The 72,089-nt window shown below is 46.5% G+C and overlaps 1 long non-coding RNA gene and 1 pseudogene across 1 annotated transcript; one reads left to right on the top strand and one right to left on the bottom strand.

Moving 5' to 3' along the window:
• Positions 1-49,377: 49,377 nt before the first annotated feature.
• On the bottom strand, positions 49,378-57,764 carry LOC123103914 (uncharacterized). The gene is made up of 2 exons (XR_006450021.1): positions 57,509-57,764; positions 49,378-50,717 (listed from the first exon to the last, which is right to left on the bottom strand). It is a non-coding gene; the product is annotated as an uncharacterized lncRNA (long non-coding RNA).
• LOC123103913 (leucine-rich repeat receptor-like protein kinase PEPR2) lies at positions 50,795-57,500 on the top strand (annotated as a pseudogene).
• Positions 57,765-72,089: the final 14,325 nt, after the last annotated feature.

Here is a 72,089-nt window from a genome sequence, read left to right as displayed (position 1 = left end):
CCCTTTTTCAAGGATTCATCGAGTTGTTTCTTAAGCTCGGCTAGTTCTAGGGGTGCCATCTTATAAGGTCTTCTAGCAATCGGAACGGTTCCTGGAATGAGGTCTATTACGAACTCAACATCCCTGTCAGGTGGAACACCTGGCAATTCCTCTGGAAAGACATCCGGGAAGTCACGGACTACCGGAACGTCCTCAAGGTCTGGCAAAGGGCTGGCGTTAAGAGAATATAATTGTCGCTTGGCTATTCGAGTCAAAACATTGACTATCTTCCCCGAAGGATGGGTGAGTTGAACAGTCCTAGAGAAGCAATCAATTTTGGCTTGATGAGCTGACATCCAGTCCATACCCAAAATGATATTAATATCTGAAGATTTAAGGGCTATCAAAGATGCGAGGAAAACAAGTCTATCGACTTGGATTTCATTTCCATGGCTTACTCTAGAAGTTTGCCATTTGGATCCCGGAGTTTGAATTACCATGGAGGATGGCAAGTCACAGAATGCAACGTTATGCAAACGAGCATAATTTTCAGATATAAAAGAATGAGAGGCTCCTGTATCGAAAAGAACAGATGCCGGGTGGCAATTAACAAGAAGCGTACCGAGAACGACGTTGGGATCTTCTTGAGCTTCTTCGGCAGAGATACAATTGACCTGGCCACGTGAAGCGGTGACCGGTTTAGCGTGGAATACTTTCCCTGTCGGCTTGCCACGGCCAACAGCTTTAGCAGATTGATTGGGGTTGGTCTGGGGACACTCCCGCATATAGTGACCAGATTCCCCACACTTGAAACAAGTCACGGAACTGGTACGTGGAGGAACATTATTGGTTGGACCCCCATAGGGCTTGGCCGGAGCAGACTGTTGAACGGGGCGAGGCGCCTGGAAAGATGGCCTCGGTGTGAACCTGGGTGGCAGGGCGGTGTTGGGTACCCACACGCGGCGCTTCTGAGGACCAGCACCGGATGAGGAACCCGTGTCACGTCCATGCTTGCGTGTTGCGTCATAGTCAGTCTGACCAGTTTCAGCACTGATGGCTTTGTTGACAAGTTTCGAAAAAGATGTGCACTCATGCAGACGGAGGTCGCGGCGAAGCTCAGGACTAAGGCCCTTACGGAACCTTGCTTGCTTCTTGGCGTCAGTAGACACTTCCTCAGTTGCATACCGGGCGAGATTACCGAACTCTCTGCTATAGACATCCACAGAAAGTCGGCCTTGGGTGAAACTGCAAAATTCTTCACGCTTACGGTCCATGAGACCCTCCGGAATGTGATGTTCACGGAAAGCCTCACTGAACTCAGCCCAAGTTGTGACATGGCCTGCTGGGCGCATAGCTCCATAATTCTCCCACCATAGACTGGCGGGGCCTTCAAGATGATATGCGGCAAAGGTGACCTTGTCAGCCTCCGCTACCAGCGCGGAACGCAGCTTGTGAGAGATACTGCGAAGCCAGTCATCAGCGTCGAGAGGCTCGACGGAGTGGTGGAACGTGGGTGGATGCAATTTGATAAAATCACTGAGTGACACCACGTTAGCCCTCTGATGGTGTGCTGTATTCTGTTCAATACGCTCCAACAAACGGTTTGTCTCCCGCTTGTTTCTCTCAGCTTCCATCATCACCTCGGCTAGTGAAGGAGGATGAGGCAGATTTTCATTCCTGGCTTCACTGCCTTCGGCCTGCTCTTGGGAAGCAGGGTTGGCGCGCGTGTTGACCATCCTAGGTAAACAAGACAATGATTTAGTCAGAATGATGAAATTCCGACATGGGATACATAATGTAAGAAATAACTCGGAATGCAAGATGATCATCCGTATGACATGGTAGATACAGAAACTGCTTCTTTATTCCATCGTCATACACACCATACAAGGTTTAGTACAAGACCAAACAAAGTACTATTACGGTGAGAAAAGGATTACATCTCATCGGAGGCATTCCAAGCTCCTATACATTATTTTTCTACACCTCCGGAAAGAGTACAAACTAGGTCATAACCCACGAGTCACGCGGGACGATAGACGACACAGCTAGTGCGAACTAGTGATACTACCACTAACTCAGACCGATCCGTAGTAGTCCTCGTAGAAGTCACCTCCATAGCCTGGAAGCTCAACATGTTCATCCGGAAACAGACGATCTCGCGGAGCTTGTGGACCATAGGGGCTAGGATGAGGCCTTGGACCAACAAACGGTGGCCTGCGGGGACCGCGAGGTGGGGTGATGCCTCCTACATCACGCCAAACCATCACGTCCGGCAGAGCAGATCTCACTGGATAGAGATCGCGCATATCTGAATATCCAGCTTGCACCGCCGGTGCGAACCGAGTCAAAGTGGCCCAGTGGTCAGCACGGGTATTGAAGAGCTCTAACCTTAAGGCCCGATTTTCACGGTCCTTATCCTCGAGCATCTCAGCAGTGGTGCGAGTCCGTGAATCCTCCTGAGTGGAGTCAGCATAGATAGCCTGGAGATACCCTTGTGCTCCCGGAAGTGATCCTGGCATATACCGGAAGTCAGAGTCCCGAAATAGACCAGATCTGACTCGCATAATGGTCATCATAGAGTAGGCGGCATCCTGCACAGCCATCTCGATAGTAACCCCGAGTCCATAGGAGCAGTGAAGAGGCTCAGTGGATCCAGGATAAGATGGAAATATCCTGACAGTGCAGAGATACTGGCTTTGATTAAATCTCGGAATTGCTCTTCGACCGTGTACTCGGGATACCAGCGATATCCAGCCTCAGTCATTACCCTGACCAACTTAGCAGTATGGCCGGGTACATCTAGGCATCGAGTCAGGCGAACCACTTGATTGAGGTCGCGAGTGGCCATCTGAAAGCACAATTATAATGCAAAGGCATTAGAATTTCTAGCAAAATTTCGGCAGCATAACAGCTGTAAATGCTCAAAAAGGATTTTGAGACATTTGACAAAGGATTTCGTACACACTCAACATCATCATATCAAGTTCTGAAACCATTCTAACAACATAATGTGGTAGTAGAACTGAACTAGGCTGATAACCATCAAACTTATAAGGTACTACTGATTAGTAACACGTGAACCTGATAGAGAGAACAGATCCTAATTCCTTAACCCCCGGTGGAAGAATGGACTGACTCAGATCAGGAAGTCATAAGGTATAAGGAGTAAAAAGAGCCTTACGTTCCAACCCACAAACAATTCCCCTACATATAACTAAAGAATTTCTAGACTCAACATCGACCAGTTTGGCTTGGAGAACCTACAGGCAGTCCGGCTCTGATGCCAACGCTGTCAGGACCCCGACTCGATGTCACATCGATCTAGCTGGTAACACCTCATATCACTTTGCGGCCTCACGCACGGTATCCCACGGGTGTCGTCTTACCTTTTCCCGGGACCGTTTGCGCCTTTTGGCTCACGTATATGATAGTGTCGCTAGCATCCATATGATAAAGAGCCCGGGCTGACATGACTAGTCGTAAACCCAAAGTGGCACAGACTTACAGGGACAGGCATCCATGACCCAGCTTCGAACGTGTCGGTCATCAGCAAGTGGGTCCGGGCTGTAGCACTGGGCTAGCAGGACTCCGGTAAACCGGGCTGTAGCGGGCTAACAGGACTCCGGTACTCAAAGCGTGACATTTCCCCGAAGGGACAGACACAGGAACGAAGAAGGACACATGCCGGCCAGCCTAAGTGTTCCAGAGCAGTAGCAAGCTACCATGGCTCAGCGGTAACACTAGGAGACATTTCCCGGTAAGAGAGGCTACTAAAGATAAACAACTAGATGGTCAGATCCCACACATACCAAGCATTTCAATCATACACACAATATGCTCGATATGTGCAAATACAACGAAGCATCACAACATGACTCTATGACACAAGTACTTTATTTAAGGCTCAGGGAGCCATACATAACATACACAAAGGTACGGGTCTCACGACCCAACATACAAGTCATACAGTCATACAAGCCAACAGCGGAAGTACTTTGTCTGGGTACAGACAACTAGTAAAATAAAAGAGGCTTGGAAGCCTAACTATACTACGTGGTCCATCACAAGCTCAGGGTCACCACCTGGGTCTTTAGCCTACTCGTTGATGTCAACGTCTACATAGAACCCATCAGAAGGGGTTGCAGCGTCTTCTGTAAAAATGTAGATTATAGCAACATGAGTACAAAGGTACTCAGCAAGACTTACATCAGATCCTACATACATGCATAGTATCAAGAAGGGTTGGTGGAGTTATTGCAGCAAGCCAGCTTTGACTCTTGGCTAGACTATCCTACGATACTCCAACTTGAAATAGTTTTGCGCACACGAGTCCACTATTCACCACTTCAATACACTACCGAGGATCCACCTCCGTCTTCCTACGGAAGAGCCATCCTCGGCACTCACACTTATCTTGAGGCTTTTATCAGTTTCCATTTACTTGTCTATGAACTGTATAGGCAACCAAGTAGTCCTTTACCGCGGACGCGGCTATTCGAATAGATCATGTTAACCCTGCAGGGGGTACTTCTTCATACACGCTCTCACCACTTACCGTCGTTTACACGACATGTACTCGGCAACCTTCAAGCGGAAGCCCAACGTGGGTGTCGGCCACGACCTACCTAATCACCTAAGCCTCCAGTCCAGGTTTATCGCCTATTCAGGTTCCATCCGCAGGGAGTCCGGCCGAGGTTTCCCATACGGCCCCGAACGATGTGAACAGGGTTCCCGAGATACCTAACGGGTATTCGGTACACCGTGCCACGTACCTACCGCATCACAGCCCACCCCTACGGTCAGCGCTGTCCACGGCCTCCAGTAGGCTACAAACACCAGAAACTACTTGCAACTCCTGGACGGAGAACTAGGGTGAATAAGAAGTCGAGAGGGTCCATTGGTTTCGGGCCCAATGCATGGTAGTAGCTGATTCTTAAATCACACATACAGATCTCAGTGCTTAAGGTCGGCTTCAATGAAACAACCCACCATGTACTCCTACATGGCCTCTCATCGATACCTTTACCAAATCGTGTTCACCACACCACTCTCATTACCGACATAATCATTTCACTCTAGCCCATCACCCAGATGAACCAGACCTGACACGACTCTAAGCATAGCAGGCATAGCAAGGTAGGAACAACACATACATAGGGCTCAATCAACTCCTACACATGCTAGTGGGTTTCATCTAGTTACTGTGGCAATGACAGGTCATGCAGAGGAAATGGGTTCAACTACCGTAGCACACAGCAGTTTGAATCGCGTTGTCTTAATGCAGTAAAAGAGAGCAGGAGCGAGAACATGGGATTGTATCGATATGATCAAATGGTTGGTTGCTTGCCTGATGGTTCGATGCACGGATACGGTTCTTCGTTAGGGTAATCACGGTACTCCTCGGGAACAGAACCTGTCGCAAAGGACATCGATATACAAGCATCACCAAACAATGTGCAACAATATGATGCATGCATGAAACATGGCAATATGAGTGTGTTGGGCTAATGCAACTAAAGCCAGAAGTGTTTGAACAAATTTGAATCAAAGATTCAAATTCCAAATTCAAATATGGCCTTTTAAAGTGCCTTTTCTTGTTCTGCTTAAAACATCAAGTTAACTTGTTTGATCATGCATGAAAATAGTACAGATGGATAGATTGGATTTTTCTGATCATTTTTCATATATAATTTGTCCAATTTGGAGTTACAGAATAAAAGTTATGAATTTTTGAAGTTTAATTAATATTCTGGAATTTCCTGATTTAAATTAAATCCAGAAATTCAATTACTGCGTCAGCCTGACGTCACAGTGGCATCAGCAGGTCAACAGGGCTGGCTCGGGTCAAACCTGACGTGTGGGGTCCACACGTCAGTGACACAGGGGCTAATCCCGCGTTGACCCGGGCTGGTTAGCTTTGACTAAGCCCTGGGGCCCACTTGTCAGCGTCAGTAGGTGGGGGGGTTAGTGACTAATTAACTAGGCCACGTCAGCCCGCCGGAGTTCTGGCCGGCGGCGACCATTAGCGCGGCGGCGAGAGTGGTTTTGGTCGTTTCGGCCACCAAATGGACCGCGGAGGCCACCGGAGTGGAGCTGAGGACAACCCGCATCTCTTGGCGGAGCCCGTTGGGGTCGGGGTGGCCGGAGTCGACGGCGGCGAGCTCGGCTGCGGCGGCCGGAGTTCGGGTGCGGTCGGGATCAGTGTTGCAGGGGGTTTGGGGAGGCGTTGGTGCGTTCTACGTGCTCCTGGTGATGTGTGGAGCACGATGGTGTGCTCGGTTGGGCGCTACGGCGACCGTGGCCACGACGGCGACATCGCCGGCGGCGTGGAGCTCTCGGTCGAGGTGGAGCTAGGGCCTAGGGGTCGGGAGAGACCAGGGAAGAAGGGGGAAACGCTCCGGGGGCTCACCGCGGTTGCAGTGGGCGTCGAAGCGGGCTCGGGGACGCGCCGGAGACGACGAATTTGACGGCGACGGTGGTCGGAGTCCGAAGAGGGGAACGGCGACGTGGCGGCGATGCAGGGCTTCCGGGGACCCGTGGAGCGGTGGGGAGGAAGAGGGAGTCGAGGCGGAGCTCCTGAGCTGGTCGGGGGAGCGAGGGGTGGTCGGAGACGACGGTTATGGCGAACGGCGGCGACGGTGGTGTTCGGTCGGCGGGAGAGAGAGCGAGGGAGAGCCGGGGGAGAGTGAATGGGGTGTCGGCGAGGTCGGGGCGACGACCAGAAGACGATCCACGCGGCGCAACGGCGACCAGGGCGATGCAGAGAGGCTGGGTGGTGCGTGGCGAGCTCGGGCGCGCCATGCTCACCTCCCTGCCTGCTCTGGCAAGGGGAAGCAGCTGGCTGGCACGGGCCAGCACAGTGCTGGGCCGGCTGGGCTGGGCAGGTAGGTCCAGGTAAGTCTACTCCTTTTATTTATTTTTCTGTTTTCTGTTTTATTTAATATATCTGCAACTTTGTTGAATTAAATAAAATACCTAGGCAACTCCAAAAATCACCAAACTACTCCTGGTCCATAGTTGGATTATTTCCAACATGAAACATTTTAGTTTGGAGATATTTGAGCATTTAAATATTTTATATTATTTTAAATGCCCAAATTCAAATATCTATGATTTAATTCAAAAACCCTAGGATGGCCTAGGAAAATGTGCACCATTTTTGGCAGAGGTTCTGAACCAAGGCAAAAATGATGGGCATTTTAGAAGGGCATTTCACGTTCATTGAAAAATTATTTTAGTAACCCTAGTTGGTTTCAGAGGGGACTGGGGGTTCTGTCATCCCCATTTCAAGTTTCTGATGAATGAGTAAACATGATGCAACACTCTAATGCATGACTAGCTAGGGTGTGACATCAAGTTTATTGCTATCGTTTTCTACATGTCAAGTATATGTTCCCATGACCACGAGATCATGCAACTCACTGACACCGGAGGAATACCTTGTGTGTACCAAACATCGCAACGTAACTGGTTGACTATAAAGGTGCTCTACATGTATCTACGAGGGTGTCTGTTGAGTTGGCATGGATCAAGACTGGGATTTGTCACTCTGTATAACAGAGAGGTATCTCTGGGCCCCCTCGGTAATACAACATCACAAGAAGCTTGCAAGCAATGTGACTAAGGAGTTAGTCGCGGGATCTTGTATTACGGAACAAGTAAAGAGACTTGCCGGTAACGAGATTGAACTAGGTATGGAGATACCGAGGATCGAATCTCGGGCAAGTAACATACCGATGGACAAAGGGAACTACATACGGGATTAGCTGAATCCTTGACATCGAGGTTCGACCGATAAAGATCTTTGTAGAATATGTAGGAACCATTATGGGCATCCAGGTCCCGCTATTGGTTATTGACCGTAGAGGTGTCTCGGTCATGTCTGCATAGTTCTCGAACTCGCAGGGTCTACACACTTGATGTTTGGTGACGATATAAGCATAGTTCTCGAACCCGCAGGGTCTACACACTTAATATGTTCAGAGAAATACTAAGTTGAAAGATATTGTAAGCAATTATGCGGACTAGGACCGTAGTGTGAGGATTTTCCTCACTGCTTCACAGAAGGCTTATGTCCTTGATGCACCGCTCGGTGTGCCAACCCCTCTAGCATCGTCTGTGGATGTTGTGAACATCTGGCAGACACGTTTTGATGACTACTTGATAGTTTAGTGCGCCATGTTTTACGGCTTAGAATCGGGGCTCCAAAGGCGTTTTTGAACGGAATGGAACATATGAGATGTTCTAAGAGATGAAATTCGTATTTCAGCCTCATGCCCGTGTTGATGGGTATAAGACCTCTGACAAGTTCTTTGCCTACAACATGGAGGAGAATAGCTCAGCCAGTGAGCATGTGCTCAGAATGTCTGAGTGCTACAATCGCTTGAATCAAGTGGGAGTTAATCTTACAGATAAGATAGTGATTGACAAAGTTCTCCAGTCACTATCACCATGATACTAGAACTTCATGATGAACTATAACATGCAAGAGCTGGGGATGATCCCGGAGCTATTCGCGGTGCTTAAGGCCGCGAAGATAGAAATCAAGAAGGAGAATCAAGTGTTGATGGTTAACAAGACCACTGGTTTCAAGAAGGGCAAGGGCAAGAAGGGAAACTTCATGAATGGATAGCCAGTTGCCGCTTCAGTAAAGAAACCCAAGGTTGAACCCCCAAACTCGAGACTGAGTGCTTCTATTGTAAGGGGAACGGTCACTGGTAGCGGAACTACCCAAATAGATAAGAAGGCTCGCAACTTCAACAAAAGTATATTTCATATACATGTTATTGATGTTTACCTTACTAGTACTCCTAGTAGCACCTGGGTATTAGATACTGGTTCAGTTGCTAATATTGGTAACTCAAAACAAAAGCTGTGGAATAAACAGAGACTAGCTATGGGCGAGGTGACGATGTGTGTTGGAAGTTGTCGTGGAGTTGACACGGCAGATGTCCTAGAGCAAGGACTTGGTCGTAGGGCCATCGCACTAAGAAGCTTAAAGGGGTTAATCGGGACAAAGGACACACGAGAGAATTTTTATACTAGTTCGGCCCCTTACGATGAAGGTAAAAAGCCTACGTCTAGTTGGGATTGGTATTGCTAAAGTTTCGATCTCCAAGAGGCTTAACTCGTCGGCTTGGTTATCGACTTGGTTGTTTCTTGTCCTAAACCGCAACCGGGTCATCCCCTTATATACACGGATTGACGCCTGGTGGCCTACAGAGTCTCGGCCGGCTCATAATCGTGTCCGGCTCGGTGACTTCTTTTACATGCCTTTCTTTACAAGTCTTTCCTTACATACGGCAGTTTACAGTATCAGGCCTTAAGCCGGCCCCAGGCCTTTGGGCCTTCTATATGTTTAGTAAACTATCATCTTGAATGTCTATCGGGCTTCTTATGTAACCTGCCATTAGGGCTGACCCGGACCCTCCTGGGCGGGTCATACTGGTAGTAATATCCCCAACATTAGGCCCCAGGTTGACTTTGAACTTTGTTCTTTGTCAATATTCAATACTTAGGTGGAATCCATCCTTTGTCTGAAAACTTCTATAACCCGCCGTGACGTCATCTTCTGAAAACACAAAAACTTTCATGATGTCATCTTCCAACGGATCTTTCATTTTTTAATGTCTTCCGAGAATCGAGGCGTCCGTTTAGTTGGATAATCATTATTCGGGTCTCCTTGATTTTCACGCCCGCCTGTTCGTGCACTCCCTTATAAATAGGTACGACCTAGGTCTTTTTCATTCTCCCCCTTCGGTCGTCATCCTCCTCTCGCTGTTTCGCTGCCGCTCGAGCTCTTCCGCCGCTGCCGCAGATCTCCTCGTCTTCTTCACCTCAGGCCGCTGCATCGACCTGATTTGACCAGAGAAACATGACGAACCTCCATAGTAGCCCTGCATCTATAAGTCCCTTTCCTCCTCTGCCTTAGATCTGCATTACGACTTCTCGAGTTCGTCGGTGTTCATCGGTGTTCGTCATAGACTCTTGGTAGATTTCACCTCCGATGCCCTTTCCTGATCGTCCGATAGTGTAGAACTGCCGCGGTAGCTGTTTGGCATTCATTTTTGATAGCAGTAGATCTATTTCTCCTGTATAGATGCTTTGTTAGCTGATAAAATCATATATACTGGAGTTTTAGGTCTAGAATATTTTCTTTTTGGGACAGCCATTTGATCCAAAATAGTAATGATAGCTTGGTGAAAATTGTTTATGCAAACACTTAGCTGAATCTGTTTTCTGAAAAAATCTGTAGTCATGGCGGCTTACCACTCCGACTTTATTTTCCTTATATGTCATTAGCCCTTAGTTTAAGCCGCCGTTACTTGTTTTACAACTTCAATCTTTAACTGTAAATTGAACCGGCATGTTGTTTTTCCTTTTCAGTCCCTTACACGTCATGCCGTCAAAGACACCCACCATCTGCAATTGGGTCCCCTCAACCATAACTGAGGAGCGTTTAAAAGGGTTCTTCCTCAGTGGGTTTCTGCCCTCAAGAAGCATCATGTCTTATCGTGCTCCTGACCCGGAAGAGAATGACCCAATCCAAAAGACGCCGAAGTGATCATCTTTACTGACCACATGAACCGGGGCTTTTCACCGCCCGGTTCAAAGTTTTTCAGAGAAGTTCTTCACCTTTTCAAACTCCATCCTCAGGATATTAGGCCCAATTCCATATACAATATCTGTAACTTCCAAGTGCTCTGTGAGGTATATCCTCAGCAAGAGCAGACTGTGGAACTATTTAGAGAGTACTTCTATCTGAACCGGCAGAACGAGTGCACCAATGGCCTTAGCTTAGAACTTGGAGGCATCTCAATTCAGCACCGGCAGGGTGCTGTCTTCCCTCTCATAGTTTTAACAAGTCACCCAAAGGACTGGAACCAAACTTGGTTTTATTGTCAGGACATCTCACCCGCCAACGAGAAGCCACTGCCGGGTTACCGCCCCGATCGTCTTGACCCCAAGTTCGCCCTGCTAGATAAACTTACCGTTGCTGAATGCAAGAAGTTGCTTCCATCTATCAAAAGAATCAACGGTTTGTTGGGGAATGGTTTAACCGGAGTCGATCTAACCCGCTACTGGATCTCATGGCGGATTATTCCATTAAGCCGTCGTTCAAAATTGATGTATGAATATGGTGGAGAACCGGACGACTCTCTCCGTCATACCCCGGTTCAACTAACCGAGGAGGACATTGTCGCAATGTCAAACCTTCTGGTGAATGTGAAGTATGAAGACTGCAGTGTTGTTGGGTTAAATCCTTTCTGTAAGCTTAACCTGGTACCAGAAGTAAGGACATTCTGATCTTTTTTTCCTTCATATTTTGTCCAGCCGTATTGTTTATCACTGATCCTTCCTCTTATCTTTGTAGGCCAACTCTAACTTTTGGAAAGTGAAATATGATCATGAAGCTGCCAAGAAGGCAAAACTTGCCGCCATGAACGCCAAGAAATCGACCCGGAGAACGAAGAAGAAGAAGAAAACCACTGTTGAAGATTTAATGAAACTTGATGACACGTCTGACTCGGAGGTAGCCCTTGATTCCCTTGGCCAACTTTTTAACAATCTTATTGACACTGATCCTTATCAAGATGACACCGGGGCCAGTTAGGCTGGGGAAGCAGAGGTAACTATCATTTCCTCCGACTCAGAGCCCTTATCAAGACACAAAATTCGATGAGTGATCCATAAAGTAAGGTTTTCTAACCCCTTAGGTCACTTGGATCTCAACTTTCATTTGAAAAAGCAGCAACATGAAAGCCACTGTGAAGTTGAGATTGAAGATGAACCGACTGTTCTCCTTCAACAAACCCCTCGGAAACGCCCGAACGAGGTTTAGTTATTACTGTCCTTAACTTGTTTTAATAAATCCTGCTCCTTGTATTTCTTTTAACTCCTTTCTTTTACCTTTTCAGGAGGTGTCTCGTTCCTCAGGCGAATCATCACAAACACAATTTCTGGCTTTCAAGACTGCTCCTGGGTAATTAGAAATCCTCTTTTCTTCCGGGTTGATCAATTGTATCTTGATGCTGACTACCCTACAATATTTTTTCCTTAGCGGCCAGGCTAAATCCAAGAAGGCGAAGGCAGCAAAACCGGCGGAAGACCCGCCAGTACTAGCATCTGACCCGGCTAGGCCGCCTTCTCCATTAACTGACGCACCAGAAGACCCGCCTATTGTCAATGAAGCAAATCCTCCGGAGCCGTCCCTTGACAAAGCCACTATGAATCCTTCTACAGCTAGACCGTCAAGCTCAACCGACCCGCCGTCTCCACATGTTCAAGATGTTCAAATTACTGGGAGCTGCTTTGTTGAGCCGAGGAACCCAACGGTGTTGGCTCGGTGCACAGCAAAGCAAGAAGCATTGGAGAGGCAGAAGGTTCACTTTGATGTTGCCAATTATGACCGTCTCAATGCCAGTGATATCTTATCCGGCTATCTCAGTCATGTACACTCCAGTCGTGAGTCTGAGATCGAGATGGTCAAGCAGCTTCAGTTGAAGTATGAGGTACGTTGTTTCCGGTTTACTAATATTCCTTCAGCCCCCAAGTCTTCAAATTATGAGAGAAACAGAATAACTTGTAGGCTTAAAGTACAGTCCGAGACTTTTACCTCTGAATCTTTGCCTGATATTTTATAGAAACAAAAACTTCACCTATAGTCCCCAAGGACCGGTTTATTTTGACCATCAATGAATCGGTACTTTAGAATTTAAAACCATCTTCAAAATACTTAATCCTCCGGTTTAACCTTGATAAATTTGTTGAACTGCGTACATTAGCCCCCAAGTGCCAAGTGTTGTTACTTTGTAAGGGACTTGGGACTTTAAATATGTTTGTAGAGTCGTAAAAATTTGATTTGGCATACAATAGCCCCCAAGTGTCAAGTGGTTTACTCGTAAAGTACGTTGAGACTTGAATCTTGAATTTGAATATTTGAAACCAAGTCTTGACTTATCTGAACGTTTCATAGAATGCCTTGTCTGAATTGAACTCTCAATTGTCGGACGCAAAGACCCGGCTAGCAAGCCAGGAGTCCGAAATCAAATCCTCCACTTCCAAACTGCAAATGAGCCTTTCTGCAACGGAAAATTTGAAGACCAGCTTTGCTTCCAAGGAGAAGGTTTGGGAAAATGAGAAAACACTTCTGACCCGACGAGCTGAGACGATCGAAACAGCTCTGAAAGAAATTTCAACAGAGCTAAACGGTTTAAAGGGCCGGGTGTCTCAGATGGTCGCTGCTATCTTTGGTAAGCTGCCTAATTTGACCTTTCACATAATTTTTGCCAAACCGGAGTATAATCCGCCAACTTACTCTGCTAAAAATATATGCAGGTCCACGAAGTAAAAATCTGAGCCAAGACCTGTTGATTAAATTGAAGGCAATATACACCTTGGTTGAACAATTGTATATTGGTGCACAACGGGTTGTGGCCGCTATCTCTCCTGCAAATCAAGGACCCAACCGGCTTAGCGATGTCCTGAAGAAGCTGTCCATCCTTCCTGCTAGATTCCAAGAAGTAAAACGCTCCTGCGCGTGAGCCGGAGCTTTGACTGCCCTAAGCCGCTCCAAGGCTTGGGTGCCAGACCTAGACCCGGCGGACGTAGCAAGAGGTTACCCTACTATGAAGGAGGACGGGTCTCCGTTTGATCAGGATGATTTCATAGCGTGTGTACGCGAAGTCCGGCCTCAGGCGACTAGTCTTGGAGATGACACCAATGTTGACAAGTACCAGCCGGGTTTTGATAGTGAAAATAAGAAGATGCCCACTCCTTCATACAAAGAAGCAGATCTGATCCCACCGGTGAGAGAAGATACCTTTGCCCCGGAAATTGACCCGGTTGGCCTGATTGACGACGAAGCCGAATTTGTCGCCATGAACGGGTTTGATTGGTCAAAATCCAACTTCCAGCAAATAGAATGTGGTGAACCGGCGAGGGAGGGACGATGATCATCTTCATAGGCTTATAAAGCCTTGTAATAACTTAGTTGCTAAAACACCGCATGTTTGCTTATGTCGTCGTGCATAAAATACTTCTATGTGAATCTGCTTCCAGATGTCAATGTATGCATCGGTTAATGTTTGTCTCTGCGATATTTGAACTCTGTTCCTGTGAATACAAGAAAAAGACTGGCAAGGCGGTTTAGAACCAAACGGGCTTAAACACCCTAATTTACAGCCAATATATTTATCTCAATAAAAAACAGAGACAAATATAAAGAAAGGATAAGGGTTAATACTAATTCTTGAGTTAACGCAGCGGGTAAGCACGCATAAGTAAGAACCATACCTTGTCCTTGTTGATCCTTAGATCGCCGGTTTTAATAATCCGGTTGGTGAACTTGATAATTCAATATGTTTGAAAAGTTAATACTTCTTGAATACTAAATCATCATCATATCTTAGTAGCTCGTACCTTTGGATCCTTGAGCCACCGGCTTGAATAACCCGGGCGGCTGTGTTGTTCAATAATTGAGCCGGTGAAGAAAACCAGGCTATCTTATTTGTAATATTGAAACAACAAAAGTTAAAAGGCAAGCAACAGATAATAAACATAATTTTAACTCTGTATTCAAAAGGCTGGGGGTTTCTGATTCGAATACGATCAGTAAACTAGACCAAAGGGGGTAAGCTAAGGTTCGAATACGACCATATAGCCCCCAGTGGCTTTGGCGTTGCGCCGATCAAGAGGGTACCGACAGCTATGTTCTCTTTGGTTCGAATACGACCTATGTTTGAACAGGAAGCGCCCAAATGACCTTGAGAGGTTTTAATGACCCTGATTCGAATACGATCCAAGTCGGACTCAAAAGGGGTTAAGCTATGATTCAGATACGATCAAGAAGCCCCCAAGTGAGTTTGGCCTTGAGCCGATCAAGAGGGTTACGACAGCTATGTTCGTTTGAACAGGAAGCCCCCAAGTGACCTTGAGATTTGCAGCTAGATTCGGATACGATCATAAGCCGTACGAAAAAGGTTAAACTTGATTCAAATATGATCAGCTCCTTAATAGTCATTTGTAAGTAAGAAATAAAAAAGATGTATAGTCTGTGAAAAGAAAAGAGACCGATGGTCTTACTTTATTGCTTATCATAGTATATACAACATGAACATATGTCCATGTTGAGAGCCGGTGGCTCAGGTGTAATATGGCCAAAGTTGAGCAATGTTCCATGGCCGGCGGGTCTCCTCTTCTGATTTACGTGAGTCTGCATGCTCTCGAACGTCAATGAGGTAGTATGACCCATTGTTTAAATTTTTACTGACCACAAAGGGTCCCTCCCAAGGTGGGGATAACTTGTGTGCATCTGAAAGATCCTGGATGAGCCGGAGCACCAAGTCGCCTTCCTGAAAAGTCCTGGACTTAACCCGGCGGCTGTGATAACGACGCAGGTCCTGTTGATAAACTGCTGACCGTGCCGCTGCTAAGTCCTTCTTCATCCAGCAAGTCAAGCGCATCCTGTCTGGCTTTTTCATTGTTAGCTTCAACATAAGCCGCCACACGGGGCGAGTCATGACGGATGTCACTAGGCAACACTGCTTCTGCTCCGTAAACCATGAAGAAGGGTGTGTAACCCGTAGACCTGTTGGGCGTAGTATTGATGCTCCATAACACTGAGGGTAATTCCTCTACCCAACAACCCGGCGTTCGCTGTAAAGGAACCATAAGCCGGGGTTTTAGCCCTTTCAGAATTTCCTGATTGGCTCTCTCAGCTTGACCATTGGATTGAGGATGAGCTACAGAAGAAACATCAAGCCGGATGTGCTCTTGCTGACAAAACTCTTCCATAGCCCCTTGGGACAGATTAGTGCCATTATCTGTGATAATACTGTGTGGAAAACCGAAACGGAAGATTACTTTTTTCATGAACTGAACCGCCGTGGCTGCATCACACTTACTCACAGGCTCCGCCTCAACCCATTTGGTGAACTTATCAACTGCCACCAAGAGATGTGTCTTTTTATCCTTAGACCTTTTGAAAGGTCCCACCATGTCAAGCCCCCAGACCGCAAACGGCCAAGTGATTGGAATCATCTAGAGCTCTTGAGCCGGCATATGCGCTCGTCGTGCAAATCTTTGACATCCATCACATCTACTGACCAGATCTTCTGCATCAGCATGAGCCGTCAACCAGTAAAAACCGTGACGAAACGCTTTGGCCACTAAAGATTTTGACCCGTCGTGATGACCACAATCGCCTTCATGGATCTCACGAAGGATTTCTTGACCTTCTTCGGGGGAAACACACTGTTGAAACGCTCCGAAAAGACTGCGATGAAACAACTCTCCATCCGAAATCGTCATGGATTTAGATCGCTGGGTTATCTGTCGAGCCAGGGTCTCATCCGCTGGCAACTCTCCCCGGGTCATGTAAGCCAAGAACGGCATCGTCCAATCTGGGATGACATGAAGAGCCGCTACCAACTGCGCCTCTGGGTCAGGAACATCTAAATCTTCTTCTGTGGGCAACTTGACAGAGGGGTTATGCAAAACATCCAAAAAGGTGTTGGGTGGCACCGGCTTACGCTGAGACCCTAGCCGGCTTAAAGCATCAGCCGCTTCGTTCTTTCGACGGTCAATGTGTTCCACCTGATAACCTTTAAAATATCCTGCAACAGCATCGACCTCTCGGCGATAAGCCGCCATGAGAGGGTCTTTGGAATCCCACTTGCCAGATACCTGTTGAGCCACTAGATCTGAGTCACCAAGACATCTGACCCGGCTCAAGCTCATCTCCTTTGCCACTCGAAGACCATGGAGCAAGGCTTCATACTCTGCTGCGTTGTTAGTGCATGGAAACATCAACCGTAACACATAACAAAATTTATCACCTCGTGGCGAAGTTAACACGACTCCAGCCCCCGAGCCTTCCAATTGCCTGGATCCATCAAAATGAATAGTCCAATATGTGTTGTCCGGCTTCTCTTCCGGCATCTGCATCTCTGTCCAGTCATTGATGAAGTCAACCAGGGCTTGAGACTTAATTGCAGTACGTGGAACATACTTCAACCCATGAGACCCAAGCTCAATTGCCCACTTGGCGACTCGCCCCGTGGCTTCTCTGTTTTGAATAATGTCTCCCAAAGGAGCAGAGCTAACCACAGTGATTGGATGTCCCTGAAAGTAATGCTTAAGCTTCCGGCTCGCCATGAACACCCCATAAACAAGCTTCTGCCAATGTGGATATCGTTGTTTAGACTCAATTAGCACTTCACTGACATAATAAACCGTCCGCTGAACCGGATGCTCTTTGCCAGCCTCCTGGCGCTCTACCACAATAGCCACACTAACAGCCCGTGAGTTGGCAGCTACGTATAACAATAGCGGCTCTTTCTCAATTGGAGCAGCCAGGACCGGCGGCTCAGCCAGTTGTGCCTTCAGATCCTCAAAAGCAGTGTTCGCAGCATCGCTCCAAACAAAAACATCCGTTTTCTTCATCAACTGATACAGAGGCATAGCCTTTTCCCCTAACCGGCTTATGAACCGGCTCAAAGCAGCCACATGACCCGCCAGTCGCTGAACATCATTGACGCAGGTTGGTTTGGCTAGAGATGTGATTGCCTTGATTTTCTCCGGGTTAGCTTCAATACCTCGGTTAGACACCAAAAAACCCAAAAGCTTGCCGGCTGGCACTCCAAAAACACACTTGGCCGGGTTAAGCATCATCTTGTAAACCCGAAGATTATCAAAAGTCTCTTTCAGGTCTGTGACCAAGGTTTCCTCTTCCCTGGATTTCACCACTATATCATCCACATAAGCATGAACATTGCGCCCAATTTGATCGTGAAGACAATTCTGCACACACCGCTGGTAAGTCGCCTGGGCACTCTTAAGCCCAAAAGGCATAGACACATAGCAGAAAGCTCCAAAAGGAGTTATAAAAGTTGTCTTCTCTTGATCCTTGACTGCCATCTTAATCTGATGATAACCGGAATAAGCATCTAAGAAGCTCAACCATGCGCAACCCGCCGTAGCATCAATGATCTGATCAATACGGGGGAGAGCAAAAGGATCAGCCGGACAAGCCTTGTTCAAATATGTGTAATCCACACACATACGCCAGGTGCCATTCTTTTTAGTACAAGCACCGGGTTAGCTAACCATTCTGGGTGAAAGACCTCCACAATGAACCCGGCTGCCAAGAGCCGGGCCACCTCTTCTCCGATGGCCTTGCGCCTTTCTTCATTGAACCGTCGGAGAAACTGTCTGACAGGTTTGAACTTTGGATCGATATTAAGAGTGTGCTCAGCGAGTTCCCTCAGGACACCCGGCATGTCTGAAGGTTTCCATGCAAAGATGTCCCGGTTCTCACGGATGAACTCGATGAGCGCGCTTTCCTATTTCGGATCCAAGTTTGCGCTGATGATGAACTGTTTGGATGAGTCGCCAGGTACAAAGTCAACCATCTTAGTGTCATCAGCTGATTTGAATTTCAACTCCGGCTCATGCTCTGTTGTTGGTTTCTTTAATGACATCATGTCCGCCTGGTCAACATGATCCTTGTAGAATTTTAACTCCTCTGTTGCACAAACAGATTCAGCATAGGCGGCATCACCTTCTTCACATTCCAATGCTATCTTCCGGCTCCCATGTACTGTAATGGTGCCCTTATGACCCGGCATCTTGAGCTGCAAATATACGTAACACGGCCGAGCCATGAACTTGGCATAAGCCGGCCGCCCAAACAGAGCATGATATGGGCTTTTGATCTTAACCACTTCAAAGGTTAATTTTTCTGCTCTGGAGTCATACTCATCCCCAAAGGCTACTTCCAGCTCAATCTTCCCAACTGGGATATGCCGATTTACCAGGTACCACACCGTGAAAAATAGTGTTGGATTGTTTAAGATTTTTATCCGTCAATCCCATCCGGCGGAACGTCTCATAGTAGAGGATGTTGATGCTGCTGCCTCCATCCATGAGTACCTTAGTAAACTTGTACCCACCAACCTGAGGTGCCACTACCAAAGCCAAGTGACCCGGATTATCACCCCGGGGCGGGTGATCCTCTTTGCTCCACACAATAGGCTGCTCCAACCAACGTAGATAACGTGGAATTGCCGGCTCAACGGCATTGACGGCCCTCTTGTGGAGTTTCTGGTCCCTCTTACATAAACTGGTAGTAAAGACATGATACTGTCCGCTACTCAACTGCTTCGGGTTGCTCTGATAGCCGGATTGCTGCTGCTGCTGATTCCCTTGGCCGTGTTGCTGATTATATCCTCCTTGGTGACCAGGATAACCCTGACCGTGAAAACCTCCTCCGCTTGAACCGGCGCCCGGGCCCTGAAAGCCACCTCCACCTGAGCCGCCACCTGGGCCGTGACCCCCATCAAATGCGTTTGAATTTTTAAATGCCTTCATGATCGTGCAATCCTTCCACAAGTGGGTGGCTGGTTTCTCCCGGGTGTCGTGTTTTCGACAAGGTTCATTTAACAACTGCTCAAGGGTGGGGCCTGACCCGCCCGATCGAGGGGGTTGTCTGCCCTTGCGCCGCTGATTACCACCCTGCGCATTAGTATTAGCAACAAACTCATCAGCCTTACGTTTATTACCTCCCTGATTCGCCGGGTTATGCTGGTGACCCTTGCCATTGTCGTTCTTCTTTCCCTTCGTTGCCTTTTCTTCGTCAGACACCGGGTCCTTGGTGGTATCAGAATCGGCATACTTGACAAGAGCTGCCATCAACGTTCCCATGTCATTACAGTCACGTTTAAGCCGCCCCAACTTCTGCTTCAGAGGTTCAAAGCGGCAATTTTTCTCCAACATCAAAACTGCTGAGCCGGCATCCATCTTATCAGATGAATGTATTATCTCCTTGACCCGGCGCACCCAATGGGTTGTAGATTCACCATCCTCTTGCTTGCAATTGGTCAGGTCCACAATCGACATTGGTTGCTTACACGTGTCCTTAAAGTTCTGGATGAACCGTGCTTTCAACTCTGCCCATGAGCCGATAGAATTGGGTGGCAATCCCTTCAACCAGGTCCGAGCCGTTCCATCCAACATCATGGTAAAATACTTGGCCATTGCAGCATCGCTAACCTCCAACAGCTCCATAGCCATCTCATAACTCTCAATCCAAGCCCCCGGCTGTAGGTCAGCCGTGTAATTAGGCACCTTACGAGGCCCCTTGAAATCCTTGGGCAACCGCTCATTGCGTATGGCTGGGACCAGGCAAGGCACGCCTCCGGTTCTTGTGGCCACTCCTGTCTCAACCGAGGTTGCTGGATAAGCCGGAAAGGTTTGGTGAGCCGCCTGCTCTACCACTATCTGAGCCGCCCATTCCGCCTCTTGACGAATCCTCTCCTGATCCGCCAAGTTAAGGGCTCCAGCCCGCACCGGCTCATGCCTATATGGCCGGTTGTGGCGTTGAGAATTACTTGACATCTCTGCGGACTCCATGTGCCTACTGTAACTCGGGCTCTGGCTTGGGCGAGGAGTTGAATGAATCATGTCTCGACTGAAGGAGTATGCATCCTGCTGGGCCAAAGCTGTCTGAAGTAGTTCTCTTACCCTTCGGGTTTCAATTGCTGCTGGCGAGTTGCCTTCCATTGGGAGAGCTACCAAATGAGCCGACGCTGCGATGAGATTTTCCATAGGGTTAGAGAAGTGACCCGGAGGTGTTGATACATAATGAGGAGGAGCTGTATTCAGGCGGGGTGGCTCCATGGTGCGTGGCTGATCTGGTGCACCGGGTGTCGTGACCCGGTTCGCCTCCGGCGGGTTGCTCCCCCCAGCCCTGGGTGTATGGAACAGGTTCCTCGGATCCAGCGTTAGAGGTAGACGTGATTGAGTTTTCTGATGCCTCCTCCTCATGACCTCGTTTGACGCATTAAGATCCACCGAGAGCCAGAAAGTTTCTACTTGAAGCTGCTGAGCACGAGCATCCAGAGCTGCTCGTTCCGCTGCCATCCGGGTTTTCTCCGCGGCTAGATTTTCCTTAGCTTGCACCATCTCCTCCCGCACGCGTGCCACTTCTGCATCATGCTGGGCTTTATCCACCGGTTCTACCACAACGGTTAACAGAGTCGCCAGTCTATCCATGAGGTCCATTACAACCTGAGCCGGGGGCGCGCGTTGTCTCCTGACCCGGCTGCTGCCGACCCGGTAGCTGCTGCTGCGGCAGAGTTCTGCCCGAGTTGCGTCCCCACCATGAAGACTCCGGGCGGCTCAAGGGGGTCCGGAATACTGCTACCATCGGAACAGTCCCCGAGCATGCCATCTTGCAGCTGGTACAACGAGTCCGTCTCACATGTTGATGATGCAGTATCAGAGCAGATGGCCGTCTCCCCGCCTTCCATCGATCCTTCGGAGTATTCACCGCCATGGACGCAGCCTATGAAGGCATGTTTCACGACAAATTGAACACGGGCGGACCCAGCACGCTGAGCCATTTCGATGAGGTTGGTGTGGACGTCCGGCTCAGGGCCTAACTCGCCGATCCGGCCGATGAAGACGTGAATTCCGCCGAAGGGGACCCGGTACCCGTACTCGATCGAGCCGGCCTCGGGGCCCTAGCCTTCGTTGTTGATGTAGAGTTTTCCACGATGACTCTTGGTCATCCGGCCCACTGCGTATCCCTTGAGCCCTTCGAAGTTGCCCTTTAAGAACTCAAATCCACCGTGCGCAGGCCCCAAGGTGGGCGCCAACTGCCGTGGAGTTGACACGGCAGATATCCTAGAGCAAGGACTTAGTCGTAGGGCCATCGCACTAAGAAGCTTAAAGGGGTTAATCGAGACAAAGGACACACGAGAGAGTTTTTATACTAGTTCGGCCCCGTACGATGAAGGTAAAAGCCTACGTCTAGTTGGGATTGGTATTGCTGAAGTTTCGATCTCCAAGAGGCTTAACTCGCCGGCTTGGTTATCGACTTGGTTGTTTCTTGTCCTAAACCGCCACCGGGTCGTCCCCTTATATACACGGGTTGACGCCTGGTGGCCTACAGAGTCCCGGCCAGCTCATAATCGTGTCCGGCTCAGTGAGTTCTTTTACATGCCTTTCTTTACAAGTCTTTCCTTACATACGGCGGTTTATAGTATCAGGCCCTAAGCCGGCCCCAGGCCTTTGGGCCTTCTATACATTTAGTAAACTATCATCTTGAATGTTTATCGGGCTTCTTATGTAACCTGTCATTAGGGCTGACCCGGCCCCTCCTGGGCGGGTCATACTGGTAGTAATATCCCCAACAGAAGTGTTTCCAAGGTTGATGTGATCACCATCGCACGCTCCCTCTACCTTCGAGATTATTGTTGAACCAAGATAAATGTTATTTGGTGTCTGCGTTTAGCATGGACATGATGTAATCGTGTTTATTGTAATGCAGTTATTCATTTAAGTCGGAGAATAATGGTTATTCTATTTATATGAATAATACCTTCTATGGTCATCCACCCAATGTAAATGGTTTATTGAATCTCGATTGTAGTGATACACATGTTCATAATATTGATGCCAAAAGATGTGAAGTTATTAATGATAGTACCACATACTTGTGGCACTGCTGCCTAAGTCATATTGGTGTAAAGCGCATGAAGAAACTCCATGCTCATGGACTTTTCGAGTCACTTGATACATGTGAGCCATGCCTTATGGGCAAGATGACTAAAACCCATTTTCCGGTACAATGGAACGGGCAAGTGACTTGTTCGAAATCATACATACTGATGTGTGCGGTCCGATGAGTGTCGACGTGCGGTGGATATCGTTATTTCCTCACCTTCACCGATGATTTGAGTAGATATGGGTATATTTACTTAATAAAGCATAAGTCTGAAACATTTGAAAAGTTCAAGCAATTTCAGAGTGAAGTTGAGAATCATCGTAACAAGAAGATTAAATTCCTACGATCCGATCGAGGGGAAGAATACCAAAGTTATGAGTTTGGCAATCACTTAAGACAATGTGGAATTGTTTCGCAGTTGACGCCACCTGGAACACCACAACATAATGGTGTGTCCGAACATCGTAATCGTTCCTTATTGGATATGGTGCGTTCTATGATGTCTCTTGCCGATCTACCACTATTGTTTTGGGGTTATGCATTAGAGACAACTACATTCACTTTAAATAGGGCACAATCTAAGTACGTGGAGACGACACCGTATGAACTGTGGTTTGGCAAGAAACCTAAGTTGTCGTTTTTTAAGGTTTGGGGCTGCGATGCTTATGTCAAAAGGCTTCAGCCAAAAAAGCTTGAACACAAAGCGAAAAAATGTGTCTTCATAGGATACCCAAAGAGACAGTTGGGTATACCTTCTATCTCAGATCCGAGGGCAAAGTGTTATCACTAAGAACGGGTCCTTTCTCGAGAAAGAGTTGGTCTCGAAAGAATTGAGTGGGAGGAAGATAGAACTTGATGAGGTTGCTGAACCTTTACTTCAACCAGAGAGTAGCGGAGCACAGAAAGATGTTTCTGTGGCACCTACGTCAGTTGAAGAGGAAGCTAATGATGATGATCGTGAAGCTTCAGATCAAATTACTATCGGACCTCGTAGGTCGACAAGGGTACGTACAGCTCCTGAGTGGTACGTTAACCCTGCCTTAGAGGTCATGTTGTTGGACAAGGGTGAACCTATGAGCTATGGAGAAGTGATGGTGGGACCGAATTCCGACAAATGGTTAGAGGCCATGAAATCTGAGATGGGATCCATGTATGAAAACAAAGTATGGACTTTGGAAGTATTACTGATACGTCTCCGTCGTATCTAATTTTCCAAACACTTTTGCCCTTGTTTTGGACTCTAACTTGCATGATTTGAATGGAACTAACCTGGACTGACACTGTTTTCAGCAGAATTGCCATGGTGTTATTTATGTGCAGAAAGAAAAGTTCTTGGAATGACCTAAAACTCCGCAGAGATTATTTTTGGAAATAATAAAAAATATTGGCAAAGAATCAAGGCCAGGGGGCCCACACCCTAGCCACGAGGGTGGGGGTGCGCCTGCCCCCCTAGGCGCGCCCCCTGCCTCGTGGGCCCCCTGGAGCTCCACCAACCTCAACTCCAACTCCATATATTCGTGTTCGGGGAGAAAAAAATCAGAGAGAAGGATTCATCGCGTTTTACGATATGAAGCCGCCGCCAAGCCCTAAACTCTCTCGGGAGGGCTGATCTGGAGTCTGTTTGGCGCTCCGGAAGAGGGGAATCCGTCGCTGTTGTCATCATCAACCATCCTCCATAACCAATTTCATGATGCTCACCGCCGTGCGTGAGTAATTCCAACGTAGGCTTGCTGGATGGTGATGGGTTGGATGAGATTTATCATGTAATCGAGTTAGTTTTGTTAGGGTTTGATCCCTAGTATCCACTATGTTCTGAGATTGATGTTGCTATGACTTTGCTATGCTTAATGCTTGTCACTAGGGCCCGAGTGCCATGATTTCAGATTTGAACCTATTATTTTTTCATGAATATATATGTATTCGTGATCCTATCTTGCAAGTCTATAGTCACCTACTATGTGTTATGATCCGGCAACCCCGAAGTGACAATAATCGGGACCACTCCCGGTGATGACCATAGTTTGAGGAGTTCATGTATTCACCATGTGTTAATGCTTTGGTCCAGTACTCTATTAAAAGTAGGCCTTAATATCCCTTAGTTTCTGCTAGGACCCCGCTGCCATGGGAGGGTAGGACAAAAGATGTCACGCAAGTTCTTTTCCATAAGCATGTATGACTATATTCGGAATACATGCCTACATTATATTGATGAATTGGAGCTAGTTCTGTGTCACCCTATGTTATGACTGTTACATGATGAACCACATCCGGCATAATTCTCTATCACCGATCCAATGCCTACGAGCTTTCCATATATTGTTCTTCGCTTATTTACTTTTCCATAGCTATTGTTATCATCACTACAAAATACCAAAAATATTACTTTTGCTACCATTACCTTTTACCACCGTTACCACTACTATCATATTACTTTGCTACTAAATACTTTGATGTAGATATTAAGTTATCCAGGTGTGGTTGAATTGACAACTCAGCTGCTAATACTTGAGAATATTCTTTGGCTCCCCTTGTGTCAAATCAATAAATTTGGGTTGAATACTCTACCCTCGAAAACTGTTGCGATCCCCTATACTTGTGGGTTATCAATTACCTGAAGAGCAAAAGGCCATTCAGAATAAATGGATCTTTAAGAAGAAGACATACACTGATGGTAATGTCACCATTTATGAAGCTCGACCTGTCGCAAAGAAGTTTCCGACAAGTTCAAGGAGTTGACTATGATGAGACTTTCTCACTCATAGCGATGCTAAAGTCTGTTGGAATTGTGTTAGCAGTTGTTGCATTTTCAATTACGAAATCTGGCAAATGGATGTCAAAACAAAGTTTCCCTTCACAGTTTCCATGAGGAAAGGTTGTATGTGATACAATTAGAAGGTTTTGTTGATCCTAAGGATGCTTGTATGGACCGGAGCAAGCATCTCGGAGTTGGAACATACACTACTGCAGGCTGCTGCTAACGCGACACTACGATCAGAGACCCTTCGACAAAACTGTGTGCGATGCAATAATCGCAAACGGTGGCGTAAAAACCGTCAAAAAAGGTGCAAAACATTTGCGATGGCGGATGCATCAAACATGGTTCAAATTTTAGTTGCGTGTATGATGCAGGGCATACGATTCAGTTCAATTATTGTTTGCGATGAGGAGGAACAAAAGAAACAGGCAGCCAGATGAAGGTGTGTGAGATATACAGCATACGGTTCACTTGGATGAACTTTTTGTGATTAGGAAACACAAAAGAAATGGGCGGCCAGATGAAGGTGTGTGCGATGTACAGTGAACATTCAATACGAGGGTCTTGTGTTTGCTGCCACCACTCATGGCATTGTTTTTGCATGGAATCCTGATGCTTTCGGTATGTTTGTCTTCCACCGTAATTATAATTGTTTCATCCACATGCATGCAGGTTAGCTAGTTTCCCTTTACTAATTAACCTTCTTGTGTTTCCAAGGTCCTGTGAACATTCCACCACCTATACTTGAAAATTTTTATAACCAAGGGGGAGATGACGATGCTGATGATCACGGCCATGAGGACGAGCAGGACCCATATACTTAGTGGCGCCTGGCAACTTATTCCGATGGATCACCTCTTCTTGTCTATATACAGGGCACTGCTGATGTTACTAAGGAAGCAGGTGTTGTCTCGCATGGTCGCACTCTCCGGACCTATTCAAACATCCGTTGCAAGGTATTCGGGATGGATACTAGTGAAGGAAATATACCCTAGAGGAAATAATAAAGTTATTATTTATTTCCTTATATCATGATAAATGTTTATTATTCATGCTAGAATTGTATTAACCGGAAACATAATACATGTGTGAATACATAGACAAATATAGTGTCACTAGTATGCCTCTACTTGACTAGCTCGTTAATCAAAGATGGTTGAGTTTCCTAGCCATAGATCTGATTTGTCATTTGATTAACGGAATCACATCATTAGGAGAATGATGTGATTGACATGACTCATTCCGTTAGCTTAGCACTTGATCATTTAGTTTGGTGCTATTGCTTTCTTCATAACTTATACATGTTCCTATGACTATGAGATTATGCAACTCCCAATTACCGAAGGAACACTTTGTGTGCTACCAAACGTCACAATGTAACTGGGTGATTATAAAGGTGCTCTACAGGTGTCTCCGATGGTACTTGTTGAGTTGGCATAGATCAAGATTAGGATTTGTCACTCCGATAGTCGGAGAGGTATCTCTGGGCCCTCTCGGTAATGCACATCACTATAAGCCTTGCAAGCAATGCAACTAATGAGTAAGTTGCGGGATGATGTATTACGGAACGAGTAAAGAGACTTCCCGGTAACGAAATTGAGCTAGGTATTGAGATATCGACGATCAAATCTCGGGCAAGTAACGTACCAATGACAAAGGGAACAACGTATGTTGTTAGGCGGTTTGACCGATAAAGATCTTCATAGAATATGTAGGAACCAACATGAGCATCCAGGTTCCGCTATTGGTTATTGACCGGAGACGTGTCTCGGTCATGTCTACATAGTTCTCGAACCCATAGGGTCCGCACGCTTAAGGTTCTATGACGATCGGTATTATGAGTTTTTGTGTTTTGATGTACCGAAGGTAGTTTGGAGTCCCGGATATGATCACGGACATGACGAGGAGTCTCGAAATGGTCGAGATGTAAAGACCAATATATTGGACGACTATGTTCGGGCACCGGAAATGTTTCAGGAGGTTTCAGACATATACCGGAGTACCGGGGGGTTACCGGAACCCCCCGGGGAGTATATTGGGCCTAATGGGCCTTAGTGGGATAATAGGAGGGGCGGCCAGGGCAGCCGCGCGCCCCCTCCCCCTCTAGTCTGAATTGGACAAGGAGGGGGGCGGCACCCCCCTTTCCTTCTCTTCTTCTCTCCCTTCCTTCTCCTCTCCTACTCCTACTTGGAAGGGGGGAGTCCTACTCCCGGTGGACCGGGAGTAGGACTCCTCATGGGGCGCGGCATAGGAGGCCAGGCCCCTCCCCCTCCTCCACTCCTTTATATACGGGGAGGGGGCACCCCTTGGAGACACAACAATTGATCATTGATTGTTTAGCCGTGTGCGGTGCCCCCCTCCACCATAATCCACCTCAGTCATATCGTAGCGGTGCTTAGGCAAAGCCCTACGTCGGTAGCTTCATCAATATCGTCACCACGCCGTCGTGCTGACGAAGCTCTTCCTGGAAGCTCTACTGGATCGTGAGTTCGTGGGATGTCACCGAGCTGAACGTGTGCTGAACGCGGAGGTGTCGTACGTTCGGTACTGAGGATCGATCGATCGTGAAGACGTACGACTACATCAACCGCGTTGTCATAATGCTTCCGCTTACGGTCTACGAGGGTACGTAGACGACACTCTCCCCTCTCATTGCTATGCATCACCATGATCTTGTGTGTGCATATGAATTTTTTTGAAATTACTATGTTCCCCCAAAAACTAGTGTACTAGCACCAACACCTTTTTCATGGTTCAGTATTGAAAGTCTTGGAGGAAACTCGCTCTTCCTTGGACAAAACTATCCAATGATGCTACCATTTATGAGAAGCAACTGTATTTATACCTTAGACATTGCTATGCTTCCCTACCATCCCAATATGGGTCCTGACATAGGCCGCTTCAGCCTGGATGATCAGTCTTGTGTTGGTCTCGAGATTGACAGTAGCTGGCCCTTTCCAGAGAATCACTTCTGGTTCAAAGCAAGTGTTTCCAATGCAGACGAGTGGTTGAGTTGAAGTTCATTTCATTGCTTTGTTATTTGTTGTGTGAGAAAAACTTTACTTTACTGGAATGTTTTTTGGAAATGATCTATAATCCAATGTGTATCCTCGTTATCATTGTGGGTTGATGAATTGTTGTATGTAATCAATGGTACATTTTTATATGCGTCCATCAACTCACGCCTGCTAGTGGTGTCCATATGAACAGTGCTAGTGATTTTAGTTGCAAAAATTAGATAGTGCTAGTGATTTTTAGCTGCATATTTTGACAAATCGCGGTGTTACAAGGTTGACAAATGGCAATGTTACTAGATAAACAAATGTCAATCTTTCCAGTTTGACAAATGGCAACATACCCAAAATGACAGATGCAAATCTTACCCAATTATTTCTACATGGTTGCACACGGGTCATGCAAAACAACCGTTTGCGTTGAATGGATGCACAAATCCTGCACTGCGAGGGAAGACCATAGCTCTCACTTTGCATATGGGTGTTCTATCTAAAACGTTTGCGATCAAGAGCTATAGAAATCCTACTCGGCACATTTTCCCTTGGCTTCCCGGGAAAGCTATCGGTTTGCATATGGGTGTTCTAACTAAAACGTTTGCGATGAGTGTTTTATATTTAAATACCATTGACGTTTTTTCCAAAAGAAAATCATTTGATAAGTCTATACATTAAGAGATAAAAATGCAAGTTCGTTCAGACCATATCTTTCATTTAGTCACAATATGAATTTATATTCATATGATCGAGAATTCGGGATACAGTATTGAACCCCAAAAAAACTATTTTCGGCGGCGGCGGAGGCGGCGTGCCGCGCCGTCGCTATCATTGTCGCCCTCTGGGACGCCATTTTTGAAGTCTTCAAGGCAGCACAAAATGCTCTTCACTTGTAAATCAAACATCATGTCGTCGCACGATCGACGGGCAGGGCGCAAGAGGACGGCAACCAGCGCCGCTGAGAGGTAGCGGTCGACGGCAGCGTCCCATGCCGCTGAGGAGGGCGCGCGCACGGGCACGGGTGTGGCAGGTGCAGCCAAACGCACGGGGACCGGCGCCGCAGTGGGTGTAGGGGCACGCATGGGAAGGGGCACGGGCGCGGCGGGTGCATCCAACCGCACGGGGGCCGGTGCCACGATGGGTGGAGGGGCACGCATGGGCCCGGGCACTAGCGATGGCGCTGGCATGTACACGAGCTTGCGCGGGTCCACACAGACCTTGCTGACGCCCGCGGCTTCCAGCTCTGCAATAGTGCTTGGCGGCTAGCCCGTCAATGCTACGGGGATAGTCGCAGGCGCGGGCGCGAAGATGGGAGCTGGGACGGGAGCGGGAGCAGCAACCGCCGCGGCCAGCTCATTCTGGGCCATGTCTATGAGGCCCCATTCCTCCTTATTTTCTATCTCCTCCGGCTCGGAGTCGACTTCACCAAACTTGAAGACTGGTGGCAGATGATCATTCTGTGCCATGGCGTTGGTGGAGGTCTGCGGGAGGGAGGGGAATGTGAGGCAAACAGTAAGGCCGCCCGTATTAAACAGCGGCTTGGGCGCCATTAATGGAGAGGAAGGCGGACGGCCATGGAAGTCAAAGGGCTCATTTCCCAGTGAGCCTGCATAGCGTACAGCTCGCACGCTTCTCGGTGAGCCTGCGCATTGGAGGACAGCTTGCACGCCTCTCAGTCAGCCTGCGCACCGGACTCCGCTCGCACGCCTCCCGTTCAGTCAAGGTCAAGCAATTGTCTGCATAGCACCTCCTATAGCCATTAAAATGAAGACATGTGGCGTCACGTGAATGGTTAACAGAACGCACGCGATTTGAATTACACGAACGTTTGAGATATTAAAATGGCAGCTATTTTTTCAAAATGCCCTTGTTGGCTGTTATTCGAGTGCGCCTTCTCTCAAAATGGACATGAAAAATACCACAACATGTCGGGTGCCATTCCATGATAGCATGCCAAGTTTCATGAATTTTAGACAAGTTTTGGATTTACTAGAATTTAAAAACAAAGTATCTCAATTGCCGGCAATCAACGGTTCCCTGGTGTTTGAAATTCATTCTCATTTCCCGCATGGGACCTAAGCATGCACCCAAGGACACATATTTGATTTTTCAACCAATTTATATGCATTAGAGCATGTGCATGTAGTTCAAATTTGAGTTATGCACATAAATGCATTGAAAACTCAATTAATGCATAAAAATGTCCAAATGAACCCCAAAAAATCACAAAAATTGATACAAAACTCCTGTTATTCTATGTTGACATGAGAAAAAATTTGAAAGCAATAAGAGGCAATGTATATCGTTTCGTCCCCAAAGGTGGGACGTTCCCTACCGAAACCATCTGGCTTGTTGTGAGAAGCTCTGGTTTGTGAGAAGCATATCCCCAAACCTGCCCCAAATGGGACAAAAAATTTACCATGGCATGTTGATGACGCTCCGTGATAGCATGCCAAGTTTCATGAATTTTAGACGAGCTTTGAATATACTAGAATTTAAAAACCGGGTATCTCAATGTTTGCAGCCGAGTGACCGTGGCAGGGTGTTTGACATTCATTCCCATTTTTTGCATGGGACCTAAGCATGCAACCAAGGGCACAAATTTGAATTTTCAACCAATATATATGCATTAGAGCATGTGCATGTAGTTCAAATTTGAATTATGCACATAAATGCATTGAAAACTCAATTAATGCATAAAAATGTCCAAACAAACCTCAAAAAATCCCAAATATTGACACAACACTCCTGTTGTTCTATGTTGACACCAGAATTTTTTTGAAAGCAATAAGAGGCAATGGATATCGTTTCGTCCCCAAAGGTGGGACATTCCCTACTGAAACCATCAGGCTTGTTGTGAGAAGCTCTGGTTTGTGTGAAGCATATCCCCAAACCTGCCCCAAATGAGAAAAAATTACCATGGCATGTTGATGCCGCTCCATGATAGCATGACAAGTTTCATGAATTTCAGACTAGCTTTGGATTTACTAGAATTTAAAAATCAGGTATCTCAATGTTTGCGGCTGAGTGACCATGGCAGAGTGTTTGACATTCATTCCCATTTCTTGCATGGGGCCTAAGCATGCAACCAAGGGCACAAATATGAATTTTTCAACCAATTTATATGCATTAGAGCATGTGCTTGTAGTTCAAATTTGAATTATGCACATAAATGCATTGAAAACTCAATTAATGCATAAAAATGTTCAAACAAACCCCGAAAAATCCCAAAAATTGATACAACACTCCTGTTGTTCTATGTTGACACAAGATTTTTTTTGAAACCAATAAGAAGCAATGGATATCGTTTCGTCCCCAAAGGTGGGATGTTCCCTACCAAAACGATCAGGCTTGTTGTGAGAAGCTCTGGCTTGTGAGAAGCATATCCCCAAACCTGCCCCAAATGAGACACGCATTGTTCCCTCTCGGAACCACGAGCCTTCTAGTGAGTTACTCCGGTTTGTGAGGGGTGTGTGTCCAAACTTTCGTCAAACATGCCAATTTTTTGGAATTAAAATGCCATGTCACTCCATGCTTAATTGTGTCATAGTTGTTAGACCAATATGTTTGAAAATTCCATCCAATTTACTGCACATGGAGTTAAGTCACACACAAGTACACAAAATATGAGTTTTCAAACCGTTATGGTTAGCTGTTGCATGTACATGTAGTTCAAATTTCAATTACGGTCATTAAATGGCTGGAAAATCACTTAAATGTCTAAAAAGGTCAAATGACCCCTGAAATATTCCAAAATTTGACATGACTGTTGTATTAGTACTACAAAATTTCCCATACATTTAAAACACCATCCGTTGCCACTTTACTCAAAATTTGTCTTTCACAGCTAATAAAAAATATCTACAACATCACACACGGTTGTTTTCTATTAACCATTTGCGATGAAAATATCTGGGTCTATTTAAGTCTCCCTCCTTAAGCTTCGCCGGCTCGTCTGCTCTAGTGCCGGCAACCCCTGAATCCACGAATCCCGATCCCCATTCCCGCACCCCCTTCTTACAAAGATGACACCGTGGAAACGCTTCATCAAGGCACCTACGATGGTTGCGTCCCCCCGAGCGCTGCCGCCTGCGTCGAGAGCGCGTCCACCTACGCCAGGAGAGCCACCGCATCCGGATTGAGCATGACCGCTTCAACCGAGAGGGCATCTGCGGCAGCCGACAGGGCAGCTGCAGCAGCCGAGACGGCTGCAGCTGCTGCTGCGACGGCGGGTGCAAACGCTGAGAGCGCTCGAGTTGCTGTCTATGCCGCTAATGTTGCCCTGGCCCAGGTCAAGGCCATCCATGCCAAGATCGAGGATCCACACGCCAAGATATTCCAGACCACCTCGGAGTCCAACATGCAACCCATGTCCGAAAAGGCGACGGTGGCCATGAAGCACCTGCTTCCTCATGAGGTTGCCGAGCGGGAGTTGGAGATGCAGGAGGCGGCAGAGAGCGAGGAGCGCCGGGAGGAGGAGTTGCGCATGGCTGAGGTCGAGGTAGAGAAGAGTCTGTCCGTCGAGAAATCAGCGGTGGAGTACCAACACGAGCTCTAGCGCAGCCACTACTACGAGTACTACAACCTTGAGGGCGGCGCCGAGGACGAGGACGCGGTCGACTTCAGCACGGGGGACACAGAGTCCACCAACGGCGGCATGTCGCCAAGACAAGTCACCGACGTCTCATCTCACACCGGCGATACATAAGCCGGCGCGGCTGCAGATTTTTTAAAATTATGCGTACTTAGGCTTTGTTTTTAATGCTAGTCTTTTGTTAGAGAAATATTTAGGTCAACTAGCTCTGTTTAATTAGTAAAGTTGCTCGATTCAGTAAGTGTGGTCTGTCTACTGTACGCTCTTTTGTGTGCCCAAATTAGCAAGCGATGTTAAATTATGCAATGACATGCCCGGGAAAATTTCCACCAAAATTTGAATTATCAAACTCATCCCATGCGCGTAAAGCAGAAGAATCGTTTGCGATGCACACAGTTGTTCAAAGTGAATAGTCTGGCAGCACCGCGCGCAAAGTTTCCCTCCATATTTCCAAAATTTTGGCCTGCCACCAAAATATCTACCCTCCCCCCTCCCCCCTTCTCCACCCCCTTTTCTTCCCGACCACAAGTCACATTTCCCATGTTTCCTCCTTCCCAAGCTATAGCCGCTTCCTCGCTCTCGTCGTCTCGCATCCTACCATCGGGGTCGCCATGGTCATCTTCAAAGACCTCTCCAATGGTTCCTCCTCTGGCGACGACTCCATCACCACCCGGGTATGCCTCACTTCTCTCTCTCTATCTCTCGGGCTATGACTTGGAATGAATGATTTTTACCCGGTGGTCGATTTGAGTCATTTCTACCTCTTGTAGCTCCCTAGGACCATCAATGGCAACGAATGGAGCAGGGTGGCTGAAGATCTATCTGCTCGTTGTGACCATCAATATCCATGCGTGAAGCTAGTTGTGTTTGAATCTGTGGACAGTGGGAGGAAGTTTCTGGCATGTGCAGAGAAGGTTAGACCCTCTTTCGTTGCTACAAATCATTTGTTAGATGTAATTCAGACACTATCGCGGTCCCAACCCATTCATACCACACCTTCAACCAAACGCATCCTAAGACAGTGTCACAATTTGTACCTAGTATCTTAAATTGTTGCCATCTCATCAACGGTGCCATTAGAAAAATATCTGGCACCGCTTCAGCTGTTTGTGCAGCCAACTTCGGTCCACACATCCAAGCAGCCAATTAGTAAAATACTAAATATTTATGGCACGAACGAACTGGGCATCAAAGCAACTACGTGCTCCGGAGTCCGGGTACTTGATTTTTTTCCGCTGCATCGGCACACCAGTGCAGGGCACCAATGCGAGATGTAGCAACAGTTGTCTTTACCCCAGTTTTGGCATACATAGTGGACGACCTTAGTGCTATTAGCTTTATGTTACTAAATTTGTGCATGTACACACCTGTTAGTATCAATTTGCTGTCATCCAAACACTATCGCTATGTTGTTGCAATTATATTTACCTTCCTCATAAAATGTTCAATTTTTTATTTATCGTACATGAGTTAGAACTTGTAGCATCATTGTAGTTACTTATAGCTTTTGATGTTCTAGAATTTGGTTGTTGTCTCAGTAGCAATTAATTCATTTGCACATTGATCTTTTTGAGAAGATATGTCATAATTAACATGTTTCTTCTGTTTTTCAAAATAAGCATTGGTGATTTTCTATGGTGCTATAAACCCATTTCCCCTACAATTGTTACTGATCTAGTTTTAAATATTATCGGATGAACGGGTGTGTTCTTACTTGGAGTGGGTTGATCAAGAGTGGCCACAGTCTTTGAAGATGTTCCTAGCGAAGATCTGGAGCATGTATGAGGAAGAGAACAGATGTAGGCTTAGAGAAACTGTTGTCAATGCTGAAGAATATTTGCAGATGCGGGATAAAAAGAGGAAGGTGGAGAATGATCTCAGATTTTTTAAATCAGACTTTGCTAAGATGGTGTTGGCGAAGGAGGAGGCACTTTCCCAATTGGCCAGTGCAAAACAGGTTCTTACTGAACTAAAAGCAGAGGTGGATAAGACGAGCCTGGATGATCTCAATTAGGGAAATGAATATATTCTTCTAATGAAGTTGAACTAGCTATATGTTGTACTGTGTTGTTTTCATGTAGCTATCGTACTGTATTGTTATAATATATTTATGTGCCTCATATGAAATTGGCAAACAGTTGTTTGATATGAAATATGAATTTGCGTAATACTGGAATTATTAATTGTAAACTAATAAACCTGCGAAATGTGTCATGGACCTTTGCAAACGGTTCTAGCAGTAAAAGCGCTTGCGATGGATAGCCCAATGCCACACAGTTTTCTTCATCAAATCATGTGTGATGTTGTTGATAAAAGCAAACAGTTAACCAAGGCAGACCGTGTGTGATAGTTACACCTTTCACACACGAGCCTACACATAAAACTGTGTGGGATGTACATATGAACGGAAACGTTTGCCCTGGATTGACTGTGTGGGATGTACATAAGAACAGAAACGTATTCCTTGGATTGACTGTGTGTGATATACATACCTACGGAAATGTTTTCTAGGATTCACTGTGTGGGATGTACATACATACGGAAATGTTTTTCTGGGATTCACCGTGTGGGATGTACATACCTATGGAAATGTTTTTCTGGGATTCACCGTGTGGGATGTACATACCTACGGAAATGTTTTTCTGGGATTCACTTTGAAGGATGTACATACCTACGGAAATGTTTTTCTGGGATTCACTTTGAAGGATGTACATACCTACGGAAATGATTGGGTTTCGATGCCTCGCCCGATCGCACACGGCCCCAGCCTGTGTCCCAAGAGGGCCTATCCCCGACGATTTATGGGTCGTGTGGGAAGGACCCCCCTATCACCCACACTCACTTAGCGACGGTTCAAAATGCCATCGTGGAAAGGGGTTAAAAACCGTTTGTATAGCACCGATGCGTACTAGTGATATGCTTTGATGAGGTGATCAAAGCTTTTGGGTTTATACAAAGTTTGGAAGAAACTTGTATTTACAAGAAAGTGAGTGTGAGCAGTGCAACATTTCTGATAAGTATATGTGGTTGACATATTGTTGATCGTAAATGATGTAGAATTTCCGGAAAGCATAAAGGGTTGTTTGAAAGGAGTTTTTCAAAGGAAGACCTGGGTAAAGCTCATACCTTGACATATTGGGCATCAAGATCTATAGAGATAGATCAAGACGCCTGACAAGACTTTCACAAAGCACATACCTTGACATGATTTTGAAGGAGTTCAAAATGGATCAGTCAAAGAAGGAGTTCTTGCCTGAGTTGTAAGGTGTGAAGTTGAGTAAGACTCAAAGCTTGACCACGACAGAAGAAAGAGAAAGGACGAAGGTCATCCCTTATGCCTTAGCCATAGGATCTATAAGATATGAAATGTTGTGTACCACACCTGATGTGTTCCTTGCCACGTGTCTGGCAAGAGGGGTACAAGAGTGATCCAGCAGTGGATCACTAGACAGCGGTCAAAATTATCCTTAGAGGAATAAGGAAATGTTTCTCGGATATGGAGGTGTAAAGAGTCCAGCATAAAGGGTTACGTCGATGCAAGCTTTAACACCAATTCGAATGACTCTGAATAGAGTTTCTCGGTTATGGAGTAAATAAAGAGTTCGACGTAAAGGATTACGTCGATGCAAGCTTTAACACCAATCCAGATGACTCTGAGTAGCAAATCGGATACGTATAGTGGAGCAGCCGTTTGGACTAGCTCCAAGTGGAGCATGGTAGCAGCATCTACAGTATGACATAAAAACTTGTGAGGTACACGCGGATCTTAATGTTGCAAACCCATTGACTAAAACCTCTCTCACAAGCAAAACACAATCAAACCCCAGAACTAATCGGGTGTTAATCACATGGTGATGTGAACTAGATTGTTGACTCTAGCGCAAGTGGGAGACTGTTGGAAATATGCCCCAGAGGCAATAATAAATTAGTTATTATCATATTTACCTGTTCATGATAATCGTTTATTATGCATGCTAGAATTGTATTGATCGAAAACTCAAATACATGTGTGGATACATAGAAACAACATGTCCCTAGTAAGTCTCTACCGGACTAGATCGTTGATCAAAGATGGCTATGGTTTCCTAGCCATGGACATGAGTTGTCATTTGATAACGGGATCACATCATTAGGAGAATGATGTTATGGACAAGGCCCAAACCATAAATGTAGCATATGATCGTGTCAAGTTTATTGCTATCATTTTCTGCATGTCAAGTATATGTTCACATGACCATGAGATCATGCAACTCACTAACACCGAAGGAAAACCTTGTGTGTACCAAAAGTCGCAACATAACTGGTTGACAATAAAGGTGCTCTATAGGTATCTCCGAGGGTGTCTGTTGAGTTGGCATGGATCAAGACTGGGATTTGTCACTCCGTATGACGGAGAGGTATCTCCGGGCCCTCTCGGTAATACAACATCACAAGAAGCTTGCAAGCAATGTGACTAACACTACTGCGGGATGCTACTAACGTGACACTATGATCAGAGACCCTCGACGAAACTGTGTGCGATGCAATAATCGCAAACGGTGGTGTAAAAACCCCGTCAAAAAAGGTGCAGAACATTTGCGATCACGGATGCGTCAAACACGGTTTAGATTTTAGTTGCGTGTGCGATGCAGGGCATACGGTTCAGTTCAATGAACTGCTTGCAATGAGGAGGAACAAAAGAAACGGGCAGCCATATGAAGGTGTGTGGGATATACAGCATACAGTTCACTGGGATGAACTATTTCTGATTAGGCAACACACAAAAACGGTCAACCAAATCAAGGTGTGTGCGAGATACGACATGCGGTTCACTCGAATGAACTGTTTCTGTTAAGACAAGAGAACAGAAATGGTTCAATATATCAAGATGTGTGTGCTACGCGGCAAATTGGTCTGTAATCATAAATGTGTGTGAAGACCGATAATAACACAGATGATTGCTGCTAATAAACCGTATGTGATATGCTCTGTCTACACAACATCTATTGGCCATTGGGGGACGGACGGTCATCCAGATACGCCATAAGGATGCGAAGAGGCATCCTATATCAGCAAGGACTAGTTGTTCCACCAGTAGCTCATGTAAGAGAACTCTCAAGTTAAGTGTGCTCAGGCTGGAGCAGCCATCAGATGGGTGACTGGATGAGAAGTTGTGTTGATGTGAAATTAACTGATAGGATGGGTCGTATTTGTTAAATTAAACGACTGATACGACCCATCCCATGAGTTAATTTAACCTCGAGGTCCTTTTTTTATTTTTTTTATTTTTAACACATGTTAAAGAAGGTCTACCGCATTATTTTTTGACAATGTGCAATACGTGCCATACAGTTGATCCATCCAACCTGTTTGTGATGGAATAAGCAGTGTGTGTTGTGCGTGAACGCTTGCTAGTATTCAACCGTTTGCGATTGATGAATTCATCACCAACGGGTTCTTTAGTGTGGTCCGTGTTCATATGATCATTATCTACTTCTTGTGCTAGCTTGATGTTCCTACTATGCTAAGTTTCCATTAATTTGATGGCGTTTTATGAACACGCCACCGTTTTCCGCCATTTCCTCACCCGTTTCCCGTCACCCAGCGATATTGCGCATAAACCTATGCGGCGCGCGACGCACGGAGGTGACAAGCGCAGCCTGTAGCACATCCACCTTTCCAATCATGCCAGCCGACCAAAGCGCCGCCTCTTCCATCAACCTCGTCGACGAGGAAAACAAGCAGGTGCAACGGCCCGTCGAGGCCGAAGCGCTCCCCGACAATGCAATGGATGATGCCGTGATGCGCGTCATCGCCAGGGTTAAGCAAACCTTTAGCGCATGGCGCTTGAGCGCCGCGGATCAAGATAGGCATGTCAGCGTCGAGAGGCTGCAGCTCGCCACACAACATGATTGATGGCGCGCCGCAGAGAAAGCTAGGTGTGTCCGCGCCGATAGGCTATGGCTTGTCGCACGGCGAGACCGTTGGAGCGCCGCAGAGCGAGAGGCGCAGCGTGCCGCACAGCAAGAGCGGTTCCATCAGCGCTTGCCTGCTATCAACACAGCATCGCAGCTGGGTAGGCATCATGTCAGTACCCTCATTCCTCGCTAGGAGTGGGCAGAGGCCCTCTGCGCCGAACTTGCACTAGAGGCCAGTTGCGTCGTACTTGCACCAGATGCCCGCCGCGCCGTTCGCATGGGTCGCGTTGTTCGCCTTACCTGTGGCCCGCTCGATGCCAACGCACTGGTCGGTAGGCTCGACAACCCCCTTGGCCCAGGTGTCCACCTGGGCGCAATAGAGGAAGATGGCCGTCGCATCCTCGAGCTGGTGATCTCCGACGAAATAGCCAACTTGGAGCTCGAGATCGCGCTCCAGATGTATCGTGAGCGTGTCGACCGCTTGGACGAACGCCTGTACAAGTTCAGGTAGAGCCAAGAGCTACCGTAGGCAAGGTCTGCTGGTCATGGTCTCATGGACGCGTTTTATTTTGTTGAGTCGTTTCGACATGGATAGCTATGTATTCAAACCAATCATAGTATTGCTATGTTTATTCCTCTGTTTCAATGTGTGTACTATGTTTTCCGTTCTTATATGTTCTGTATCAATGTGTCACTACAGGAATCAGGAACTTTGCCGTCAACCATGGCGGGCGGCAAAGGCACACATGGCGGACGGCAAAGACCTTTGCCGTCGGCCAGCTGACGACAACACGTCCAACTAAACAGGCTACGACAAAGGCTTCTTTTCCGTCTGCTGGCGGACGGCAAAGATACAAAGGTCTTTGTCGTCCGCCAGCCAACGACAAAGAGACTGGACGACGCACATGTCAGCTTAGGTCTGTTAAGGGGCGGCTGGGACGGGGCGGCGGTGCGGGGTTGGGATGAGGGGAGAGGGAGAGAGGGGCAGGGCGCGAGGGCGTTGTGATGGCCTGGCTTATTAGGGATGATAGACTACTCATATCAATAAGGAATTCCTTCTTTTCCGGGAGCCCATTCGGACAGAACTCCAAAGTTAAGCATGCTCAGCTTGGAGTAGTGTCAGGATGGGTGACCGACTGGGAAGTTGCTCCCGGGTGCGCATGAGTGAGGACAAAGTGCGCAGAAAAGACTAGTATTGATCTCGCGGTTACACGGATGGTTGCGAACAGGTGCGTGGTCATGTTATTCATGACGTTTGTGACCCGTCGTGGCACACGGCATGACACATGTACTGGACTGGAAGCATAGACGTATGTGCCAAGAGGGAACGTTCCTGTGGCCCGACGAGGACGTCGGTTCCTCTGAGTGGAGGGTGTATGTGATGGCCTGGCTTATTAGGGATGATAGACTACTCATATCAATAAAGAATTCCTTCTTTTCCGAGAGCCCATTCAGACAGAACTCCAAAGTTAAGCATGCTCAGCTTGGAGTAGTGTCAGGATGGGTGACCGATCGGGAAGTTGCTCCCGGGTGCGCATGAGTGAGGACAAAGTGCTCAGAAAAGACTAGTATTGATCTGTGGGGCCAGTCTAGATCCCGCCAGGAGTAACGACCGCCGGCGGGTGTGTCCGGGGCGTTACAAGCGTTTTGATACATATAGGGCTCTTTGACGTCCGCTAGCTGACGGCAAAGAGCCTAGCTAATGGACATTACAACGGCCACTTTCTTTGACATCTGCTAGTGGACGGCAAAGTTTCTTTGCCATAAGCTAGTGGGCGGCAAAAAAGTGGTTGTTAGCTGCCCCTCACTATCGGCCCATCCTGCCTCTTTGTCGTCAGCTAGCAGACGACAAAGGTTCTATGCCGTCAGCTAGATGACGGCAAACAAGCTCTTTGTCGTCCGCTTGTTCTTTGCCGTCAGGTTTCTTCAAGCTGATGGCAAAGACCCTCTTTGCCATCAGCTAGCTGATGGCAAAGAAATGGCTGATGACAAAGTTTCTAATTCTAGTAGTTTGTGTATATACGCTTTCTATTCTGTATATGTGGATGATAACAGCTAGATTCAAATTAGTATATGAAAACATATAGAAAATAGAATTCACAATATATATATATATATATATATTAATTGTTCATTAGTTCATCACAGAATATATATATATATATATCGTCACATATACGTGATCATACTTAACTACTAGGTACAATGCATAAAATTGAAAACGAACAATACTAAAACTAATAATCCCTTCTAGGGCCAGTATTCCGGCAGCACCTCGCCAGCAGCTCCCTGGTGTGCGGCGTTTTCCGAGTGCGGAGGCAGTACTCCGCTTCGCAGAGCTTTACGTACCGCTATGCCTCTTGCTGGCGGACATGCGCGAACGATCTTGCCATTTCATTGGGCGCCCACCGGAGCTCCTCGTCGGTGGCACGCTAGAGCTTATCGGCCCACCTCCACCCAGTGACAAGGCGCCCAGTGCCTTTGACCTTCCTCGCGAAGTACCCCTCTTCGTACACCTCCTCCGCACGACGACGCCCCCGCCCCCAAAGCTTCTCTGCCTCCTTTTTACAGGTGGCATCACAGGCTTCACAGGCCGCCTGGTACCTAGCTTCCTCCTCCGACATCTCCTTCTTGAACGCCACTTGCCTGGCTTTCTCAGCCGGCGGCAGGGACTTTCACAGACAAAGATTGTACTGGCCCCAAAACCAATCTAAAGTTGGGGTCCAGCGCAACCTCGTCGCAGCTATTCGAGTGAGTGTCCTCGCGGGGCGGTGACTCCTCGTCGACGCATGGGCAGACCAGCGGCGCCATGGCAAAGATTTGGGAGAGAGGGAGGGAGAGCGAGGGGAGGATGCAGATGAGAATGCAAGTGGGAGGACGTGAGCAAGGTAGTATTTATTGGCGGCCGGAATCTAGATCGATGAGAACAATACACACGCCGGTCGCCGGAATTTACGAGTACTGTAGTTTGAATTACACACGATTCCCGCAGCAAAATCTGTGTGTGAACATAATAGCTGGCGGTTTCTAATACAAAATCGTGTCTGATTAATGATCCCCGCCACTCATCTACCAAACCTCGAGCCGCGAGATAGAGTGCCAATTGTGTGGGGGGCGGTTATCTTCCAGATCTTTACATTTTCTTTTTTGATCACCAGATATTTACATCGTCTGATGATTTTTTAACTCGTACATAAATACACAAAAATATGATTTTTCAAACCATTATGGCTAGCCATTGCATGTACATGTAGTTCAAATTTGAATTACGGTCATTAAATGGCTAGAAAATCACTTAAATGTCTTTAAAAGGTCAAATGACCGCTAGAATTTTCCAAATTTTCACAGTACAGTTGTATTAGTGCACATTAAACGTAGAAAAAATTAAAGGCCGTAAGAGGAAGCTATCTCCTATTCGTCATCAAACATGCATTGTTCCCTTGTAACCACGAGCCTTCTAGTGAGTTGCTCCGGTTTGTGAGGGGTGTGTGTCCAAACTTTCGTCAAACATGCTAATTTTTTTACTACATCATCTTGGTGGCATGACATTACATCAAGCAAGGTTTCAAGTTTTTCTGATCATTTTTTAATTTTATGTAATTAAATGCAATGGCACTCCATGCATACATATGCATGTGTCCATGCTGTGAGACCAATATATTTGAAAATTTCCTCTAATTTACTGCACATGGAATTAACTCGCACACAAATACACAAATATGATTTTCCAAACCGTTATGGTTAGCCGTTGCATGTAGATATAGTTAAAATTTGAATTACGGTCATTAAATGGCTAGAAATCTATTAAATGTCTTTAAAAGATCAAATGACAACTAGAATTTTCCAAATTTTCATAGTACAGTTGTATTAGTGCACATTAAACATAGAAAAAAATTGAAGGTCGTAAAAAAGGAAGCTATCTCCTGTTTGTCATCAAATATGCATTGTTCCCTCTCGGAACCATGAGCCTTCTAGTGAGTTGCTCCGGTTTGTGAGGGGTGTGTGTCCAAACTTTCGTCAAACATGCCAATTTATTTACCACATCATCTTGGTGACATGACATTATATCAAGCAAGGTTTCATGTTTTTCTGATCATTTTTTAATTTCTTGGAATTAAAATGCCATGGCACTCCATGAATACATATGTATGTGTCCATGTCGTGAGACCAATACGTTTGAAAATTCCATCTAATTTACTGCACATGGAATTAGCTAGCACATAAGTATACAAATATGATTTTTCAAACTGCTATGGTTAGCCATTGCATGTAGATGTAGTTCAAATTTGAATTACGGTCATTAAATGACTAGAAAATCATTTAAATGTCTTTAAAAGATAAAATGGCCCATAGAAATTTTCACATTACAATTATAGTAGTGCACGTTAAACGTAAAAAAATTGAAGGCCGTAAGAGAAAGCTATCTTCCGTTCGCCATCAAACATGCATTGTTCCCTATCGAAACCATGAGCCTTCTAGTGAGTTGCTCCGGTTTATGAGGAGGGTGTGTCCAAACTTTCGTCAAACATGTCAATTTTTTACCACATCATTTTGGTGGCATGACATTACATCAAGCAACGCTTCATGTGTTTCTGATTTTTTTGATTTTTTGGAATTAAAATGCCATGTCACTCGATGCATACATATGCATGTGTCCATGTCGTGAGACAAATATGTTTGAAAAATCCTTCTAATTTACTGCACATGGAATTAACTCACACACAAGTACACAAATATGATTTTTCAAATCGCTATGGTTAGGCGTTGCATGTAGATGTAGTTCAAATTTGAATTACGGTCATTAAATGGCTAGAAAATCACTTCAATGTATTTAAAAGATCAAATGACCCCTAAAATTTTCCAAATTTTCACATTACCGTTGTAGTAGTGCACCTTAAACGTAGGAAAAAATTAAAGGCCGTAAGAGGAAACTATCTCCCGTTCGTCATCAAACATGCATTGTTCCCTCTCAGAACCACGAGCCTTATAATGAGTTGCTCCGGTTTGTGAGGGGTGTGTGTTCAAACTTTCGTCATACATGCCAAATTTTTACCACATCATCTTGATGGCATGACATTACATCAACCAAGGTTCATGTGTTTCTGATATTTTTTAAATGTTTTGAAATTTAAATGCCATGGCACTCCATGCTTAATTATGTCATAGCCGTTAGACCAATATGTTTGAAAAATCCTTCCAATTTACCGCACATGGAATTAAATCGCACAAAAGTACACAATATATGACTTTTCAAACCGTTATGGTTAGTTGTTGCATGTACATGTAGTTTAAATTTCAATTACGGTCATTAAATGACTAGAAAATCATTTTAAATATCTTAAAAGTTCAAATGACCCCTGAAATTTTCCAAAATTTGACATGACAGTTGTATTAGTACTACAAAATTTCTCGTTTATTTAAAACATCATCCATTGCCACTTTACTCCAAATTCGTCTTTCACAGCTAATAAAAAATATCTACAACATCACACACGGTTATTTTCTGGGAACCGTTTGCGATGAAAATATCTGGGTCTATTTAAGTCTACCTCCTTAAGCTTCGCTGGCTCGTCTGCTCCAGAGCCGGCAACCCCCGAATCCACGAATCCCGATCCCCATTCCCACACCCCCTTCTTGCAAAGATGACACCGTGGAAACACTTCATGAAGGCTCGTACGATGGTCGCGTTCCCCCGTCCCCCCCGAGCGCCGCCGCCTGCGCCGAGAGCGCGGCCGCCTACGCCAAGAGTGTCGTCGCTTCCACATTGAGCACGGCCACTTCCGCCGAGAGGGCGTCTGCGGCAGCCGATAGGGCAGCTGCAGCAGCCAAGACGGCTGCAGCTGCTGCTGCGACGGCGGCTGCAAACGCCGAGAGCGCTCGAGTTGCCATCCGTCCCGCCGATGTAGCCCTGGCCCGGGTCGAGGCCATCCATGCCAAGATCGAGGATGCACACGCCAAGATATTCCAAGCCACCTCGGACTCCAGCATGCAACCCATGTCCGAGAAGGCGGCGGTGACCATGGAGCACCTGCTTCCTCATGAGGTCACTGAGCGGGAGCTGGAGATGCAGGAGGCGGCGAGGATCGAGGGGCGCTAGGAGGAGTTGCGCGTGGCCGAGGTCGAGGTAGAGAAGAGTCTGTCCATAGAGGAATCGGCGGTGGAGTACCAGTGCAAGCTATGGCGCAGCCACTACTATGAGTACTACAATCTTGAGGCCGACACTGAGGACGCGGTCGACTTCAGCAGGGGGCACAGAGTCCACCAACGGCGGCATGTCGCTAGGACAAGTCATCGACATCTCGTCTCACACTGATGACGCATAGGCTGGCGCGACGGTGGATTTGTCAAAATTATGTGTACTTAGGCTTTGTTTTTAATGTTGGTCTTTCGTTAGAGCAATGTTTAGGTCAACTAGCTTTGTTTAATTACTAAAATTGCTCGACTCAGTAAGTGTGGTCTGTCTGCTCTACGCTCTTTTGTGTGCCCAAATTAGCAAGCGATGTTAAATTATGCAATGACGTACCCGGGGAAATTTCCACCAAAATTTGAATTATCAAACTCATCTCATGCGCGTAAAGCGGAAAAATCGTTTGTGATGCACACAATCGTTCAAAGTGAATGATCCGGCGGCACCGCGCGCAAAGTTACCCTCCATATTTCCAAAATTTTGGCCTACCGCCAAAATATCTACCCCGCCCCCTCCCCCCTTCCCCACCCCTTTCTCCTCGGCCACAAGTCACATTTTCCATGTTTCCTCCTTCCTTCCTTCCTTCCTTCCTATACCATAGCCGCTTCCTCGCTCTCGTCGTCTCGCATCTATCGCCAGGGTCGCCATGGTCTTCTTCAAAGACCACTCCAACGGTTCCTCCTCCGGCGACGACTCCTTCACCACCCGGGTATGCCTCTCTTCTCTGTCTCTCTCTCTCAGGCTATGACTTGGAATGAAGGATTTTTACCCGGTAGTCGATTTGAGTCATTTCTTCCTCTTATAGCTCCCTAGGACCATCAGTGGCAACGAATGGAGTAGGGTGGCTGAAGATCTATCTGGTCATTGTCACCATCAATCTCCATGCGTGAAACTAATCGCGTTTGAATCTGTGGACAGTGGGAGGAAGTTTCTGCCATGTGCAGAGAAGGTTAGACCCTCTTTCATTGTTACAAATCATTTGTTAGATGTGATTCAGACACTATCGCGGTCCCAACCCATTCATACCACACCTTCAACCAAACACATCCTAAGACAGTGTCACAGTTTGTACCTAGTATCTTAAATTTTTGCAATCTCATCAGCGGTGCCATTAGAAAAATATTTGGCACCGCTTCAGCAGTTTGTGCAGCCAACTTTGGTCCACACATCCGAGCAGTCAAGCAGTAAAATACTAAATATTTATGGCACGAAGGAACTGGGCATCAAAGCAACTACGTGCTCCGGAGTCCGGGTACCTGATTTTTTCCACTGCATCAGCTCGCCAGTGCAGGGCATCGGTGTGAGATGTAGCAACAGTTGTCTTTAACCCAGTGTTGGCATACATAATGGATGGCCTTAGTGCTATTAGTTCTATGTTACTAAATTTGTGCATGTACACACCTGTTAATATCAATTTGTTGTCATCTAAACACTGTCGCTATGTTGTTACAGTTATATTTACCTTCCTCATAAAATGTTCAATTTGTTATTTATTGTACATGAGTAAGAACTTGTAGCGTTCTTGGAGTTAATTATAGCTTCTGATGTTCCAGAATTTGGTTGTTGTCTCAGTAGAAATTAATTCATTTGCACATTGATCTTTTTAAGAAGATATGTCATAATTAACATGTTTCTTCAGCTTTTTAAAATAAACATTAGTGATTTTCTATGTTGCTATAAACCCATTTTTTCTACAATTGTTACTGATCTAATTTTAAATATTATAAAATGAACGAAAGTGTTCTTACTTGGAGTGGGTTGATTAAGAGTGGCCACAGTATTTGAAGATGTGCCTAGCGAAGCTCTGGAGCATGTATGAGGAAGAGAATAGACGCGGGCTTAAAGAAACTATTGTCAACGCTGAAGATTATTTGAAGATGTGGGGTAAAAAGAGGAAGGTGGAGAATGAGCTTAGATTTTTTTTAATCAGACTTTGCTACGATGATGTTGGCGAAGGAGGAGGCACTTTCCCAGTTGGCCAGTGCAAAACAAGTTCTTACTGAACTGAAAATAGAGGTGGATAAGACGAGCCTGGATGATCTCAATTAGGGAAATGAATATATTGTTTTTATGAAGTTGAACTAGCTATATGTTGTATTGTGTTGTTTTCATATAACTATCGTATTGTGATGTTATAATATATTTATGTGCCTGATATGAAATTGGCAAAACAGTTGTTCGATATGAAATGTGAATTTGCGTAATACTGAAATTATTAATTATAAAATAATAAACCTGCTAAATGTGTCATGGACCTTTGCAAACGGTTCTAGCAGTAAAAGCGCTTGCGATGGATAGCCCAATGCCACACAGTTTTCTTTATCAAATCGTGTGTGATGTAGTTGATAAAAGCAAACACTTAACCAAGGTAGACCATGTGTGATAGTTACACCTTTCACACATGATCCTACACATAAAAACTGTGTGGGATGTACATATGAACGGAAACATATTCTCTGGATTGACTATGTGGGATGTACATAAGAACAGAAATGTATTCCTTGGATTGACTGTGTGTGATATACATACCTACGGAAATGTTTTTCTGGGATTCATCGTGTGGGACATACATACTTACGAAAATGTTTTTTGGGATTCATCGTGTGGGATGTACATACCTACGAAAATGATTAGGTTTCGATGCCTCGCCCGATCGCACATGAGCTCATTTGGTGTCCCAAGAGGGCCTATCCCCGACGATTTCTAGGTCGTGTGGGAAGGACCTCCTATCGCCCACACTCACTTGGCGACGGTTCCAAATGTCGTCGTGAAAAGGGGTTAAAAATCGTTTGTATAGCACCGAAGCGTACCAGTGTAAGGAGTTAGTCGCAGGATCTTGTATTATGGAAGAAGTAAAGAGACTTTCCGATAACGAAATTGAACTAGGTATGAAGATATCGACGATCGAATCTTGGGCTGAATTCTTGACATCGAGGTTCGACCGATAAAGATCTTCGTAGAATATGTAGGAATCATTATGGGCATCCAGGTCTCCCTATTGGTTATTGACCGTAGAGGTGTCTCGATCATGTCTACATAGTTCTCGAACCCGTGGGGTCTACACACTTAACGTTTGGTGATGATATAAGTATAGTTGAGTCATTATGGTGGTTACCAAAGATTGTACGGAGTCCCGGATGAGATCCCGGACATGACGAGGAATCCCAAAATGATCCGAGGGTGAAGATTGATATATTCGACGAAGGGTATTGGAGTCTAGAAGTATTCCGGGGGTACCGGGTGATGACCAGGATGACCGAAAGGGGTTTCGGGGAGGGGGGCAAGTGTTGGGGCCCCATGGGCCAGGGGGGCAAACCAACCCACTAAGAAGCTATGCGCCCCCTCACCCCATCCCACATAACCAGGAGAGGTGGGTCCTCCCCTAGGGTTCCCTCACCACCCTAGGGTTTCCCTAGGGGGCGCCCCATCTGCCTTGGCCACCGCCCCCAAGATGAGATTTAGGGCGCCCCCTCCTCCTCCCTTCCCCCTATATATATAGAGATAGGTAGAGAGAGGGCAGCCGCACCCTTGAGCACATCTCCACACCACGGTGATGCCCTTCCTCTCCCTCGTAGTCCATCTTCTTCTCCTAGTGCTTAGTGAAGCTCCGCTGAGATTTTTCCACCACCACCGCCATCACGTCATCGTGCTATCGGAGGACTCGAACTACTACTTCACCATCGCTCGCTGGATCGAGGAGGTGAAGGCGTCATCAAGCCGTACGTGTGTTGAACGCAGAGGTGTCGTCCATTCGGCACTAGATTGGAGTTCGTGGGACGAATCATGATTGGATCGTAAAGACGTTCGACTACATCAACCACGTGTCCTAACGCTTCCGCTTAGCAATCTACAAGGGTGTGTAGATCCAATCTCTCCTGTCGTAGATGGTCATCTCTTAGATTGATCTTGGTGAGTGTAGGAAATTTTTTGTTTCCCATGCAATGTTCCCCAACACCAGATTGCAAAGATTGCCCACTCCCTCTAGAGATATCTCCGCCGTTATATGGAGCCTGCTGTTGGTAAGGCACCAAACCTGGCTGAACAGGCATAAACTGGTAAAGGTATTATTGTTGTTGTGGCCACTGTCCCATATCTTGGAACTGACTGTTCTGCCCTCCTGATGGGTAGCTTGCAAGCATCTGGCCTGAGGGCATCATATGAGCAGGCTATGCCATGAGAACAATTGGAGGCCTAGAGTAGATAGAGATGGGAGACGGCTGCGGGATCCCAGGAGGACGAGCAGGCCGATTCTGGACCTCCCCCCCCCCCCCCCCCATATTGGTTTGTGATTGGTTGTCCCAACTCGTCATGTCTCATTACGCCCCCTGCCCGTAGCATATCTTCCTCCTCCACGAGAACTCTGATCTCTCCCACCCCCAGCCATCCCTTTGACAACAACAGCAAATGGAATTTTCACAGTTCTCCTGGCCCAACAATCTCTGGAGAAACTAAATTGCTTTGGGATAGGTAGATGATCTGAAAACCCTCTCTAGTAGTAAATTCACCACTAACAAACAGATCCTTCCTAACCCACACCAGCGAATCGAGGATATCTTTGCAACAACAACGAACCCTAGCTCGGGATTGATTTGCGAGCCTGTCCACTATGCTATTATATTCGGCAGAAGGCGTCTTCTACATAGGCGCCACTACCCGATGCTCGGGGGAGATACTGGCCAACCAGGACAAGCCAGGTGTCACCTGGTCAGCCCGCCCTGCTGTATAGCCCCCGACAAGTAGGGCCCTCCTGGCAGAGACACGTCGCCCTTCGTTGACCTTCCTCTCAGGAGACGTCGTCACCAACACCAGCGGCCACGCTGCTCATCAACCTTCACTACCGCGCACTGCTCGAACCGGAGAATCTGGAGGCGTGGATTGAGCATCAGATCGGACCAATCCTGCACCACAAATCGACAAACTCAATCCAAACTCCCTGAACAATCTCCATCTCCTCCTCTGTTCTCTAGATTGCGATCCCGCCTCCCTTGCAGCCCAGTATAGGATTCTCTCCACTGTCAGCTCTCCTCCCGCAAAAGTTCTCTGCCGGTCCTGCTCGGATCTCCGCGACATGGCCCTGAGCGCCAGAGTACGGCGAGCATTTGTAACTGCTCTCGCCGCACGCTGCGCCTCCCTCTCGAACACGTCTAACTCCGCCGGCAAACCAATAATCTCCCAATCCGGAGCAGCTCCCCAGCTCGACCCCAACCGCGGATCTCAGCTCGACCTCGCACTGGGGGGAGGCCAGAGATATAGATCTCAGCACCTCCACAGGACGTCGCACAGCGCTCGCCTGCGCCGAGATGGAGAGCCACGCCTGGCGGGTTGTCTCGCTGGATTTAGGTGGGCTAATCAGATCTAGGTTGTGGTGGAGGGGAGGGGTGGCCGACAGGGAGGCAGGCGGTGGCGGGGTTGCGGACGCGAGAGCAGCGGACACGGGCAGATATTTGAGGGGCGGACGGGCGCTGTTGATGAACATACAGAGGGTCACACTTTGCAGCGTGTGTAGAGATAGTATGATCTACTACTTTATTGCATGCCCTTTTTTCTGTCAAATATTACATGGCCTTGGCTGTGACAAATATTAAAACGAGCAAGGTTCAATCAAGCAAAATCCTTGATTTCCCTAAAGACGACTCCATTGATTGACCGGCCATGCTCATATCATTCCCTTCGATGGCCTGCAGCACCAGCAGCGAACCCGTCTGCACCGTCACCAGCAGCAGTGAAATGCTTTGAATCGCTATCGTTTTTGCTCCGGTGTGTAGGGTCGACTGATTCCTCCATCTTGCAACAAGGAGAAAAAGTTCGACTGTTGAGCCCACCACAGCACAGAGAATAAAGAAAAAGGGAGAAACACTGCATGTTTTCTTCTTCCTTGCGTTCCTTCTCTCCTTCCCGACTCCTCTTGCTGTCCACCCAAATCTATAGAAAGCCATGGTGGATCTCGCCTCTGGTCACCAAAAATGGAATCCTTACGCTAGCCAGCGGTCACATGTTCTACTTGCCCCCATTTAATTAAGCCATAATACTATCTAATTTAATTTCTGAACCCTAACCTGCAATCTTGTTGTGCAACAATGGAGGAGAGAGAAGAATAAACTTGAAGTGAGACGCTAAGCTCGGACTACAGGAGAGAAGGAGCATGCCCTCCATTCATTACAGTTGGCTTTGGTTCGACACAAGGAATCATTTGCTTTAGTTCGCTTTCTCCAGTGTATATCGAATCGAATCGGTCCGAGAGGGACTTTGAACCGCTTTACAGCGTCGAGTGCACTTATCCATTGTTGCTTTCAGAACTTTGTTCATTGTCGGTAGCCTCAAACTGGCTGGTCTTCTTTTCGAGACAAACTGAGGAAGCTATTGTTGCTTACATAATTAGTGCCTGATGTGTAGCTCCAGCCGGTTCCTTTGCTCCTAGCTTTGCTCTGTGAGCCACGAGGTGGACAAACGGTCCTCTACCCTGCGCTGCATCATCCCCATCCAATTGTTGGCTCCAGTAGAAGCTTCTTGATTTTGGATGGAGAAGAAAGAAGCAGCCATGGCCCAAGCCATTGTCCAAAGCTTATGCACGAAGCTCAGATCCACCATCGCCGTTGGAGACAAGGCCACCGGCGATTTGCAGGAAATAATGGAGATGCTGGAGGCCATACATCCGCTGCTGGAGGACGCAGAGAGGCGGTGTCTTTGTTTTAAGGATGATGTCCCCAAAGAGGGATCGAAGGAAATAATGGGGACACCGGAAGCCATACAGCCGCTGCTAGAAGATGCCCCCCAGCAAATGGAGGTATGTTACTTCACCATCCTTAAACATTTTGAAGAAAAGCTCAGATCCTGTCATAGGCTACGAGATCCATAGGTCACAAAATACACAAACTTGACCTGCAGGGGAAGAAGGTGCGGGACTGGCTGAGGCGGGTCGTTAAGGCCGCCTATGATATCTTGGACGTGTTGCAAGACACCATGACACCGTCTGCGCGTAAGGTATGTATAAGAGTATTCATGTTTCGTCGACCGTGTGAGTATTCTTAGCTCCTTGCATACCTCAAGGTGTATGTACCTTCTAACTGGTTAAGAACTGATTCATTGCAGTTGACGAAGATGATACCGCGTGCCAATGCCCCTGAGAAGAAGAATCTCATGGCTGGTAAGATGGAGAAGATAAAAGAAGAAGTCTGCAAGCTACGAGTCGACATGGATGAATTCAATCTTATGTCATCTGATTCCGATGCAACCATCGAGCCACAAGTTATTGATGTAAAAGAGTTTGAAGAACCAACGATTGTAGGAAGGGATAAAGAAATGCAGATGATAATGGAAAGTATATTTATGAAAAAAGGGCACCACATCATAGTTCAAATTGGTTGGCGTGAGGATGGCAGCGGCAAGACAACATTAGCGCAAATGGTTTTCAGCCATAGCCGATTCAAAGACTACTCCCGAGTGTGGTTCCAATGCTCAGGGAATTTTCCCTTGCAGGAGATGGGGAAGGCCATAATTTCTCAGGTATCAGGGGAAGAGATCAGCGGTGATTCAAATGACAACATCGAGTATGTAAGGAAGCGCCTTCATCAGCTATTTGATAATGGTATTAAGGTACTTGTTGTTTTAGATAACACACAGCTATCATCGGATGATAGCGAAAAGTTGGGAGGTATGCTAAGGGAATGGGACAATCATAGTGAGGTAATCTTGATAGCAACAGGCGAAAATATCTATATTCGGATATATGAAACAAACATAGATAATGTATGTGCCTTTTAGTGCATTGAGTGATGACATGTGCTGGACAATAATCAAACAACGAAGTCGCTTTGAAGGTAGATCGTTTGACAAGCAAGGGTTGGAGCAAATTGGTGCCGAGATTGCAAAAAAGTGTAAGGGTTCACCGTTAGCAGCTGCGGTGCTTGGGGGCATGCTACTATATACAAAGATGCTACAGGATGGGCAGAAGTATTGAACAGTGATGTATGGGCATATGACTGCATCAGCAAGCCATTCCTCGTGTTAGCATACACTAGTATGCCTTCGAGCTTACGGCTATGCTTTACCTACTTTATGATGTTCCAATATGGTCACGCCATAGCTAAAGATGATCTGATCTATCAATGGAATTCTCTCGGTCTTATTGAGCAATCCGACAGATTCTCTGTGAAACAACTTGGTGAACAGTATATTATGATGCTTCTGGGTATGTCACTTCTTCAAACAACAATGCCAGTTTCGGTGAGTTACTCCACGCTATGTTCAAAAGACTTTGGGCTTAATTGGTTTGCTTCCAATGTTTGCTATGCCAAAGTATGGATAGGCCAACACAAATTTTACGCTCAATTCTTTTATTATTAAATTTTTAGCATGCTCATAATTTGGCTTGGCAGAATGGTTCGTTAGGTCTTATTTTACCTTTTTCCAAAATGTTGGCATGAAAAAAAATTTACCTCTGAATTTTGTAAGGCAGCTGATAAAACATAAATTCTCTAACACGCTTTATGCTTTTGTTGCAGACTAGTGGAAATAGTGATAAGAGTACAATCTTGTTCACTATTAACCGTATGGTGCATGGCCTTGCAAAAAATGTTATGCGTACCATACGTTATACAGCGGAGACATCTTATCAGCAGGAATTATGCTCTAATAAGGACTGCTGCTATGTACTGGTTACTGATTTGAAGTTATCCAATAAATTGTCTGCCCACACAAGGGCGCTACGTTATGTGGGCTCTGGCAAAATGGAACTCACGATGATTTGTTTGCATATTCCAGGTGCCTGCGTGTCTTGGATTTGAATGACAGATCGATGCTGAACTTACCAAATTCTATCTGTCAGTTGAGGCATTTGGGATATCTTAATTTATCAGGCTGCTCTGGACTAGTTATTATACCGGACTCACTTGGAGATCTACTAAATTTGTTGTATATTAATTTGTCAGGCTGCTCTGTACTAATACATCTACCTGAATCATTTGGGAAGCTAATAAGTTTGGCGTATATCGACTTATCGGGTTGCTCTGGACTAGTAAATCTATCGGAATCATTTGGGAAGCTGACAAATTTGTTGCATATTGACTTATCAAGATGCTATGGACTTGTAAATTTGCCAGATTCATTTGGGAAGCTGACTAGTTTGAAGCATACCGATTTATCAGGCTGCTCTGGATTAGAAAAACTGCCACAATCATTATGTAAGCTAATAAATTTGGTGCACATCAACTTATCATGGTGCTCTGGATTAGTTAGTCTGCCTCTCTCGTTTGGGAAGCTAATATGTTTGCTGCACATGAACCTATCAGGCTGCTCTGGATTGGTAAACTTACCGGAATCAATTGGCAATCTCAAAATTTTGGTCCACATCAACTTGTCAGGTTGCTGCGGGCTATTAAATCTACCTGAGTCATTTGGGAATTTAATAAATTTGTTGCACATTGACTTATCATGTTGCCATGGACTAGGTAACCTGCCAGAATCATTTGGGAAGCTAGAGAATTTGGCACACCTAGATTTATCATTCTGGTCTTGTTTTGAAGGGGTCGAGAAAGCTCTTGGCGGGCTTACCAATCTCCAGCACTTGAACTTGTCAAACCGTTGCTGTTATCTTGCTCAACAGCAGTCGTGTCTCGAAGGGCTAAAAGATGTTTTGGGCCAGCTCACCAAAATAAAGTATTTGAACCTATCCATGTTCCTGAATCCTATCTTTTACTCACAGTCAGTAGAGCGAACTCATGAATTTATGGAATGCATCAGTGGCTTTTCCAGTTTGGAGCATTTGGATTTATCTCATAATAGATTTCTCCGTGATCTTCCTGAAAGTTTAGGTGAACTCAACAATCTGCAAACACTGGACCTCTCAGGTTGCATTAGACTGAAGAGCATACCCAAAAGGATAGGTGAAATCAGGTCTCTTAAGTCAATAAATGTGAGGAACTGCCGCAGTTTGAAAAGTTGTCAGCTTGTGGTTAAAGCTGATAATGGAGAATATAATATCAGAAACATTGCTCAGCTCGAGGATGCAAACTTGGAAGAGCTTGAGATAAGCTGTCTTGAAAACGTGAAGACTAGAAAAGATGCGGGGCAAATAAGAATGGCACTGGAAGGAAGGACTCAAAAGTTGAAACTTTGCTGGACTGTGGGCTCCCAAGTATCCATGGAGGACAATACCCTGTTAGGAAAATTATTGCCAGCACATCTGCAGTGCCTTGAGCTACATGGTTATAGTGACGAGACCCGCCTTTCAGCCTGGTTGACAGCAACCATATCTTATCATTTTGATACTCTTGTAGAGGTTACCATTGAGGACTTCCCGAGGTGCAGCCAGCCACCACCACTATTATTGTTATATAACCTCCGACGAGCAGTTTTCAGAAGGATGGCTAGCATCACAAGATTTGACATCAATGACCTCACCGGTGAATACCGAACAACACTCAATCAACTCCCCAAGTTGACCCTAGAGTTGGATGATATGGAAAGCCTGGAAGAGTTCAAGACAACATACGACAGAAATGGTAAGGAGTGTATGCTCCCGGCCATTGGTGAACTGGTGATTACGAAATGTAACAAGGTGTGCTTCATACCTTTCACGCCTAGAGCTTGGAAATTGGTGATCTCAGAGTGCAGCAAACTAATGGTCCATTCCAGAGGAGGGCACCCTTGTACCTCTGTTTCAGTAAATGAACTGGTGGTGAAGAACTGCAAGAAAACTCTATATAACTGGCATTTGCTTCACAGCCTCCCAGGCCTCCGTAGTTTAACTGTCAAAGATTGCGACAATCTGTGGACTATACCAGATACTATTGAGGCCCTATCCTCCCTCCAATCTCTATGCTTGTCCAATTGCCGGGTGGACAAAGTACAACACTTGGCTGACCTCACCTGTCTCCGGGAACTGAAGATTGTGTCCTGCGAAGGGATCGATGGGTTCATGCAGAGTTTGCAAGGACTCACCTCCCATGGGTCGATGCATCTTAGTGACTGCGACAGTATCACATCACTGCCGGAATGGTTAGGAGATCTCACCAATCTTGAGAAGCTTGCCATCCACAGATGCCCTGCCATGGAATCTTTGCCGGGCAGCATAAATAAACTAACCAACCTGAAGGATCTGCGTATTTTGGATTGTCCAAAATTGAAGAGCTGGTGTGAAAGGAGGGAGAACAAGAAAAGAATGGCTCACATCCGACCAGACTATGAGTATGTACCACATTGCTCTTACTTTCACTTCTTTCAGTCCTTACTGTTCCTAACTATTCCAGTCGTATCCTAGGTTACGCATTCTTTGTGTTGATTCATGCTTTTTATCTTTTGCGTGGTCTTGCAGAATTCCTTCACGGTAATAGAAGGCCCATTTCTAATCTGAACTTCAAGAGTAGCTAACCAAGGTGTGTGTGCATTGTTTATTCTGCAGAGAACAAGGTACTAGCAGGCCAGGCAGCAACGACGAGGGCAATGTGGAGGGTGAATTGGAGAAGGACTGGCCGGACGTCGTGGAGGAGGAGGACTGGCCGGACGTCGTGGAGGACTGGTCGGACGTTGTGGAGGAGGAGGAGCCAGAGGCAGTATCGACGGATGCAGTGGAGAATTCAGTGATGACAGACAACACAGGTGTTGTAGAGGAGGTGACGAGGGATGTGGACGCAGCAGTGGCAGCTGATGTATGCTTGGAGTTGCGATTGGGACTGCCCATAAATGAAGAAGCGGTCCGTATCGAAGAAGAAGAAGATGAAATTTCTCTACGACTGTATTTATAACATGGGAAAAGCTTATCGCCATCCGGCGGATCATAGTGGCCGCGTCCGCCACCTCCGCTGCATGACACGCGTCCAATTGATGGCTTGCATTGCCGTTCTTTGTCGAACGCGCTTCCGAAATAGAGGCTATGTTTCAGAAAAATATGCGGTGTTGCAATGGTCTATGACGGGTCTAATTTTTGCAACAAAATCTCTATTGCGGAAATTTTCTGCAACAAAACCTCAGTTGCAAAAAAATGCAACAAAACCCTAGTTATATTCTTTTTCGCGACAAAACAACCATTGCAAAAAAATCTGCAACAAGACCTATGTTGCAAAAATAATTCTGCAACAAGACCTGTGTTGCAGTTCTGAGGCACGCTCAGCTCGCCTGATGCGGCAATCTGACGGCTCGCGAGCCGGCTGGTCTTTCAAAAATATCAGCCGGCGGACGCGTAGCAGGCCCCTTATAACATTGTGTTCTTCTTTCTTTGTACTGTACTACTTTTTGGTCACACATATGCACATTTTTCTTAGATGGACACGCACAGTTACATTGGTTTGGTTATGCTTTGATCGTGTTTACTGGCCCGCAGAACTTCTCTTGTATTCACATCTATTATCTATTACTACAGTACTAAATAATTACGGCTGATGATCATAGTAATCTATAATGAAGTACTGTAGTTCTATGTGTAGTGTGTAGTTACGTCATGGATGGCCGGTAACGGCTATGGACGCCCAGTGGCCGCCATAGGCTATGGCTACTCTCCCAAGCTGTTTGGTTCAGACAAGCGAAGCAGAACGCCGGAGAGCCGATGAGAAGAACGTCATGTCGATTCGAAGGAGCAGTACCTCATGCCGAGAGTGGGATCGGCGGCCGCCGCTGCTGCGCTGCTCGTGAAAGTAGCGTTGAAGGAGGGAGAGGTCGACGCTCTCTGTCGCCGCCGGCGCCGCCGCACGGCTCGATGTAGAAGATTTGGGGGCGGAGGGATCGACAGCAGAGGAGCAGAGGCGTCGATCTGAACGGAGCCTTCCGGACCGGAAGACGAAGCCGGTACCGCAATCTTTTTCCCTTTTTTTTTATTGAGGGGTTGTTTTTCTTTTCTTGGAGGGGGGAATAGCCTGAAGTGTTTTTTTTTGCGACATAAAAGAGTTTTATTGCTTACTTAAGCAGGCAAACAGTCACGATACAACGTGTTCATTAGGAAAACAGGAGTGTAATTAAGCCATAAACATCTTCTCCTAACACTTGTCGCCTGCTTCGCACATAAATGAGCCGCTTCATTAGCTTCTCTACGTACGAATTTCAGCCTAAAGCTCTCAAATTGATCAGAAAGCTCCCTGATCTCTTGAAGAATGGCAGCTATCTCCGAACGATCGAAGGTATCTGACTCCCACAACTTAACAATAGCTTGAGCATCAGTTTTCACCTCAACTTTGCTGAAACCTCTCTCAATAGCCATTCGAACCCCATCTCGAATTGCTTCTGCTTCCATGGACTGTGAGCTAGCTGCAAAATTATATCAAAGGGCTTGTGCACGAAGTAATGCACCCTCCCTATCCCGAATAACCAGCCCAGTCGAACCTTGACAAGAAACATCATCAAAGGATGCATCTACATTAATCTTCATCACGCCTTCATCAGGTGGATTCCATTTTATTTGTTTTGATTGCTTCGGCTTGCTTACTTTTCCAGCACTTGTTGAGTCCATTACCGAGTCTATCACCCATCTTACTGATTGCATGATACAGCGCCCAGATTCTCCATGCTTTCTTGCATTTCGTTCAGTCCAGATCGCCCATGCTCCACTTAAAATTATACAAGCTTCAGATTGGGGTATCTTTGTACCATCCACCACATCGAACATCCAAGAGTGTGGATGCAGGTCAGGAATTTTTATGCCAGTTAGGGACTTCACCTGCTCCCAGAAGATCCTTGCCCAAGTGCAATCAAATATAGCATGCATTGTAGTTTCCTGTTGACCACAAGTGTCACTGAAATCAATACGTTCCATATGTCGTCGCTTCAAAACGGCACGACAGGGTATAAAGTCATGGATAATACGCCACCAGAAATTCTTCACCTTGGGAGGGACCTCAAGTTTCCACATTTTCTTCCATGCCTTCTCCTGATTGATGCTAGACCCGGGCTGGTAAGTTTGACGACTTTTAGAGAGAAGAACTCTATATGCCGATTTCACAGTGAAATGACCATGTTTTTCTGGTTGCCAAGCCCAAATATCCTCAGCTGAATTACTAATCGAAATCCTGCATATTACACTAACATCCGGTTCCACAAAATTTGCATTAATCAAATTCATATTCCATTCACCATTGTCTGCGTCAATCAATTCTTCCACCCTACTGATAGCTGCATCAGGAAGCTGAATTAGGGGTTTGAAACCATGGTTAAAAGGAATCCATGGATCCTCCCATGGGTGAATAGAAGAACCATCACCAACCCTCTTTATCAGGCCTAATTTTAGACCCTCTCTGCCATGAAGAATGGCTCTCCAAATATGCGAGGATCCTCTTTTGTTCTTAGCTGACATAAATTCATGATCATGATAGTACTTACCCTTTAAGACTCTAGCGCATAGAGAATCTGGTGATGTAAGCAACCTCCAGCCTTGTTTCGCCAGCATAGCCTGGTTGAATAATTCGAAATCCCTAAAACCCATCCCTCCTTCTCCTTTAGGTATTGCAATATCCTTCCACTTCTTCCAATGCAATTTCCTCTTATTATCATCTCCCCCCAAAAGAAGCGGGCCACAATATTGGTTAATTTCTTGCACAATTTCTTGGAAAGTCTAAAGCAGCTCATAGAATAAGTTGGGATAGCTTGGCATACCGCTTTAATCAAAACTTCCCTTGCCGCACTGCTTAAGAGTTTAGGAACATAGCCATTCACCAATTTTCGAATATTTGTTGCTATGTGCTCAAACTGTACATCAGAAGATTTACCAATGGCGGTTGGTAGTCCAAGGTACTTCTCAACTAATGCTTCCGTCTCAATCTCCATATTCACATGGACCATTGCCTTTGTCTCATCAGTACAGTTTGCGCTAAAGAAAATGGCTGATTTACTACGGTTGACCATCTGACCAGAAGCTGTTTTATAGATATCCAAAATGTTATGCAGCCTAGTGGCAGCCTCAGCCGTAGCCTGTGTAAAGACCAAGCAATCATCGGCGAATAGTAGGTGTGAGACCCATGGAGCATGAACGCCAACTCTTACACCTCGAGAAAGATGTACCGGACCTTTAAATTTCAGCAAACAACTCAATCCTTCCGCACAAATAAGAAATAAGTAGGGAGATATTGGATCGCCCTGCCTAAATCCTCGAGTGGGTCTGAAAGTGGAAGAAAATTGGCCATTCACGTGCACAGAAAAAGATACTGACTGCACACATACCATAACTCTATCGATCCATGCTTCTGCAAACCCCAACTTGTTCATCATCGCACGTAGATAAGACCATTCCACCCTATCATATGCCTTGGCCATGTCCAACTTAACTGTCACATCACCAGATTTGCCCTTTTTCTTCTTGAGGTAGTGAATACACTCATAAGCCGTAAGAACATTGTCTGAAATCAATCGTCCTTGGATAAACGTTGTTTGTCCTTCCGCGATGATATGATGCAGTACTGGTCTTAGCCTCAAGGCAAGAACTTTTGAAGCTAGTTTATAGAGCACGTTACACAATGAGATTGGCCTGTACTGTGTAAGATCTTGCGGATTTTTATTTTTGGAATAAGGACCAAAACAGTAGAATTAACCACCTCCGGCATATCACCGCCTTCAAGAAAAGTACGCACAGCATTGCAAACAACATCTTTCAAAAGATGCCAATGGTGAATGTAAAAACCTGCTGTAAAACCATCTAGACCTGGGGACTTGTTTGGATGCATCATGAAAAGAGCTCTTTCAATCTCCTCATTTGTGATAACAGAACACAGCTTTTTATTCATTTCTTGTGAAACTTTACACTGAACCAACTCTGTTGCTAGCTCCGGATGAGTCTCTTGCTGTGTCGTAAACAGATCTATGTAAAAATTCATAGCAATTGCTTCCAACTCGTGTTGCTCAGTCGCAACCGTACCATCTGGCTTCCGCAATGACTTAATTTTATTTGTACGTGATCTTTCTTTCATCTTAGCATGGAAGAACTCAGTGTTCCTATCACCTTCCTGCAGCCACAAAACCCTGGACCGTTGCTTCTTGAGAGCCTCCTCTCTGGCCAGCAACTCCGATATGCGTTTGAGAAGGTCTCGTTCAGCTAGAGTTGGCCCAGTTCCTAAAGAGACTGCTCTTAGCCTTTCCAATTTTTCTCTCATCATTTTAAGTTGTTTCTCCACCGAACCAAACTCCTCCCGGCTCCATTTCTGCAGACTACGTCGCACACCATTCAGCGCATCATAAACGCCGGCCAGATCATTAGCTTGCGGCTGCCATCCTTCTTCCACCACTTGTTCATACCTCTCGTGGCGAGTCCAGGCATTTTTGAAGCGAAACGGTTTGTTTCGTCCTTTATTTCGTAACCAAGCTGATCTATTAGTCGTTAATACAAGTGCGCAATGATCAGACACAGAGGTCTGAATGTGCCGCACCGAAGTGTCATCAAATAGATCTAAAAACTTGTCATCAGCTAGTCCTCTATCTAGGCGAACTTTTACATTGTTTTGTCCTTGCTGTCGGTTATCCCATGTATATGGGAGACCAGAGAAGCCCAAATCAGTGAAGCGACAGTAATCAACAGTATCTCTAAATCCTTCCATCTTCCATTCTTCCCTGTCATTGCCTCCAAACTATTCAGATGCATCAAGAATTTCATTAAAATCCCCCGCACACAGCCATGGGTGATCATATTCTCTTCTCATAAACTGTATTAATTCCCAACTATTCTTCCTCTTGCTTCTTGTTGGCTCCCCATAAAACCCAGTGAAACGCCATTCCTTTTCCCCTGTCTCTTCATTGCACACAAATACATCAATGTGCGAGTCACTGAAAGATTTCAATGAAACACTAGAATCATTATTCCAGTAAAGAACAAGACCAGCACTCAGCCCCCTTGCTTTAACACCGAAAGCATTGCTGAATCCCAAGCGATGCCTCAACTCCTGAGCTCTCTTATCTGAGACCTTAGTCTCCGAGAGGAAAACTAAGGTCGGGCGATGTAACCTAATCAGGTCACAGATTTCACGAACTGTCTCCGGTTGCCCAATTCCGTGACAGTTCAGGCAGAGAATATTCATTGGTTCCGGCGGTCATCCTCAAGGGATGCCGCCGATCCTGCTGTACCATCAATCACAACAATACTCTGTATCCCCACACCACTGCATCCTTGAGACAAAGAAAACTCTGTCACATTGTTCACTCTAGTTACTTTGATCAGAATTCTTGCCATAATTCTATTATCAGTATCCTGCCCACAACGAACAAAGAAGCATGTATTAATATTATTTGAGCTTTTCCAGAAACCCCATTTTGTATTCCGCTGGATCTTCTTCCATGTACTTGTTAACAAACTTTGAAACTGCACTTTAACTGTATGTTTAACAGACAACCAAAATCCTCCTGGATCTGGCTCCTCTTCCACCGGGACTCCATGAACAAAGCGATAACTGGATATGTTTGTATCCAAAAACATGCACGCACATATCCAATCCAGTTCTTTTGTATTGCAAAACATAAATTGTTGAATTCCCAGGCACTGTCCCTCTGAACCAACGCCAACTGCAGCATCATTCATCCCCAAATCCACTTGCCCCTCTGCTGCTTTAGAATCAGACCCAGCCAGAGGCTTATTTCCATGACATCGCCCAGTAATATCAATCTCAGGAGCAGCTAGCTGAGCTCCATTCAGTACAACTGTCGTCGTGCCAACCTGCAGGGGAGGAATTTCCGGCGACGAGCACAACCCTCGTTCCGAAGACCCACCAGAATCCAGTAATGAATCCGCCTTAATTCGCATCAACTCGAGATATCTTGACGGATCCCTCGACTTGCGAATTATCTGCATCGCCCTCGCCTTGAAACATTCCATCTCTGCCAAATCCACACCTAGGCGCCCTCCCGTCTTCCCGGGAAAAGCAGTAAGGCTCTCACCGGATAGCTTCATCGACAACATGCTCCAACCAGAAAAAGAAAGGGATGACCGAGGGGATTGAATAGAAAACCACTAGGAAGAATAAATCAGGATTATTGGGACAGAGTAGATGACTTGGAAGTAGGATTCGAAGACGAGACAGATAACAGAGGAAGGGAGACCAATACATGAGAAAGGGAAAGAGATAGAGGGGGAATCTAGAGGAAAACCAGATCAGAAGAGAAGATAGCTGAGGGGAGAAGGGATCAGGGGGAACCGGGAAGGGAAGCACGGCATAGACGCCAGTCGCCGGCAAATCGCCCAAATCGCCACTAGGCACTGTAGCACCATCGCCCAGATGCCTCCCGAGTATAAGCAAGTAATAGCTTGAAGTGTTGGAAAGGTGACATGCACCCGCACCCATGTGTGCAACGATACAGCCCGAGTCCTATGGCGCCCACGCTCCCGCGCACGTCGTCTCCGCCCACGTAGCCATGCACGGCGTGATCTTCGATTCTGTTGTAACAGTAGGCCACTACTCCTCATAAGCATCAGTATATATAAACACTTGTAACCTGCGATGATGAATGTACATAATTCATCTATCTTACTTGATATTAGAGCCCGCCACTGTCACCACACCTGGCCCCTCCCCCGTCGTTGTCTCACCTCCCACCCCGCCTCGATCCTCCTCGGATCACGCGCCCGAGTCGTCACCTGGCGCGACCCCGCCACTTCCCTCCCCATCCCGCGCTTCCGCCACTCCCATAGCGCCAGTTCAGCCACGCCTACCCCCGCGCGCCATCCGGATACAGCCACTCACGAACCTACATCCCATGCATACGCGCTTTAAGTCCGGGTTTTCCCTTCCAAAAACACAAGTCAGCCTCTCTGTCACCACGCCGATCAACGCCATTCCTTCATCCTACCACGCTGTATTTAAGGATTTGAACTGGGCGGCTGCTATGCATGATGAATATAATGCGTTGTTGCGGAATGACACTTGGTCATTGGTCTCTCATCCTGCAGGTGCTAATATGGTGAGCGGGAAATGGATATCCCGATACAAGTACAACACGGACGGCTCCTTAGCTCGGTACAAGGCGCGATGGATGCTCCGCGGCTTCACCCAACAAGCCGAGGTTGACTACGGTGAGACGTTCAGTCCCGTCGTCAAGCCCGCCACTGTCCGCGTCGTCCTCAACCTCGCCACCAGCAGCTCATGGCCCATACATCAACTCGACATCAAGAATGCCTTCCTCCGTAGGCATCTCGCCGAGACGGTGTACAACATGCAGCCCGTTGGCTTCGTTGACGCGGCGTGCCCTCGGGACGTGTGTTGTCTCAACCGGCGGCTCTATGGGCTCAAGCAAGCTCCGCGGGCGTGGTTCTCGCAGTTCACTTTGTACCTCTACACCCTCGACTTCCAGGGCTCCAAAGCAGACTCCTCCCTATTTTCGCTTCATCGCGGTGCTGCCACGACTTACCTGCTTCTCTACGTAGATGATATTATCCTCATCGCCAGCACACCCGCCTTCCTCTAGTCCATCATCGCCTCTCTCCACCGCGAGTTCTCTATGACAGATATGGGCTCTCTCCACCATTTCCTTGGCATAAACGTCCACCACACATCCAGCGGTCTCCATCTCTCCCAGGAGCAGTATGCACTCGAGCTCTTAGATCACGCCGGCATGCTTAACTGCAAACCTGTTTCCACCCCCGTCGACACCACATCCAAACTCTCCGCCACCGATGAACCCGCATTCCACTATCCATCGCCGTATCGTAGTCTCGCCGGTGCCCCCCAGTATCTTACTCTCACTCGGCCGGATCTGTCTTACGCCATGCAGCAGTGTTGTTTGTTTATGCATGATCCCAGGGACGCTCATTATCAGATGGTGAAGAGGATCCTTTGTTATGTTCGAGGGACAACTCATCTCGGCTTACACTTCTTTCGCTCCGCCTCCACCGACCTGACCGCCTACTCGGAAGCGGACTGGGAAGGGTGCCCGGGCACCCGCAAGTCTACGTCCGGCTTTGCGGTGTACCTCGGCTCCAACCTCGTCAGCTGGTCCTCGAAGCGCCAGACCACTGTCTCCCGCTCGAGCGCGGAGGCTGAGTACAGGGGCATCGCCAGCGCCGTCGCCGAGGCATCTTGGCTCCGTCAGCTCCTCGCCGAACTTCGCTGCCCGCCGTCGCGCGCCACCGTCGTCTACTGCGACAACACCCCCACCATGTACGTGTCAAGCACTCCCATTCAGCACCAGCAGACGAAGCACAACGAGATCGACCTCCACTTCGTGCGAGAGCGCGTCTCTCTCGGCGAGGTGCGTGTCCTGCATGTGCCGACCACGTCGCAGTTCACCATTGTCTTCACCAAGGGGCTACCTACGAGCGTGTTTGTCGACTTTCGCTCCGGCCTCAACGTTGGCGAGCACCACGCTTCCGCTGTGGGGTGTGTGTGTGGGGGGGGGGGGGTTGGAAACATGACATCCACCCGCACCCATGTGTGCAGCGAGGCAGCCCGACTCCTACAGCGCCCACGCTCCCGCGCACGTCACCTTCGCCCACGTAGCCGCACATGGCGTGATCTCCGATTCTGTTGTAACAGTAGGCCACTACTCCTCGTGAGCATCAGTGTATATAAACAATTGTAACCTGCGATGATGAATATACAGAGAGTTCATCTATCTTACTTGCAACAATGGGCCGGCCCAGCGCGCAGGAGGTCCACATGCCTTAAGCCAGTTTTTTTTGCTGTCATGCCTTATAAGCCAGTTAAGCACTTGTTTTTTCATATTTTATTTTTTCTTTTACTTTAGAATTTGTTTATTTTTATATTACGAAATATTCTAAACATATATTATAAAAATTAGTTTACAATTTTGAATAAATGTTAGTCATACATTTGAAAAATAGTAAACGTGTATAAAAATGTTTCTGATGTATACGAAAAGTACAACGTCTATGAAAAAAAGTAGACATCAAAACATATATATGAAAAATGTTAAACGTGTATAAAAAATGTTTATTATGCATACAAAAAATATACATAGTGTATGGAAAAATAGACATCAAAATAAATATTAAAAAAGAGATAACCATGCATTTAAAAAATGTTGAGCATCTATAAAAAATGTTTCTGATGTATCACAATTATAATATGTACGAAAAAAAGTTGACATCAAAATATATGTTTGAAAACATGTCAACCACGTACTTAAAAAATGTTAAACATGTATAAGTATAAGAAAAAATATTTCGTATGTATATATCAGTATAAGAAAAATATTTCTTATGTCTACAAAAAATGTACAATATGTATTAAAAAGTAGACATCAACACATATATCCAAAAAATGTTAATCATGTATTTAAAAATCTCAAATATTGAAAGGGTCGATACAATCGACTAGAGAGGGTTGTATAGGAGACTACAAATTTTAAGTTTATTTACCAATTTTAATGATATATGCAGATAAAGTATGTTCCCTATAAATGCAACTAGGCGAACATAACCTATATGATAAGCAAGTTTAAGGCAAGGTATCCTAGGCAACAATCTAGTTAGCAAGCCAATAAGCATACAAAACAAAGTAAAGTGTGGGCAAGAATTAACCACAAGTGTGTCGATGACGCAAATTTATCCCGAAGTTCACACTTCGTTGAGGAAGTGCTAATCTCCGTTGGAGCGGTGCCAGAACCAAAACTTCTGAAGTGCCACACAAGGCCCACCTTATTCTCCTCAAGTCATCCCCAACGGATGAGCCTCCAATCACTCAGGGTTGGTGTTGAAGGCGACCATCGCACTTTTACATACGTCTCCGAAGCACATCACAAGCAAGGAAGTTTATGGAGAACTTCTAACCATCTAGGAGCCCAAGCTCCAAAACTAACAAGTTAGTGGAGATCAATAAGCTCAGAAAACACAAATCAGTTTGGTAGGAATGTAGATAGGGTGAATATCCTCCAATCCCATTAAATCAAAGTGTTTTTTGGTGGATGAGGACAGAAATCTCAAGCTTTCAAGGTTTGAAATGGGGGATGAAAGCTTGCACAAGATTGAGGTTGAAGGTGCAAGGAGAGGGGGTATTTATAACCCCAAGGCTAAGGTAGTCGTTGCCCAGCCAGCAATCTCAGGCACCCGAACCAAAAGGGTTCGGCTACTCGGACTAGTCACTAGCAATCACGGAGGCCCGAGCACCCGGAGGTCAAGGATCTTGGGCACCCGGAGTATATATACATGGGTGGGTAGCAGAGAGCATCGGGAACCCGAGGGTCCAGTACCCCAGGCACTCGGACCACCAGAGGTCCAAGCCCTCCTCCAGGAACCCATGGGTCCAGGGACCCCTAGCACTGGACCACATAGAGGCAGGTGTTGGCTTCCCAATGCCTCTGGGCACCCGGAGGTCCATGAGCCCGGGCACCCGACAACAAAAACCAAAAGTAACAAAAAAATCATTAAGAACAAACTAAAAACCAAGCCTAATAAAAACGGTGGGATCTTTATAGAAGGTTCCGAAAACAGTGGAGGGGAGAGAATGGGTCAGCAACCAACCCAAGACTAGTGAACAAGCGGGAGGGTGATACCCATACAGTTTGCCCTGTATTTGGCGTCTTAAGCACCAAATAGGGTTCCGATTAGAAGATCGATGGGCGCCGGTTTTAGGTAGTTTGTTGAACCTTCTGCTCGGTTTGAGAAGGTCTCTGAAGTTTTATTTCTTCTATTTTTCTGCATTGATTTTTCCAAAGTTTTTTTTTTCATCTGTTTTTACATCTATTTTTTCTGGTTATTTTTCTTTACATTTTTCATTAAATTATTTTTTCAAACTAAAAAAAATCCAAATCCACAAAAAAAACCAAACACACGAACTTTCTAAATTAATGAATATTATTATAAATTCCTGAACATTTTTTAATTCATACATTCTATTTGCATTTGTCATCAATTTTGAATTTGCGAACAATTTTGAAATTCATGAATATTTCTTTAAAAAATTGAATTTGGTAAGAAATTTTGAAATTCACGGAGTTCTTATAATTTCATGAATATTTTTTTGGAATGCACTAATTATTTTAGAAATTCACGGATTTGTTTTTGAAATTCTGAACAGGAATTCGTGTTTTTTTAATTCATGAACAATTTTCGAAAATCATTTGCATTTTTGAATTCGTGAAATGTTTAGTTAGCAGTTTTAAAATTTGTAACATTTTTCTAAGAACAAGGAAAAAATAGGCGTGTGATTCTCTCGCTACATCTGCTTGCGCTTGCTGAGCCAGGTGCATGTCGCGCTGGCGCATGAGCCACGCGAGTTGCTCGCTGAGAGCGGCCCATGCCGGGCTGCACCGAAACCGCGGTCCGCGGCCTGGATGTGCATACATCAGAATGCTATCTCCGTGTATCGAAAAGGAAAGATAAACGTTTGGGCACGATGCACCGGCCGAATTTTTTACTGGCTCGCACGCCATGCTGGCAAACGCGCACCGCGTACTGGCCCCGCGTGCCCCGTCTCCTTCCTTATGCGCCTCCATTCCCTATCTTCAGACTTACGCGTGCGCATTCCTCCCCCTTCCTTTCCCTCGGGCTGCGACTAGGCTACCATAAGCTCCATCGCCGGTGGCCAGGCGCTCCCTCGCCGGCCGTCATGGCTGCCTGCTGCCATGGCCAGATCCATCCCCTGCCTACAGCCTTCACGCGCGCATCCCCTCCCCCTCCCTCCCGGGCTGCGACCGGGCCACCGCAACCTCCATTGTTGGCGGCCAGGCTCTCCCTTGCCGGCCGCCATGGCTGCCTGCCACCATGTCCGGATCTACCCGCGTATACAAGTGTTGCAACCGTCACCTAGAAAAGCTTCAACAATCATTGAAAAAAGTTTCGATCATAGACATAGAAAGCTTCAATGTCACTGCACAACAAGGGGAAGCTGCAATCATACTTGGATTTTGCTACTACCGGTGAAGCTTTTTGCTACATCCATCAGGCGGAGCTGCGACCTGGCGACGACGACGACGTTTTGTTGCAACCGTAGCAGGATTTTGCTACTATCGTTGGAGGTTTTGCTACATCCATATAAGGCGGAGTTGCGACCTTGCGAAGGCGGCGACGGCGTTTTTGCTGCACCCGTAGTTTGATTTTACTATTATCGGTGAAGTTTTTTACTACATCCATTGAAATGGCGTTGATTGACTTGCGGCCGTCGTCGACGTGATTCGTTGCAGCGAGCATCAATGGTGAGGGGCGGCGACGGAGCTACAACCGTCGTGGTCATGAGCTGCAACCGCGGGTAGAGCTGTTGCATGGGTCGAGGCGACAACGAGGCCGAAAGGGTGAGGACCGATGACGAGAACGGCCGGTGAGGGCAGGGTCCGGCGGGCGACGAGGAAGACCGGCGAGGATGGGAACTGACGACGGAGACGGCCATCGAAGGAGATAGGAGACGCGGCGCCACGCTCCCCGAGCAGGACATGCGGATCCAGCCCGACCGCCCGAGAAAGAAGCTAGGGGTAATCTTTTTTTTGTCTAGATCCAACGGCCATGCTGCTTACATTCAACGGCCTGAGTTCGACCGGCCGAAACTTTGGACGCCGGCGCCTATAAGAGCAACTCCAATGGGGCGACCCATTTCGTCCGCCCGCGTTTGTTTGGGTCGGCGCGGACAAAAGTGGCGGCCCAACGCGCCGAACCAAACGGACGCGCGTCCGTTTTTCGTCCGCGGGCGACCCATTCCAGGCCCATTTTTGAGCCGGATTTGCGTCGGCGCGGACACGAGACGAACGCGCGCGCGCTTGCCCTCTTTCCTCACCGGGCCCGCTGGTCGGTGGCACATTGGATTCACACCCTCGCCCGCCTACTACGTCGCCGACGCCGCCGGTCATTTTTTCAGATAAAAAGGGATACATAGATAATTCTAGCGTACACAGATAAAAAGAAAAGACCACTACTCGTCGATTTCTTAATCCGACTCGGTAATGTCCTCCTCTGATGTCTGAATGTAGGCGTCAGCATACGCCTCGTCTTCAAAGTCCCAACCCACCGTTTCTCGTAGCTTCAATTTCAATTGAGCTGCCTGCTTCCGCGAACGCTTGTCCTCCCGATAGGCGGCTCGCTCCCTCCTCCTCGCGTCCCTCTCCGATCTCAATTGCTTGTAAAACTGGCGCTCGTCGACGATGTCCTGCGGGTAGCCTCCACGCCACAACACCAAGGCTTCCACGTCCTTCTCTGTGATGGCGAGGCGACGCTGCCGTCTCCGGTGGACACGACGATCCTCGTCGGTGAAAAGCCGCGGGAGAGGCGCCAGATCCTGCGCCCACTGGCTCGACACGTTAGGAAAATTCATATCCCGACGAGGCCTCAGGAGGCGCCACGCCGCCGCGTCATGCGCGCGGGCCGCCTCCTCTGCGGTGTCGAAGGTGCCGAGGGCGAGACGTTTCTCGCGAAACCAGATCTCGGCGAAGAAGGCGCCGGAGCGTTGCTCGCGGACTCCGCAAAAATTCGAAGCGCGTAGGCGGCGAATCGACATGGTGGCGCAGAGGCGGCGAGAGTGGGCGGCCGACAGAGTGTGGAGAGAGCGCATTCTTTTATAGCAAGCGCCGGCCACAGCGCGCGCGCGAAAGGTTCGCGCGCGCGCTGGAGCGCCAAAACCAGCGCGCACGAACCTTTCCCGCGTGCTGGAGCGTCAAAATCAGGGCGACAGCATGATGTTAAACGCGCGCGGTCATGAAAATGGGTCGACCCGTTGGGCGCACTGCCAACACAAAACTAAAAAAAAGACGGACGGCGGGCGGGCGGCCGATTCAAATAAATAAAATGCAAATAAAAACATCATCTATTTAGGTTGGCCCGTTGGAGTTGCTCTAAGCGACCATATCGGAATGCTCGGCCGGGCACAGCCGGACAAACGAGACCCAGAGAGAGTAGTGTGGAAGCGCCCAGCCGGGGCCGACCCATTCGCAAGCGTCCGTCCATGTCGCTCAGTCTCGGTGGATGCTCTGACGTAAAAACATCTTTGACTTTGTAAAGCAGGCCGACTGATCAACATACTCCTGTCCTGTCAAATATGCTGCGCCTGTCGTTTTCTCTGAAGTTGCCACGTAGCAGTGCCTCCATGGTGCCGCACGAACGAGAGTGACGTCCCTTTGGATCGCTACAATCACTTGCAATGTCGTTGTTGTTTTCACACTCACATTAGTGAGTACTCTTATATTAACTACTCCCTTCGTAAATTAATATAAGATCACTATTTTACTAATCTAAACATTCTTATATTACTTTATAGAGGGAATAATTTAATCAGCGTTTCCATCAAGAATCTATGTTTCTACCTATCCTCTATACGGTCCTCCAATGTCGTTGTTGTTTTCAGATTCATATTGATGACTTTCTTTTTTCAAATTGAGGGGTGTGTCTCCGATTTTGTTTCATTATTGAAAAGAAACCAATGAACTGAGCATATCTTAGATGGTTAGGCTCCTTGTGGTGTAATCTGCCCAGAAAAGTTTAAGTCTTACACTTTACACTTGGACTGATGCTCGCATTTTTCTGGATTTAGTTCAGATTTTTTGACGAGGTACGTTTAGTGGGTAGAGGATGTTCCCATCGACTACAAATATGCTTGTAATGACTTTATCAATCTTAAAATGTTGTGCTGAGTAGATTGTGCATGCATGCATTCAAGGATGAGTGTGTGTGCGTGTATGTAAACATATGCGTTGTATTGTGTTCAAAAAATTGAAAAGAAACCAATAATAAACAATATAAAGTACATTGGTGGGTATATTAACTAATTTAACCGGACATTTTCATCAAGAATCTATGTATCCACCTATCCTTTGTGCCTTCCTTTTTGACATTTCTCCCACAACAACGGAGGCGGAGCTGCGGAAGCACTAGTGAGGTAAGCAGCGTGGTCCATGGAAGCCCTCATGAGCAACCGAGTGTGGACCGTATTATCTTTGTCCTGATTTATTAGTCTTCATTTTAATTTGGGTTAAAATTTGATCACATATTTAACTAGCAAAATATTAATGCATGTTATAAGTAAAATAATGTTCGATTCGTATTTGTATATAGTTTTGGTACATATAACTTTTCTTTTGCTAAAATCAAGATTAAAATATGACCCAACATATAAAAAGAACTAGTGCATCATGTCGGGGACTGACCACGTGTCTATACTAAATTCTTTCATGCAACAATGATTCAAGTACATTATTCTTTTACCAAGTCAAATTGTATGCATATTTAATCCAATATGTAATTGGCTATTAACTTTGCAATGTCTATACTATTTCATATTGGTTTTCCAACAATAAGCTCATTCTACTTTTTTTGTGCAACCAGAG

This window comes from Triticum aestivum, chromosome 5A, assembly GCF_018294505.1.
Source record: "Triticum aestivum cultivar Chinese Spring chromosome 5A, IWGSC CS RefSeq v2.1, whole genome shotgun sequence".
NCBI lineage: Eukaryota > Viridiplantae > Streptophyta > Magnoliopsida > Poales > Poaceae > Triticum > Triticum aestivum.
Note: the sequence above shows the minus strand (reverse complement) of the source record. Positions and strands in the feature narration are given on the sequence as shown.